The sequence below is a fragment of the Prorops nasuta genome, unplaced genomic scaffold (genome assembly GCF_024137725.1).
Source record: "Prorops nasuta isolate Cenicafe-Biocafe unplaced genomic scaffold, Cenicafe_Pnas_1.2 PNAS00017, whole genome shotgun sequence".
Lineage (NCBI taxonomy): Eukaryota > Metazoa > Arthropoda > Insecta > Hymenoptera > Bethylidae > Prorops > Prorops nasuta.
In genome coordinates, this window is record NW_027116814.1 from 804,058 (window position 1) to 876,146 (window position 72,089).

General features: G+C 34.8%; 2 protein-coding genes across 2 annotated transcripts; one reads left to right on the plus strand and one right to left on the minus strand.

The window, feature by feature from the left end:
• Positions 1–9,294: 9,294 nt before the first annotated feature.
• LOC136779470 (uncharacterized) lies at positions 9,295–10,603 on the plus strand. The gene is made up of 5 exons (XM_066737094.1): positions 9,295–9,303; positions 9,356–9,497; positions 9,595–9,742; positions 9,842–10,211; positions 10,490–10,603. Exons 1-5 carry the CDS (start codon positions 9,295–9,297, stop codon positions 10,601–10,603), a joined length of 783 nt encoding a protein of 260 aa, XP_066593191.1.
• An 8,211-nt stretch (positions 10,604–18,814) lies between these two features.
• On the minus strand, positions 18,815–19,947 carry LOC136779471 (putative nuclease HARBI1). Its single transcript, XM_066737095.1, has 4 exons — positions 19,736–19,947; positions 19,351–19,637; positions 18,971–19,268; positions 18,815–18,899 (listed from the first exon to the last, which is right to left on the minus strand). The coding sequence occupies exons 1-4, from the start codon at positions 19,945–19,947 to the stop codon at positions 18,815–18,817; spliced, it is 882 nt and encodes a 293-aa protein (XP_066593192.1).
• Positions 19,948–72,089: the final 52,142 nt, after the last annotated feature.

Below are 72,089 nucleotides of genomic sequence, written 5' to 3' on the forward strand. Positions count from 1 at the left end.
GACTACAATTCTTTCACTAACTCGTCATAAACGATCAAGAATTAGCTGCAATAATAAATACATTTATCTCCACAGCATTATTGCACTAAATTTATTATGTTTTTAATTTGAAGCATATATTTTACATGAAGATACGATACTTTAAGGGTGTTCATGCAATACTCTAAATACAAAACTATTCATATGCTCGTTTATCATAGTTATTCGACTACATATAACAAATATTATAATATTACTTAATTAATTTATGATAGTTGAGCATATGAATAGTTTTTATATAAAGTACTGAATGGTTACCCTTAAATTAACATATCTTCATGCAAAATGTATGCTTCAAATTAAAAACAATAAATTTAATACAATAATGCTATGTAGATAAATGTATTTATTATTACAGCTAATTCTTGATCATTTATGACGAATTAATAAAAGAATTGTAGTCAGTTTTTAAAAAGCCTGTTTTGCTCTTGGTACATCAAGTGAGCGCTGTAGCGCAGGCGGTAAGGTTGCCGTTTATCATGTGGTGGGCTCGTGTTCGAGTCTTGGTGAAGATTAAAATTTTTTCATTTTTTGTTTCATTACAAAGAATTTTTTTTTTAATAACCGTTAACTTATTGGACTCAATAATAAATAAAAAAATGCATTTGTTAACAAATTAATATAAAAACATTGAGTTTATTTTACCTCAACTCATTTGTTATAATAAAACGCATTTTTTGTATTTATTACCAAATCTAATTAATTAATGGCTACATTTGACCATTTTATCAAAATTAAAAATCAATTTAGGAAAAGCATTTTTATTTTATTTATTCACTTATACCATAAGTACATCAACTGTCAGATAGATCAAAGCTGTCACTACTCCTTATTTCTTTATTACACTTTATTTTTCCGTATACTAACATTTGTCTTCGTTCACGCCGTTCACGGTGACAGGCTGTGAATATAATATATATAATTTTTGATATATTACGTTCTGCATTTAAGATGGCTACTGACGTATTTCCGCTGGCAGTATACTTTGTGCAGTCTGCATTCCTTATATCAAAATTCACTTACTATAGAGCGTAGTACTATTCAAGATGGCGGACTTGGCAACCTTGCTGTCAGTGGCTGTCAGCTATGACACACACTGTATAACAGTAATATACTATAGCAAATTATGCCTATATACCAATGCAGCCAACCAAACGGCATAAAAAGTTTTAAGTAAAGGAATCACATCCTCAAGGAAGCCTCAGACCTTCCTTAAAATAAGGAAGCAAAAAATTATACCTATATCTAATTACAGTATACTAAAGCAGAGATGAAACGGGAGATTGCTCATGCGAGGTCCCGAGCAAGGTTGCCAAGTCCGCCATCTTGAATAGTACTACGCTCTATAGTAAGTGAATTTTGATATAAGGAATGCAGACTGCACAAAGTATACTGCCAGCGGAAATACATCAGTAGCCATTTTAAATGCAGAACGTAATATATCAAAAATTATATATAGTATATTCACAGCCTGTCACCGTGAACGGCGTGAACGAAGACAAATGTTAGTATACGGAAAAATAAAGTGTAATAAAGAAATAAGGAGTAGTGACAGCTTTGATCTATCTGACAGCTGATGTACTTATGGTATAAGTGAATAAATAAAATAAAAATGCTTTTCCTAAATTGATTTTTAATTTTGATAAAATGGTCAAATGTAGCCATTAATTAATTAGATTTGGTAATAAATACAAAAAATGCGTTTTATTATAACAAATGAGTTGAGGTAAAATAAACTCAATGTTTTTATATTAATCTGTTAACAAATGCATTTTTTTATTTATTATTGAGTCCAATAAATTAATGGTTATTAAAAAAAAAATTCCTTGTAATGAAAAAAAAAATGAAAAAATTTTAAACTTCACCAAGACTCGAACACGAGCCCACCGCATGACAAACGGCAACCTTACCGCCTGCGCTACAGCGCTCACCTGATGTACCAAGAGCAAAACAGCCTTTTAAAGACTGACTACAATTCTTTCACTAACTCGTCATAAACGATCAAGAATTAGCTGTAATAATAAATACATTTATCTACATAGCATTATTGTACTAAATTTATTGTTTTTAATTTGAAGCATACATTTTGCATGAAGATATGATAATTTAAGGGTAACCATTCAGTACTCTATATACAAAACTATTCATATGCTCAACTATCATAAATTAATTAATATTATAATATTTGTTATATGTAGTCGAATAACTATGATAAACCAGCATATGAATAGTTTTGTATTTAGAGTATTGCATGAACACCCTTAAAGTATCGTATCTTCATGTAAAATGTATGATTCAAATTAAAAACATAATAAATTTAGTGCAATAATGCTGTGGAGATAAATGTATTTATTATTGCAGCTAATTTTTGATCGTTTATGACGAGTTAGTGAAAGAATTGTAGTCAGTCTTTAAAAGGCTGTTTTGCTCTTGGTACATCAGGTGAGCGCTGTAGCGCAGGCGGTAAGGTTGCCGTTTGTCATTCGGTGGGCTCGTGTTCGAGTCTTGGTGAAGTTTAAAATTTTTTCATTTTTTTTTCAATACAAGTAATTTTTTTTTTAATAACCATTAATTTATTGGACTCAATAATAAATAAAAAAATGCATTTGTTAACAGATTAATATAAAAACATTGAGTTTATTTTACCTCAACTCATTTGTTATAATAAAACGCATTTTCTGTATTTATTACCAAATCTAATTAATTAATGGCTACATTTGACCATTTTATCGATATTAAAAATCAATTTAGGAAAAGCATTTTTATTTGCTTTGAGTTTTTAGGTAAACGCAGCACCACTTCACTCGGATGACACGTAAAAATGTCACGGTTAGCGGTAGTCGCTCTTCTTCTGACGCCAATGTTGCCTGAAGTCCAAATCACACCTATGCTCTCCAGGCATAGTTGTGTTTGTACCGCTTCCCTTTAAACTTTCTATACTGCTGCTGGCTAGCGCTTATCTTCATTTTTGTTGCTAAAAGCTTGATTCTGGCATCACTGCCGTGTGGAACTATTAGTTTGATAATAAAAGCAGAGGCTTAATTTTAAGAGATTGCAACATATAGTAATTAATATAGATACAATTGTAAAAAGAAAACAAAAATTTTATTTTACATATATTAACTTTAAATAAAATCCCACAAAGTACTGTAAAATATCTAACATGTTATATTATATATCTAATCTGTCAGCTTCTTTATTTTAATATTCATCTCAATTATCACAGTTTGATCCTCAGCGATGACACAGTAACCACATTATGGTGAATCTATTCTTTTCTTTTAATGTTCGATCCACATAGCTTCATCCTCAGCAGTGATACAGTAAACACACGTACATTACTATAATTTAATCTGAAACAAAATCCCACAAAGTACTATAAAACATCTTACATTTTATATTATATATTTATTCTGTCATTTTCTTTATTTATTATTGTATTTACCCAAAATGCTGACTCATTTATTTTAATGTCTGTCTCAATTAACACAGTTTGATCCTCATCAGCGATGACACAGAAACAACATTATGGTGAATCTATTCCTTTTGTTTTAATGTTCAATCCACATAGCTCCATTCTCAGCATTGACATAGTAAACACTTTACAATAATTTAATCTGAAACAAAATCCCAAAACGTACTATATAAAATCTTACATTTGAAATTACAAATGTAATCTGTCAGCTTCTTTATTTGTATCGTATTTACCCAATGTGTTGACTTGTTTATTTTAATATTCATCTCAATTAACACAGTTTGATCCTCAGCGATGACACAGTAACCATAATATGGTGAATCTATTCCTTTCATTTTAATGTTCAATCCACATAGCTCCATCCTCAGTAGTGACATAGTAAACACATTACTATAATTTAATCTGAAATAAAATCCCAGAAAGTACTATAAAATATCTTACATTTTATATTATATATCTAATTTGTCAGCTTCTTTATTTATTATTGTATTTACCCAGTTTTTTCACTCGTTTATTTTATTATCCGTCTCAATTAACATAGTTTGAATCTCAACGATGACACAATAACCACATTATGTTTAGTCTATTCCTTTATTTTAATTTTGAAAATCTGCATAGCTCCATCCTCAGCACAGTGACATAGTAAACACATTACTATAATTTAATCTGAAATAAAATCCCACAAAGTACCACAAAATATTTATATCTTACATTTTATATTATAAAATTTATTGTTATACTTATCTAAAATGTTCAGTCCTTTATATACTTTTAAAAATCATTTTTATGTACATTTTACAAATTTCGTCACTTTATTTATTCACTTATACCATCAGTACATCAGCTGTCAGTAAGATTAAAACTGTCACTTTATTTCTTTATATTACTTTATAACTTGTGGTATGTATATACTAACATTTGTCTTGGCTCACGGACCATGCATTATGTATTTTGAAATTAGTAATTAGAAATATCTATATTGCGGTCCCTCTACAGTCTCTACCCTCTGACGTATTTCCGCCGACCAGTAGTATCAGCAGCGACTATAGCGTAGTACCCAAAATAGTACTACGCTATAGGATATGTCGCTTTTGGGTACTACGGTAGTACCGAAAGTACTACACTTGGCAACCTTGGTCCCGAGGCAATCCCTACCGGTAGGCGGCGCTGGTGTTGGCAAACGCGTGTCTTAAGGTCCATCTAACCCCTAACGCCATCTATCGGAAGAGACCACGAAGCACGAGCGTTAAGCTTAGAATAGGGTAAAACATATATGCATTGTTGCCAGAAAGCGGAATAAAGAGAGAGCGGAGATATTTTCTCGGACCTCTCTGTCTTTCTCGCTGTTAGCTTCTAGCAGAAGAGTCGAGGCAAAATCTTTCCGTTTCGCTTTGCCGAAAATCTACCAATATTCGATGTCATTTATATTTGCAGGCCAATGCCTTTATACATGATTTTTTCAGCATATTTATTTATCAGCATTGACTTATTTAAATCAATAATAAATTAAGGAAATGCGTATTTGATATATAATAATTATTTTAACTATAATTTCATCGTTATATTTCGCCTATTTCCGTAAAATCTGCATTTCTTTAGTTTATTATTGATTATTGTAAGTCAATGGCAATTAAAAAAATTTAATCTTAAAAAAAAAAGAAAAGTACCGATCAGGAATCGAACCCGGACCCACGAATCGCCACGCGATTACCTTACCTCTTACACCACGAGGCTTCTTCAGTGCACCGTAAACAGATAGTCTTTTTAAGGGCTTGAAATCTTCTATTGAACCATATAAATAAACGAAGAACCGACATCTTTATTCATTATTATTCTATCATAATGGTACACAAATTAAAGAATAATTATATAATGTAGATTTTCAAAAGCTTTTCCAATAACCAAGAACGGAAACTGCGAGCGTTGATTATTTATCTTCGTTCTTGGCTATTGGAAAAGCTTTTGAAAACTATTCAAAATATAATTATTCCTTAATTTGTGTACCATTATGACAGAATAATAATGAATAAAGCTGTCGGTTGCTCGTTTATTTATATGGTTTAAAAGAAGATTTCAAGCCCTTAAAAAGACTATCTGTTTACGGTGGACTGAAGAAGCCTCGTGGTCTAGGCGGTAAGGTAATAGCGTGGCGATTTGTCGGTCCGGGTTCGATTCCTGAACGGTACTTTTCTTTTTTTTTTTAAGATTAAATTTTTTTTAATGGCCATTGACTTACAATAATCAATAATAAACTAAAGAAATTCAGATTTTACGGAAATAAGCGAAATATAACGATGAAATTATAGTTAAAATAATTATTATATATCAAATACGCATTTCCTTAATTTATTATTGATTTAAATAAATCAATGCTGATAAATAAATATGCTGAAAAAATCATGTATAAAGGCATTGGCTTGCAAATATAAATGACATCGAATATTGGTAGATTTTCGGCAAAGCGAAACGGAAAGATTTTGCCTCGACTCTTCTGCTAGAAGCTAACAGCGAGAAAGACAGAGAGGTCCGAGAAAATATCTCCGCTCTCTCTTTATTCCGCTTTCTGGCAACAATGCATATATGTTTTACCCTATTCTAAGCTTAACGCTCGTGCTTCGTGGTCTCTTCCGATAGATGGCGTTACGGGTTAGATGGACCTGAGACACGCGTTTGCCAACACCAGCGCCGCCTACCGGTAGGGATTGCCTCGGGACCTCGCAATTCGCATGAGCAATCTCCCGTTTCATCTCTGACTAAAGTAGTATTGAGCCGACTGTAGCATAAAACAATCAACCAATCACAATGAAAGAGTCATCGCTATTCCCATTGTGATTGGTTCATTCCTTGCCTAGTGAATAAGGCGTCCTTAATCAGGAGCTCCTTAAGGACCGACTATGAATACGGCCGTTAGTGCTTTCGGATGGACGTGTTTTGGCCATTAATCTTGCGTCGCGGTGAGATGTAGTTAGAATCTGAGGGGCGAGGGGATTTCTAGGGAGTTTGTCCGTAGCTATCAAATGGCGCGATTAACCCTCAATTTTATATCATCAACAAAAATAATATTTTCGGAAAACGATTGTGGAAAAGAAGGAAGGATTTTAATAAATAACAGAGAAGACAAAATATATCAGATGAGTATAAATTAATAAAAAAAATGAAAATTATTGTGAATTTTTAAGAAAATATACTTTGTGGTTATTTTATTTTTGTTACAGTTGAAATCCGGTTATGATGACTTTCAATTAAGGAAAAAAGTAATTATAGACTAATAAATGAAAAAGTATTAAAACATGAAGCACTTCTCTGTATGGCCCAGTCATTTCAATAATTGTGACTTAATGTTATAATAGTGAATGTGTAAGCGATTAGTGCATATACAACAAACTCTTATTGTAAATTTAATAATCTTGTATCACAATGTTTTAATTGCTATTATTTTAAATTAAAGCTAGTTTAATTAACATATTTTTATTTCATCCCTTTCTCAAAATTCTAAACAAACATGGTAATTACCTATTCTTGTAGTAGTCATATATTCGTTAAATTACATACAAAATTACAACTGTTTTATATTTGTAAAGCATAGCTGTTTGTTGCAATGATTTTTATTATTCAATGTGAGACAAATCACATTTTGTTTAGGCAAATGTCTTATTTATCCGCCACATCCTTCCATATCTTATGTAACATTTATTTGCTTTGTTAGTTCTTTCTTTTAGTTTTCAAAATATACCAATAATTTTTTGCTATTTTTATATACACTCAGATATAGCTATTCTATTGACCAATTAATCTTACAAATGTCAAGATGATTGGTAAACCATTGTTCTATTAAAGTTGAAGAATGGACACTTGAATTATTTTACTTATAATGTTTGGCATCTCTTCCATAGGATATCTTCTCTTTAAATTTGAGAGGATGTTGTTCTCCAATACATTTAAGTATACTGCTGAATTTATCTTGCTTTTAGCTTCAAATAATTCACATTTGGATATCCTTCCTCAATATATTATACATATTTTGTTAGTCCAATTTGTTTGTGAAATTTATCTGTTCTAAAACCTTAATTAATCCAGTTACTAGATATATAATATATCATTTTCAAAGAATTGATATCTTTCTATCAATCTTAACAATATCATAATAGATGTAATGAAATATGTATTCTATATTCAAAATAGATATCAATGCGTGTAGTTGGAAAACTATTCAAAGCTGAAAACAAGATGAACTCAGCAGTATACATATACCTTTTAAAGAACTTTATCTTCACAAATATTATGAGAACATATCTCGCAGAAAAGTTGCCAAATTTTAATAGCATCATTCAAAGGTCCATTTTACAAATTAAACAAGATAATGGTTTAACAATCATTTTAACAATTACAAAAATAATTGCAGATCAGCAGTATTATTAGATCTGTGTGTATGTATAAATAATTAGAAAATTAATGTTACATGATATAGACTGGAAGAAAATAGTGCAACGGAGCCAAATAAATGTCGCATAAGATATGGAAGGATGTGGCGAATAAATAAGACATTTGCCTAAACAAAATGCGATTTGTCTCACATTGAATAATAAAAATCATTGCAACAAACAGCTATTCTTTACAAATATAAAACAGTTGTAATTTTGTATGTAATTTAACGAATATATGACTACTACAAGAATAGGTAATTACCATGTGTGTTTAGAATTTTGGGAAAGGGATGAAATAAAAATATGTTAATTAAACTAGCTTTAATTTAAAATAATAGCAATTAAAACATTGTCATACAAGATTATTAAATTTACAATAAGAGTTTGTTGTATATGCACTAATCGCTTACACATTCACTATTATAACATTAAGTCACAATTATTGAAATGACTGGGCCATACAGAGAAGTGCTACATGTTTTAATACTTTTTCATTTATTAGTCTATAATTACTTTTTTCCTTAATTGAAAGTCATCATAACCGGATTTCAACTGTAACAAAAATAAAATAACCACAAAGTATATTTTCTTAAATATTCACAATAATTTTCATTTTTTTTATTAATTTATACTCATCTGATATATTTTGTCTTCTCTGTTATTTATTAAAATCCTTCCTTCTTTTCCACAATCGTTTTCCGAAAATATTATTTTTGTTGATATAAAATTGAGGGTTAATCGCGCCATTTGACAGCTACGGACAAACTCCCTAGAAATCCCCTCGCCCCTCTGATTCTAACTTCCCCTCGCCAAGACTCAAGAATGCAACCGAAATTGAAATGAAACTGAAAATTCCCTAGATTGTAATATCCAAAGCTTTCGATAACGCTAATCGGATTTAGGATTGGGATTTGAAGTTGTTGGTGGGGACCTATTTGCTAGAACTGTCAATTCATATGTTATGGAGGAAAAATTAAATTTTGGACAACGTTCGAAGAATAAGTGAAAATAAATTTTTCTAAAAATATTAAAAATTTTTGTAAGTAACATATTTAGATATGTAGGAAAAAATATAATAATGATGAAATTATAACTATTCTAAAGAATTGTATAATCTAATTTAAAATGCCTTGTAATATTATAGCAACATATTACAAAATTATTAATTATTAAACCTATAACTGATGCCATTGTATTTACCACTGCGGTGTTATAATTCTTTTAAAATTGCATAGTTTACGGATTGCTACAAAATATTTCAGGTGTTTTGAAAATTAACTGCGTTGCAAACAGCTTATTAAGAAAGTAATTTAAAATGTCTGCATCTAGTAGATAAGTTAATATAATTTGCTAGTAATGGTTAACGTAAAGTATATACATGATATAATTTAAATTACAGTAACTTTAATTATTTCAGAACATGGATCTTTTGCAATTGTGGAACACAAAGTTTGATGACGATGAGGAGGGGAATGAAGATCTTGCGCTATATGAAAGAGAAAGCCATTTAAAAATTAAGGATTTCTTCCCAAATGTAGCATTAAATTATTCACTGACAGGTGATATACCAGTTTTAATTTAAATTTTAAGTTTGTAATATATAATATGAAATATGGTAGTAGCAGATAAAATATGAATATTGTACTGTTATTTTAGATTTCAAATCTCATTTTCGATTATCCAGATCCACATTTGAAAATATTATACAAAAATTTAGCCCTTGTATAGTGAGTGGGGCTGGTTGCCCACAAGTGTGTCCAGAAAAAACAGATGGCTATCTTTATGGATTTTTGGGAATCAAGAAGTTTATAGGTATGTCATTTTTGAAGCTATATTAATAATAGTTACTGGATTTAACAAATTATATATGATACATATTTAATTATAATTTTCTACATTATAGATCCGTAGCTGACCGATTTGGAGTAAGCAAAAGCACATTGTGGGAATGCGTATTTAATATTGCATTTGTTTTACATAATCACGTTAAGGATTATATTAAGTGGCCGGAAGAGCAACAAATTTTGCGTGGTGAATCTAATTTTAAGGCTGTTGCTAGTTTCCCTGGAGTCGTAGGGTCAATAGATGGATCTCATATTCCAATCAGTGCTCCTATTGATTTTCCTAATAGTTATGTTAATAGAAAGGGGTTTTATTCTATGATATTACAGGGAATTTGTGATCATAGAATGAAATTTATAAATGTTTTCGCTGGATACTGTGGCAGCGTACATGACGCTCGACTTTGGGAGCTCAGTGATATAAAGAAATTGGTGGGTAGGAGAATGACCTAAAGATAAAATGTCCTAACGATAAAATGACCTAAAAACGCCAGTTTCACATTGGTTAAAAGCCGGTATTGCAGATTACCGACCGAATCGTCCGAATTTCCTAAATTTGAGTAGCTGGCAACGCTGGACTGTCAAACGTCAGTAAATAGAGTCAGAGGTTATGCACAGTAGAGAAAAATTCTGGATCTGTCAGATAAGTATTTTAAATGAATAAATGAAAATGAATGAATTACTTTGTGGGTATTTCTTACATTTTACAGAAGAGCTACGAGAGGAAACATTTAAAATATTATGATGTCATGGAAGATGAGGAGGTATTCATAGAATTTGCTAAGCAACATATTTTGAAATATTTAAGAGCCGAACCACAATAGGATTATTTGTTATCCACACTGACAGTCTTTGGATAAACGAGAGAGAGACGGTTATGCTGCTCGAATAATGTTAGGATATTAATACTGTGCCTGGATTGCATATTGCTACCAAACAGTTTTTGCTTTAGCAGCCTTCGTGTTGAATAATGCCTATAAAGAAGGCATGTTTTCAAGAGGTCTAGTATATAGGGGAGATCGTTTTTCTCGTGTAATTTTGGTAGTGAGTATAAACTTAAAACTTTTCAATCTGGAACAAGCTTATGCAGGATTAACGCAAATTACTTGTATAGTTATTTGAGCAAATAAATTCTTTTTAGAAGCTCTATCAAACATATACCTTTTGCTTGGATATAATGTTATATGTTTTTTGTAGATTTGTTGAGAAGAAAAGATGTGAGATTACCTTTCGAACAGTCTTTGGAAACTACAGAAGCTACCTGACAAATATGGTTGCAATCTAACTGAGGTAAAAGAATAAGATATCTTGGTGAATTTTGTAAAATACATTTCTATAGAAATGTCCCAGTTACTTTTGATAAGAAGAAAGACCAATTAATTTTATTGAAACAATCTGTGTGTGTGTGTGCTATAATATTTATTACTTTTCATAGATACAATGATGAAATAAATTTCTGATTGCCTGGCCTCTATTGTGGAGAACCTGATTCAGAAATAACTACTACTAGACTCGAGGAATCGAATATAAACCTTACTAGAAGAAATTGGAATATTAATGTAAAGCATTGCACGCTGTGCATTTCTCTCAAATAGAAATTATTCATTCTATCATGATAAATACTTCATAATTTTAACTGAACTTTGTTAAATGACTGTTTCAATTTTTCATATTATTCTGTAGATTTTACAATTTACCTGATGGAAGAAAAATATGATTAGAGGAATTCTAAACTACTAATAGAAGCATTATAAATTTCCAGTGCTATTATTACACGAATTTCCTGAAATAGCTGCCTATAATTGGGGATATACAGAGTGTCCACATTTTAAATGATAGAAAAAACAGGAATTTTTGGTTCAAAAGTAATGACTTAAAAAGACCCTCGATTAAAAAATACATTTTGTGCATTAAGTGGAACTTAGAAGAGTGTTTGCAGATTAAATTTAAAAAACGCATGTTCCAATATTTATAATTGCGGTGTGGCAAATTTATGGTCAGATATATATGAAGGTAAAAGACACAAAGTTTCTTATATATCTGACCATAGAATTGCCACACCGCAATTATAAATATTGGAACATGCGTTTTTTAAATTTAATCTGCAAACACTCTTCTAAGTTCCACTTAATGCACAAAATGTATTTTTTAATCGAGGGTCTTTTTAAGTCATTACTTTCGAACCAAAAATTCCTGATTTTTCAACATTTAAAATGTGGACACTCTGTATATCCCCAATTATAGGCAGCTATTTCAGGAAATTCGTGTAATAATAGCACTGGAAATTTATAATGCTTCTATTAGTAGTTTAGAATTCCTCTAATCATATTTTTCTTCCATCAGGTAAATTGTGAAATCTACAGAATAATATGAAAAATTGAAACAGTCATTTAACAAAGTTCAGTTAAAATTATGAAGTATTTATCATGATAGAATGAATAATTTCTATTTGAGAGAAATGCACAGCATGCAATGCTTTACATTAATATTCCAATTTCTTCTAGTAAGGTTTATATTCGATTCCTCGAGTCTAGTAGTAGTTATTTCTGAATTAGGTTCTCCACAATAGAGGCCAGGCAATCAGAAATTTATTTCATCATTGTATCTAAGAAAAGTAATAAATATTATAGCACACACACACAGATTGTTTCAATAAAATTAATTGGTCTTTCTTCTTATCAAAAGTAACTGGGAGATTTCTATAGAATTGTATTTTACAAAATTCACCAAGATATCTCATTCTTTTACCTCAGTGAGATTGCAACCACATTTGTCAGGTAGCTTCTGCAGTTTCCAAAGACTGTTCGAAAGGTAATCTCACATCTTTTCTTCTCAACAAATCTACAAAAAACATATAACATTATATCCAAGCAAAAGGTATATGTTTGATAGAGCTTCTAAAAAGAATTTATTTGCTCAAATAACTATACAAGTAATTTGCGTTAATCCTGCATAAGCTTGTTCCAGATTGAAAAGTTTTAAGTTTATACTCACTACCAAAATTACACGAGAAAAACGATCTCCCCTATATAATAGACCTCTTGAAAACATGCCTTCTTTATAGGCATTATTCAACACGAAGGCTGCTAAACCAAAAACTTTTTGGCAGCAATATGCAATCCAGGCACAGTATTAATATCCTAACATTATTCGAGTAGCATAACCTTCTCTCTCTCTCGTTTTTCCAAAGACTGTCAGTGTGGATAACAAATAATCCTATTGTGGTTCGGCTCTTAAATATTTCAAAATATGTTGCTTAGCAAATTCTATGAATACCTCCTCATCTTCCATGGCATCATAATATTTTAAATGTTTCCTCTCGTAGCTCTTCTGTAAAATGTAAGAAATACCCACAAAGTAATTCATTCATTTTCATTTATTCATTTAAAATACTTATCTGACAGATCCAGAATTTTTCCCTACTGTGCATAACCTCTGTCTCTATTTACTGACGTTTGACAGTCCAGCGTTGCCAGCTACTCAAATTTAGGAAATTCGGACGATCCGGTCGGTAATCTGCAATACCGGCTTTTAACCAACGTGAAGTTAGCGTTTTTAGGTCATTTTATCGTTAGGACATTTTATCTTTAGGTCATTCTCCTACCCACCTTGACCCCCTACCGATTCAGTAACTAGTTACCGACAACTTTCGGTAATTGAATCGAGTTACCGAGAGATATCGCTAAGAGCGATTCTGTAACACAAAGTTTTCGATAATTGTCGTTAAAAATGTCTCGGTCGCCACCGAATTCTATCGTTAACTTAACGACGACCGTGATAGGCGTCGGTAGATGTTTACCGAGAAAGTAAATATAATAAATGTCACAAATATTTCTGAAATTAATATTTAGAAGTCACAAAAAAGTACTTACAATAAATTTTCTTTATAAATTAATGCTTACAGTAAAAATCGTAGCAAATAAAATTTAATATTTTTCCAATTTTTATATTTAAAGATAACTATATATATATATATATATATAATATAATAGTCGAATATTCTAAGTCCTATGTCGAGGCAATGGGAAGTCAGTGAAGCGTGGGTTAATCGGCTTAGTTCCGCGCGACTGGGCACTCGCGGTGTCCCCCTAGTTTTCCCCTCAATAGTTTTTCTACACGTAGATTTCCTATATCGAAATCTTCCGTATTAGAAATTAAAGATGATTATTTCGGCTCGAAATAAGACCGAAATATTCGACTAGAATTATCCGTATCTTGTAACAGATACGGAAAAGCTATAAGCACATGAAATAATATGAGCATAAATCATTAATGCTCGTTACAATAATCCTGTCAGAGAAGACGTTAATTTCGATTAAATTCGACTAGTTAAGTATTAATCGAGAGATTCGAAAGCACAGCTACTGTATAACTCCGAATTGCCAAACAAAGGATTTGGATTGGAGACAATAGGAGTTCGAATGGAAACGGATATGGAAAATAATATGACCCGAAGTAAGATAATTTTAAGCCGAATTTGCGAAAGACTATTTCACCAAATTCTAGCTTCTATTGGCCCTATTCGGGTGTGATGATTCGCGACAAATAATAAGGCTTTAATCACGATAATTTGAAGTCGAATTTGTGAAAGGCTATTTCATCAAATTCTAACTTCTGTGGGCCCCACGTTGGGCGCCAAAATTTGGTACACTACAAAAATTTTGGCTGGCCCTTCAGTATTCGTAAATGATAACTCGACCAAAATCTAAAACATAAGTTGGGCGCCAGGTTCCTTAAAGAACCACTGTACTGTAGTGAGTGATCGCGAAATACGGTAATCGTCAAAACTGTAATACCAATTAGCTCAGTGAATATAGGGTTAGGATTGCCTAAGCGGAGAGAGTGGGTGAGTCCCTGAAACGTAAAATACGGAAGGATTTGGCAGTTCGGGTCAAATCACTACATACTATATTCGATAATAAATTCTCTATATTTCCTTAAAGACATCGTTATATATGTCAGATCTCATAGCGCATATATCGTTATTCGTATACTACAAAACTATAACTATGAATGGCATGGAAAATGGTTTTTCGGAGCGCTCGGGATTAATCCAATGAATTTCTCTACTAAAACGACTAACTAACAAACTAAAGGCCTTCTCAAGGCAGGTGTTTCTCTTGCGACCTTTCACCAAAACGAAACGATACTCTCTCAAAGAGAACCGAACGGAGTAGCTCTTTTCGGGGAGAATTCACCTCCGGGGTTCCTTCCAACGAGAAAACTGTACTCCCACGAGGTGATCGAACGAGGTAGCTCCTTTCGGGGAGAATGCGACCTCGGGATGCACCCCTGGTTAAACGCGACGAACTACACTAAACGTAACTGAAACCCGAACCTGAACGAATATCCCGATCACTTTTTATAACCGAATTCAACCCATCAACAATACTAGAAGCGCATACTCAAAGTTCGGAAATGACAATGAATCTAGTATTGCATTAAATACACGGTAATCGATAAAAGAACTTAACGTAAGTTACATATAAAATTATATACATTCCATATCCGAAAATCCATAAATGACTTTGTCGACAAACTAATCGCGAATCTCAGAATTATCTTGATGATGTACTACTATCCCTAACCGACTATCATACTATGACTCTAACTCCCAATTCGCGCACTTTGGGAACAGGTTTAACCCGTAATTCGTGATTTTCGACAATCTCAAGGCGAAGTAGCGCGTTTTCCGAATTTTACTCGTATTATAGAGGATTACTAGGAGCTGGGACTCCCGCTAACCTTTTTTTCCGCTGAAGTTGGAGGAGGAGGCCGAATCCCTCGACAGAGGTGGAGCAGAGCAGAGCAGAGCAGCAGAGCAGAGCAGCGTTGGGCAGAGTTGAGCAGAGGAGAGTGGAGCGGCGTCGAGCAGAGCAGAAGCAGAGCAGAGCAGAGTAGAGCAGAGCAGAGTCGAGCCGAGCAAAGCAGCGTTGAGTAGTCCAGAGCAGAGCAGAGCAGAGTCGGAGATGCTTCCACACTCTTCTAGTATTACGAGTCTCAAGTTCGCGTCTGAACTCTTTCAGGGCTAGATTACGAGTCTCAAGCGCGCGTCCGAACTCTTTCAGGACCAAATTACGAGTTTCGCAAAATTCGGAAGGCGCAAGCAACGAGCTGCTGATCCTTTACCCCCAACTTATCATAACTCTCAATCTTATTGGTAGAGCCGATTAGGTTATTGGTACCACCAATCAGACTTACGATCCGACTTTGTCCGAAATTTCAACTTGAATGTTCGGGAGTCGCGGAAAGCTGAAGTTCGTTAGCCTATTTAGCACGCGACTTATGGGCCAGGATCGTTACTCTACTTTTATGACCCATCAATCACCGAGCTTTATACAGTATTTCGCAGGATAGGTAGGCCAATCGTATATGACGCGATATTATGGCCTTGATAATATGACCACAATATGTATCATCGTTCTATAGAAATACATATATGTCTTTTTAGTGAACATGTTCTATCTTAAAATAGTAAAAGGGTCACACTACCAGTACACGGCGACTGGGCAAGAGGTTTATTAGAATAAGGTGGAGTACTCTGCTCCCGTGGAACGAACACTAGAGTTACGACCTTGGAACGCGGATGATGCGGCAGCGGCTAAGATTGCACAGAATAAAACTCAATTCGAGGGTCGCGGAATTTGCATATATGTAGGAGGCATAATAGGTTATGTGTTGTCAGTAGCGCCATGATCTTTCGACACATGACAATCAAAAAGTCTCCACATCCATGGCCGACGCCCAAGGTTTGAGGCATTTCCGGAAAAGAAGTCTGGGCATCAGTAATGTGCAATACTACCGGTATTGCACACGGATGCGTGCGATCTACTTTGGTTCGGCGAGGTGGCTGACACCTACGTTACAGTATTATATTAATCTGTAAATATCAAAATGTATTATATTAATTTCTGAAATTGTATGATATGTATATATATGTTTATTACCTGTATATTATGAGGACCTACACTAACACATACTTATTTCAGAATACATAGATATACATTAGCCCATACATACATACAGGATACTAATTTTCTTTATGTATACTTAATTAGTGATATACATTCAAAAAGAATGTTTCACATGCATGACGTATATAACGAGAATCACAAATATTATCTCAAAAAGAGTGAACTAAATTATCAAAAAACTATAATAGATAATTAATACAGAAAACAAATAATCTTAAAGACATTGAAAAATAAGTATTCAGCTATAAATGCACATTTGTTAAAATTACGGTAAGATGAAGAATAGAAATATATTCTTCTAAATCCTCTATGTATAGTCCCAATAATATACGAAGTTTCATAAGTTTGGTCCTCATAAGATTCGATAGATGCATGTACATACTAGAACAGATAAAGTATAAAATATGAATATTGCTAATTCATTAGAATAGCGTATAATTATGAAATTCGGATGGTAGTGTCTATCAAGGGCTGGACACTCAAGCCTCGAAGGCTCGAATTATTTGTACCGAAGGCAATTCTTGGCCAACTAAAAAAAGTTAAAATTGAGGAAAATACAGTATTTAAGTTGGTAGCAGTGCTTGATGCGTTGGGTGAAAAATGGTCACGTTAGGTTAGGGTGACTGTAACGTGAAAAACCAAGCATACCATTTGAAAGAGCAAAATCTGAAAACAGCAGATTTAGGTTGGCAACGTTGAAAAAAAATGACGTCATTACGTAGATCAGACTGAGTCAAGAAATTGTGAAATGGTAGTACATCCACGTGGTTTTGACAGCTGTCAACTGGTGCAACTTGTGCTGTCAGAGTGATTTTGCGTGAATATATACGAGTGCAAAAATTACGGCTGGTAGTGAATGGATATTGGAATATATGATACATTCGAAGAACCTTCATTTACCTCGAATACAAGTGGACCAGCACTTGGATTTGGGCTATTTATACGAGAGTAAATTACTACAAAAGGAACAAGGACACACAAGTATTACAGATGCTTAGCTCGAGGACGTAAGGCCACCAAGAAATGGGAAAATGGAGAAGATACAAAGTCAAATGCCGGTAGGTTAATGAGATGATTCATGTTTTTTCAAAAATATTTATTGTAATTGAAGAATTCAGATTGGTAAATGGTAAATTTGATTTTAGGTTCACTCGCAGTGCTATCGGTTAGAAGTCTTACAGAAAACAGTGATGCCTGTCCTTTGACAGAAAAACGTGTGATACTAGTGGAAGCTGTCACATGGTGGACACGTGGGCGAGTCGTCGCGGTGATGTTTCCCTCGCAGCAGATACATAAGTCCTCCCCTTGCAAGCTTCTATGCCCTTGAGGTCAGTCGAACTCTTGGTCCTGCAAATAGGAGAATAAGAAGCAGTTTACATCCGGCGAGTTTGCATGGAGAACAAAATATGCATCTCACAATCCTTACCCATGACCAGTAGATCACCAATGAATGATAACATTTGCTGAGACGACGCTGGCAAACCTTCAGCTATCGCTGAGAGACTTTTCAGGAATTTGCAGTTAATGCTGCTACCTAGTGGAAGCTGTCACATGGTGGACACGTGGGCAAGTCGTCGCGGTGATGTTTCCCTCGCAGCAGATACATAAGTCCTCGCCTTGCAAGCTTCTACTGTCGTAAACGCATTACTTTCATATTTACATATTTACAGGGTTTATTTATGTACATTTAGACGAAATCTCTGAAAGAGGTATAATTTTAATTTCAGCGTTCACAACGAAATATTTTAAAAATTATTTAGTATTATTCACGTGCACGATTTACCTCTCATCCCTATCCATAAGTTCCTACCGCTTACTGTTCAGCAATCCTGCGTAATAAATTGGAAATTAAATATTGCTTCGTAGGTGTTATTGGCATGTGAGTGCATTATTACATTAGCAATTACCTTGAAAAATAGTTTTCAAGTAAAAACTGGCGATCATTGTCTGTTGGAGGGGAAAAGACCTCAGGAATATTTAAATAATTTTGCATGCCAGGTTTTTTATGCAATTGGTCCCGTCGAATGATGTTATGAAGAATGGCTGTTGCCATTATCATATTCATTGTTCGCTCTGGTTTTCTGAAGCGAGACCCAATTGTGAGCACTGGGAATATTTTCCCCCAGACTCCAAAGCACCTTTCAACCTAATTAATAAAATAAAAAGATTTAAATAAAATTGAAATTGATTTATTACTTAATTATACCTACCATGCACCTTGTTCTTATGTGAGACTCATTATATAAAACTTCCTGAGGGGTTTGCGGGTTGGCCAGCGGGGTTATTAGGTATCTTTGATTTCTGTAACCGCGGTCGCCCAAAATAATACCATTTTCGAATTCAAAGTTGTCGAACCGAAATTTTAATCGACTATTTTCGAAAATGGTATTATCATGGGCAGACCCCGGCCATCGAACAACGATATCTAGAAATTGCAGTCGACTGTTCACCAGGCACTGGACATTCAGACTGAAAAACCCTTTCCTATTTCTAAACAGTTCAGCGTCTTCACCTCCTAAGTACAAATTGAAATATTAAATTAAAATCATGAAACATTAAAAATTACATTTTTTTAAAATAAATATTAAAAGATTTACCATATGATTTCACCCGAACGTGTATGCAATCTATTGCGCCTATGACACGTATCATTCCCGACAGATGAAAATTGTCGTTCATGGTACGCATCATTTCTCCTTTCGTTTGGGGCAATTTAATATAATGTGGTCGTAGTTCGGAAATGGCAGCTGATACCTCGTGTACGATCTTTTGGGCACTCTTTTCACAAATTCCATTAAAATCTGCTACCACAAGTAGAAAGCAGCCAGTGGCATAAAACCGCAGCGCAACTAACAATCTTATAGTTGGTGAAATGGTTTTATTCCTAAAAAACAATTTTTGTAATTAAATGATGAGTGTCTTCCACACACGTGTGCACCCATTTCAAAATATAAAATTTCTTATAATAATAAAATAATTTACCACTGTCTCATATGCAACTTTGGCTCAATTGGGTCAAGCACTTCTATAAATTGAATTTTATTCAATTTAAAGCGGCGACGAAAATTTTCTTCATTTAAAATTTCAAAATAATTTTGTCTCGTCAAATACGTGTGCCTTCTGCGTTGTCGTGGAGGATTTTCTTCAATTTCTTCTTCAAATTCAGCCCTATCAATTTCCATTTCTTGCTCCATGTCGAGGCAATCGTAATTAAAAAATGATAGTGTCAATAATAGACCGATCTTCGCAATTGTTTATAAAAAACTAAGGACGGAAGATATCATGCCAGATTGCTTTCGTATTCGCTATATGCACACCAATACAGTTGCATTACGTTAAGAATGTAGTAGTGATGCCATGCATAATATCCTGACAACTATCGGCAAATTTCTTGACTTTTGCCGGCATTGTGTAGGATTGCACACCAACAAATACAACATTATAAGTTCAATGCTCTATTGTTTTTTCTGGGAAATAGCTGTACTCGGTCAGTTCTCTGTGAAAAACGACGATTATTACAGCATATTACCAGTGCATAAATTATAAAAAAGGTACGTTACACATTTTTAAACGAATAAATAGAAATATTTATTATAAGAATTTCATTTTTGATAGATGGACAAGGAACATCGTTTAAAATTGCTGGATATAATCAAAAAATATTTTGATATCGTCGAAAACAAGAAAACGGATGGTACTACCAAAGGCGAGAAGGAAAAGGCGTGGAAGGAAATAAAGAAAGAGATGATAGCGGCAACCAACGGCGATTGGACAAATATGTGTCCAAAAACAACGTGGACTAATATAAAGCTTCAAGCCCGAAAGTACCGAGCGAAAATGACAAAGGAGCTTTATAAAACAGGTATAATATATATTATTAATGAATGACATTCATTTTTCTATTAAAAATATAATTTATTTTATTTCAGGCGGTGGGAGATCTATGGCTCCGGTCCGGGACGAGTTTTTGGACATGGTTGTTTCCTTAATAGGAAAATCGGCTGTTGGAATAAATTATCCTGGAGACTCAGATAATTTACCACCAACAATCTGTGCTTTACGGCCTTCCACAAATTCTTCTCTGCAGCCTTCCACCAGCTCATCCTCCTTCCCATGCAAAATTCGAACAATTGATGATCTCATTCAATCTGATGAATCCGACGAAATTGACGATCCAGCGCCAATTTTTAAAGTAAATTATTTTTTAATTTAACATATTTATCTCTTATAACGTTTTAATTTACATTCTCTTTAGTCTTTAATAACTGAAAGAGATATTGTTTCTTGGGGTAACGACGGAGGACCCAGTAACCTGAGAAAACCCATGAGTGAACCCCTAAGAAAGATCCTTACAAATAACGCAGCCGGAAAATCAAAAAATTCCAATAATTCTGATGTTGCCGAGAAATATAGGGAATTATTGGATGAGAAAATCAAAGCGTAAATTGCTAAACGCAAATATTATGAGCGCCTTACAGAGCTGGCTGACGAGAAGATCAAGCGGCTTAGGGAAGAGAGGTAAATCGTGCACGTGAATAATACTAAATAATTTTTAAAATATTTCGTTGTGAACGCTGAAATTAAAATTATTCCTCTTTCAGAGATTTCGTCTAAATGTACATAAATAAACCCTGTAAATATGTAAATATGAAAGTAATGCGTTTACGACAGTAGAAGCTTGCAAGGCGAGGACTTATGTATCTGCTGCGAGGGAAACATCACCGCGACGACTCGCCCACGTGTCCACCATGTGACAGCTTCCACTAGTACCACACGTTTTTCTGTCAAAGGACAGGCATCACTGTTTTCTGTAAGACTTCTAACCGATGGCACTGCGAGTGAACCTAAAATCAAATTTACCATTTACCAATCTGAATTCTTCAATTACAATAAATATTTTTGAAAAAACATGAATCATCTCATTAACCTACCGGCATTTGACTTTGTATCTTCTCCATTTTCCCATTTCTTGGTGGCTTTACGTCCTCGAGCTAAGCATCTGTAATACTTGTGTGTCCTTGTTCCTTTTGTAGTAATTTACTCTCGTATAAATAGCCCAAATCCAAGTGCTGGTCCACTTGTATTCGAGGTAAATGAAGGTTCTTCGAATGTATCATATATTCCAATATCCATTCACTACCAGCCGTAATTTTTGCACTCGTATATATTCACGCAAAATCACTCTGACAGCACAAGTTGCACCAGTTGACAGCTGTCAAAACCACGTGGATGTACTAACATTTCACAATTTCTTGACTCAGTCTGATCTACGTAATGACGTCATTTTTTTTCAACGTTGCCAACCTAAATCTGCTGTTTTCAGATTTTGCTCTTTCAAATGGTATGCTTGGTTTTTCACGTTACAGTCACCCTTAGTAAGGACGATATCTTGTTACTTGACTATAGCATAATTCACTATAGGAATATTACCAAATTTCGTTTAGGGTGAGTCCGACCAAAACCTGTAAGGTAAAATTTTACCATGTAGGATTGCCAATTTTTCGAAAATACGTATGCTGATTGGCTAATTCACAGCAAATTGGCAATCCTACATTGTAAAATTTTACTTTACAGGATTTGGTCGGACTCACCCTTAATTTAGTTGTATTAAACGTAATGAATAAAATTATTTGAGACAAAATGGTATCTATAATGAACAGTAAAAAATATAATTAAAGTAACAAAATAATTAAAAATCCAATGCTTTTAGTTTGATGCGATAATATGGTGAAAGCAGCCAGCTTTAATGAAAACTGAATACCAAAATATTATAAGAACCGAAAATCGTTTAAATGAATTGCAACTAACTATTCTACATATCATAAATTTATTTAAATGATTACAATAAAAGAATATATAAAATATTTTAAAGGTTGTCCTTTAATGTTATTACTCCGATTAAACGTTCTAATTGAAACATGGGGCATTCCTCATCAAATCACGGAGCTCAGAAACAAACAATTTTTTATTTTCTTGAAAATTGTTTACTGTGTAGAACTTTTTGATATAAACTTCAGTGTAAATTTGTAGAATTTTTCATTAATTCTAAAAAAACTTGTGAATTGTTGAAAATTCAACGCTTTAACGATTCCGAGGTTTTAAATGTTTATATTTAAAAGAAGAAGTAAGATATTTCAATGTTCGGCATGCCAATTTCCTCATCTTGAATTGAATTTTATTGTAAAAAAATATGAAATAATAATTTCCCTATTATCTATTTATTTTACATCGAATCAAAGTAAAATTTTTAGTTTTTCAAAGTGAAGATCATTTTTCATTTTTTTTTTAATTCTCAGATAAAAAACAATTTTTAAGGCCAATATAATCATGGAACAATCTTCGGTTCTTTTGTTTACGTCAAAATAAGAAGAAAATATTTTTTTTGTAGGGTGATGATTTGTAATTAAAAGATATATGATACTTTCTTCTTCATTTTAAGCATAACAAAAGAACCGAAAATTGTTCCATAGTCGCATTGGCATTAAGAATCGTGTTTTTATCATAGCAATTTTGATTGATATATCTAAGTATGTAAAACAGACATCGCTATGAACACAATATTTTTTTAAACGTTTAATCAAGTACTATTTGGAAAAATATAGAGTTGCGCAGCATAATTAATGCTGGTAACATTGTAGATTAATCAACATACCCAAACACATTTTTTTTACATCTGAAAATAAGTATTATATTAAAAAAGCTATTATAAGAAATTTTATTTTTTTCTGTTTTTAAAAATCTTACTGTTTTATCAAATAGAGCAGTTTGCTGTGTGCATCATTGGAAGATTAAAATGACTCGGTAATAGATTTTCAAGTAAGGCCATAGTCTTCTCGGGAAATTTCAATCTAAATTGAGAGGTTGAGGGATCCCTTTAAGAATAAATAAGCCTTTTTTCATTTTCTGAAGGGACAAGCCAAAAAATTAAAAATAATTTTTTGTTAATGCTGTAGATTATTATTCAGTCTTTGCACGCTCTTAGGTACGAAAAGATTTCAAAGATAAATTAGTATATGCTTATGTTTTTCTCTTCACTTTATTACGATTTGCTTGGTGAATTGTAAAATATTTCTTTTTGGTGACCATATCAACTTATAGTCACTATAAACTAGAATCTGATGTAGCAATTGGCTAATTTTACTGGCTAGTCCATTTAGGCAGACACTATGCAAAAAGGCAAAAACTGTGGACAATCTACGACATAAAGAAAAAATGATATTTAATTTTGTGGCTTGTCCCTTCATAAAATGAAAAAATGGCTAATTCATTCTTAAAGGGATCTCTCAAGTTCTCCACTCTCTTAGATTGAAATTTCTTGTGGACTATGGCCTTACTTGAGAATCCATTTTCGAGTCATTTTGATCTTGCAATGATGCAGCAAACTGTTCTATCTGATAAAACATTGAGACCTCCAAAAACAGAAAAACATACAATTTCTTATAATAGCTTTTATATTAAAATACTTATGTTTTGACTACCTTAGAGCAGTTCATATGCCGCGCCACCGAAAAGATAAAGCGACTTGAAAATTAATCTACGAATAACGCCGTATTATTCTCCAGATTTTTCAACCAAATGGGTGCTATCGAGGATCGTTTTAAAAATAGGCAGAAAATGAATTTCATCAGCATCAGGATCAGGAATGTAAAACATTAGGAGATAATATTAATAATCGGCGTAGTTGCGTGCGTGTGTGTATATGCGTGTACGACAATACTGATCGGCGGAGAAGTACAAATTTCTTTTTTTTGAAGGGGAACTGTCAACGAAAGTGAAATGAAAGTAATTTTTCCGTTGAATCAAATCCCTGATTTATCGGTTTAAAATTGATTTATCTCAGCAATGATGCTTTTCCGGACCTTATAGTACAGGACTTTTCGACTTAGTTTATGCTCAAGAATATATGGTTAAAATTAAAAGCATCATTGCTGATACACCTTGTATATTGACTCGAAGATGGTAAGTACTTCCTGACGCTATATTGTACCTGAAATATTTATTTTATACTTCGAATTGGTATTATGCTTTTCCGTTAGCTTTCGAAATATTTAGGGGAGAGTGGGGCAAAATGATCACTTGGGGTAAAATGATCCCTGAGGGTTTTATAGAAACTATTGATACTATTCGTTTAAACATTAATCAATATTAAAATATAAACTTCTAAATACACAATAATATAATATTGTAATGTCTATTTTTAATATATAAAAAATTGTTAGCGGCATTTATGTTTTTCATCATTTTTCTGTAAGATAAGCGATTTTTGAATCATATAAGAAATAAATGTGGGGATACTTTTCAAATCGCAAAATTGGGTAAATCGTAATAGGTATTAACTTTTATTTCCTCTTAAAATTAATTTAAAATCGTCTTTGGTAAAATTTTAAGATTCGATGAAAGATGCGCAGCTCATTTTGGGCAAAACGATCCCAGTGGATTCATTTGTAAGAAGCAGCCGGTGCTCAAAAAGTAGTAACGATGATGACAACGAATGTATTTTTCATACAACAAACAGTTTAAAAACGAGACTTATTGAGAAGATTGGATCCAGTGTACTTTTTTCACGCTTTTTGCGCTTTAAGCGATTATTATACTTGAATAACACGTTTTCTTTTCATAAAATTCAGAATGTTAGCACTAAAATATGCTTTCTACTTTTTTATAGAAAGTATAATAGCTTTTGTCTATCGTATCTATAAATATTGTTCGAGATTGGGAGGAGCAGAAAATGTTGCGAAGTAGATTCCGCATTTCTCTGTTATATCTCCCATCTCTATTGCGCTCACAATAGACGGCTAGACCGACAGCGTCTAGCCGCTCTATCTGTCTCTCTCTCCGCGGCGCGCTTGCGCGTCTTCTGACCCTGGCGCGTCGCGGCCGCGAAGCGACACTACTTGCGCGCTTGGCCACTAGGTGGCCAGCGCCCGCGGCAGCTCTCTCGCTGGCAAGATTAGTGTCGCGTAATTATATAGATGGGTCCTTGATAAGGACCCATCGCACCTCAGCCTTGCTCGACCGCTGCTACCCGCAGCAACAGCAGCACCTTTTTTTTGGGCCTTTCGGCACCACCGCCTCCACGGCATTTTTGGACGCCTTCACGGCAGCATCAAACGAGCGCCTCCACCGGCGAACTCCAAGGGTCGACTACTTTGGTAAGTATCACCCACCACCCACTGCCAACCAAGAGGGGACTACCCCTCTGCGGCATTTCCTCCCTCCTAAGGGAAATTTCTCCGGGGACTGCCCGGGAGAAGTCCACCCTCTCCTTCCCCCCCACACTGCCTCCGAGGACTACCTCGGACCCAGTGTTCCGACCCTCAAATCCAGGGCTCTCGACGAGTCGGGTAGTGGGAGGGGTAGATTCACCCTAGGGGTTGGGGTGGCTCGGAGCCACCATAGCTCTGGGAGAAGGGGGCTGAGGGGTAAGGGGACTTCCCCTTCCCTAAATCCACCTCTCCTACTTCGCTTCCTCCCGTGGCTGGGGATTTTACTAGGGAATACCCTAGGAAAAATTGTCCAGTCAGGGAGTTTCTAAGTCCGCGTTCCCTCCTGGGGAATTTTGAGTCTTGGGGTTCTGGGGAATCTTCTGCGAAAAGAAATTCCCCAGAATTGAACGGCTGCAAAGTTCCCTAGGCCTTCGCCATTGTAAATATCGCGGTTTTTCTTGTACATAAAAATACTGTGTAAACGTTTGTATATTTTTTTTATTTATTTGAATAAAAAACACTTTTACCTATTACCTCTGCCTTGAATATTTTACTCTAGAATAAGACCTTCCTTTCTGACCACAGGTTCGGAGCCAACTTGGGGCACTGTTTCGCACAAATTTTTGGTCCTTCGAGCCGGATTTCCGGCAAAAAACGTTCGAAGTGCATCAGTGTTTTTAAGTTGGAGATTCTGACTGGGTTAAGATTGTGGTTTGTTCTGGAATAGAGATTCAAGATGACTACGCCTAGCTCAGGGGAATTACTAGAAGCGATCAATTACGTGCCCATGATTCGGGATGAATTCGTTCGGTTGGTCGTTAACATTAAGAAACGTGGAGTACGCAACTTCACCCTCCCTTTCTTGGAGGATAGGCTTGCGGCCGTCGAGAAGTGGCTTAAGGTGTTGCATAAAACTCACGTTAAGATCACTACTCATACTAAACCGGCTGAATTAGCGAAAATGGATTACGTAACCGAAAGCTGGTATGAAGCGGCCCTTGATGCCCATAGTGACGCGGAAGAATACATCCTAGGACATTTAGATGAACTTCGCTCCAATCAGGTGATGCCAGCATCAGGTCCCACGGCGCCTTCAGGCGAAATAAACCACATTAGGCTTCCAATTATCGATTTGCCGAAGTTTTCCGGGGATTATTTAGAATGGAACAACTTTTATGAAACATTCAGTTCCATTGTTCATGAAAAGGCATATGTCTCCGGGCGAGACAAGTTCCACTATCTAAAATCTTGCTTGCAAGGTGAAGCGGCTACGGTCATTAAATCTTTAGCGATCACCTCCGAGAACTATGAGATAGCATGGGACACTCTAGTAGCTAGGTATACTGACAGACGAATGATCACGGATACGTTCTTAGACCAGATCTCGCAAGTACCCACGCTTCGGGGTGACAATTTTAAAGTTCTCAAGGAAGTTAGGGACTCTGTCACGGTTGCTCTCAACGCCCTCAAAACTATGGGTTACGGCGTCGATCATTGGGATCCCATCATTGTTCATTCACTGAAGAACAAACTGGATGACACCCTCCGCTTGGCCTGGGAGATGTATCTGGGAAGCAACAAGGATTATCCCACCTTTCTTCAATTTTCGGAGTTTCTAACGCGTCACATTAACTCTTTGCAATCATTAGGCAACAAACCTAAGACTTCCAAAAAGGAATCGGGGAAATCCTTGAAGTCACACGCTGCGAGTGTGAATAGTACCGGCTGTGCTCACTGTGGTAGTAACCATCTCTTGTATCAGTGCAAGGACTACCTTGCATTGACCCCTCAGGCTCGATCAAAGTTTGCATTTTCACAGAACCTCTGCATCAACTGTCTGAGGCCAGGGCATAGTTGCTCCAATTGTTCTTCTTCGTCACGAAGCAGGAAATGTAGTAAAATGCATCATACGTTGTTGCATTTTGACAAATCTGGCACCGGGGGGAGCAAGTCACGGGGGACTACCCCTGCGACAAACTCCGCTTCCGAGCCTGAACCCTCTAGCTCGCATTCTACAACGCATCTTAGCGTTACCGATACACGATCAGTCCTATTGGCCACGTTCTCTGCCAGGATTGATGCTCATGACGGTTCTCGTGTTGTAGTCCGCGGTTTAGTTGACCCGGGCTCAGAAACTTCCTTTATCTCAGAAAAGTTAGCTCAGCAGTTACGAGTACCGCGACAACGTATCAACGCTACCATCCATGGAGTGAATTCGGCTCAAACCGTTCGAGCGGAGGCACAGATTACCCTTCATTCTCTCAAACGACCCGGTGCTTCATTGGATGTAACCGCAATAATCTTATCAAAGATTACTCCATATCTACCTCCATCTTATTCTCCGTCATCTATTCCAGCACTAAACGGAATTGAGCTCGCAGATACTTTCGCTTCTACCAAGGTTCCAATTGATGTGCTCCTTGGTGCAGATTATCTTGCTGAGGTGGTAGAAGGTCCGTACATTCGTTGTCCTGATCATTCAGTACTTGCTCAGCAGACGATTTTCGGGTGGATCGTAGCCGGAGTCTTATCCAAGGCTGGTCGCTCTCATAGTTACACGGTTCATCATTGCTTTGACTTCGAAAACACTCTTCGCGACTTCTGGGAACTGGAAGAAGTTCCTGAGGTCAAACCCATGTCCACAGAGGACTCCCTCTGTGAACAACATTTTGTGGATACGGTATCACGCACCCCTTCGGGTCGTTTTGTCGTTGCCTTACCTTTTCGATCCGACATCGAAAGGCATAGTCTAGGTTCTTCTTCTCGGGTAGCAGAGAAAACCTTATCAAGAATACTTCGGCGATTGGATACTTCTCCAGAACAGGCTGAAAGTTATTCTCAATTCTTACAGGAGTATCTTATGTTGGGACATATGTCTCCTGTTCCTAGGAACTCTGATTTTCGCGTCTTCCTGCCTCATCATGCAGTATTCAAGACCGAGAATCAGAAGACCAAGATTCGCGTTGTATTCAACGCATCTTCTAAAACTTCTACTGGCGTCTCGCTTAACGATACGTTATTCATTGGACCCAAGCTCCAACAGGACATCACGCGGATCCTAATGAATTGGCGTTCCTTTCGATATGTAGGCGTCACTGACATTGTTAAAATGTTCAGACAGATTCTTGTGCGTTTTGAGGACCGCAAGTATCAGAACATTTTATGGAAGTCTGATTCCGGTGAGCTTCAGGCCTTCGAACTCAACACGGTGACCTACGGTACTGGACCGGCACCTTTCCTATCCTCGCGAGTTTTGCGCGAATTAGCTTACACGGACGGAGCTAACTTCCCTCTCGCGCAGGATGTGTTGTTAAATTCTACTTATGTAGACGATATACTTTTTGGGGCCCATGACTTACAGCAACTTAGTTCGGTTAGGGAACAACTCATCGCTCTACTGGCAAAAGGGGGCTTCTCCTTAAGCAAATGGGCATTCAACCAACCGGGGTCTTCCCCGCTTGAACCTACCGAGCTGCATTCTTTCTTTGAGGATCCTGCTGGATCAAGTAAAGTCTTGGGCATATATTGGGATCACGGGGATGATAGCTTCCGCTTCCGTGTTTCTCCTTCACACATTGGTGTACTAACCAAACGCATCCTCTTATCAGAGAATGCTAAGATCTTCGATCCATTGGGATGGAATTCTCCAATAATCATCACTCTAAAGCAGTTAATGCAATCCACCTGGTTGCTTAAACTCTCTTGGGACGAAGAAATTCCTGAGCCTATTAAATCAAAATGGCTCAAGTGCTATGAGCATCTCCGAGACTTACAGACGTTACGGATTCCACGGTGGACCGGACAATCACTTACTACTGGAAAACGCGAATTAATTGGATTTTGTGACGCCTCAGAACTTGCGTACGGCGCAGTCGTTTATGAACGCCTCACTGATGAGGACGCTAAACTCTCGGTACATTTAGTAATGTCCAAAACAAAGGTCGCTCCGATCAAGACCACTTCAATCCCTCGTCTGGAGTTGGTCGCAGCAGCCCTTCTAGTCAAGTTATTGGTTCACGTCAAGGGAAGCTTGGTCGGGAGTTGTGATGCGATTCGTTGCTATTCGGATTCGCAAGTCGCTTTAGCCTGGATAGCAAAGCAACCTGTGCATTGGAAGACGTTTGTGGCTAATCGCGTTTCATATATCCAAACACATTTATCGGAAGCCAGCTGGCATCATGTACCCACTAAGTTGAATCCTGCAGACTTGTGCTCAAGAGGAACCAGTGCTCAACAGTTATCAGAGGACTCACTTTGGTGGCATGGGCCTGCTTTTCTCCGTGAGCACACCGCAAATCCCGTTCAGGTCTTTGAAACCGCGGAAGAAAGTCGGAAGGTAGCGTTAACCGCTCAATTCGACACAACTGAGTGTTGGTTTTTTGATAAGTTTTCGTCTTGGTCTAAACTGGTCCGAGTTATGGCCTATGTTCTTCGATTTGTCCAGCGGACCAGAAAAAACGGCCAATGGGAGGACTCCCTCCTGTCTGCAACGGAAATTCGCAGTTCGATTGAAGCCTTGGTAAAGGTTGTTCAACGAACGCACTTCGCGAGCGAAATCTCAGCCTTGAATCATGGGTTACGTATACCGTCGCGGTCAAAGCTTCTTTCCTTACATCCGGTCATTGATTCACAAGGAATCCTAAGAATAGGGGGGCGGCTTCGGAACGCCGAAATTTCTGAACAAATGAAACACCCCATTATTCTTCCGGATTGCCACTTAACGGCCATACTCATTAGGCAAACGCACCTAGATACACTTCACGGGGGGCTCCAACTAACTTTGTCCACGTTGCGACAAAAGTTTTGGGTCGTGAATGCGCGAAATCTAGTAAAATCATGCGTTCACAAGTGCGTCACGTGTGTTCGCGAACGCGCTAAACTCGGTAACCAGCTTATGGGATCACTACCTGCCGCTAGGGTTTCGCGAAGCTTCACTTTTGAACACACCGGAGTAGACTATGCTGGGCCTTTCTTGGTTAAATTGCATCACGGTCGTAACGCAAAATCCATGAAATGTTACGTGGCAGTGTTCGTATGTCTATCTACCCGTGCTGTTCACTTGGAACTCGTTTCTCGATTGGATACCGAGGCCTTCCTCGCTGCGCTGTCTCGATTCATTTCTCGTCGTGGAAAACCCGCCGTTATGTACTCAGACAACGGCCTTAATTTTCAAGGAGCGGATGCGGAACTAAAACGCGCCTACCGATGTGCCTTAGAAGCCGCCCGCGCTCAACCCACCGAGTCCATCCGTGAAATCGAGTGGAAATTCATTCCGGTCGCTACTCCCCACTGGGGCGGTCTTTGGGAAAGTGCTGTAAAAAGTATGAAACACCACCTGAAACGCTCCCTCGGAGTTTTCGTGCCTAATTTCGAGGAAATGACCACACTACTGACTAAGATTGAGGCCTGCCTAAATTCACGACCTATATCGCGGTTACATGATGATCCAGAGTCGTTGGACGTACTCACTCCGGGGCATTTTTTGTCAGGACGGGCGTTAAATTCCCCACCTGAATTATCCACCTTGGATTTACGAGAATCATCATTAAACCGTTGGCAAACCGTAAATCGAATCACCGAGACCTTTTGGAAGAAGTGGTCTTCCGAATACTTACACACTTTGCAACATAGACCGAAATGGCAGCACTCTAACTCGGAATTCGGTGAAGGAGATTTGGTGCTTGTCAAAGTACCTAACAATCCTCCCCGTATGTGGACCTTGGGGCGGATTCTCAAACTAGTTCCTGGGGTGGACGGAGTAGCTCGCGTAGCTGTCCTTAAAACCGCGAGAAAAGAGATTCAACGGAGTCTCTCGCAACTCTGTAAACTCCCCTCTTAGCCCTCACTTTGGGTCTTATCAGGGTCTATCTTCACCCTGCTTTCCGGCATCCTGGGACTCTTCAGGTTGTCATCTCTCCTTCTCAAGCTTCCTGGGACTCTTCAGGTTGCTTAACTTTCTTTTCCTGGTTTCCTGGGACTCTTCAGGTTACCACCTCCTCTCTCGGGCGTCCTGGGACTCTTAAGGTCGTCCTGTTTCCTGTTCCAAACCTTCAGGAACACTTTATGATCTCCGCCATGTCTTTTCTTCCAAAACTCCCACGATACTTACTGAGTCTTCGTACTCATCATTTGCCTTTTTTGGTGCAGCGCGATTGATCATGTCGGACTATCCGTGGGCCCACCTCTTGGGCGTAGGATACGAGGACGAGGGGGACGATGTCCTCGAATTGCATGCCCCCCGGGAGGAAGCGGAATTTCGACGGCTGTTCGGCCACGTTCTCCCGGCGGGGCAAAAAGAGAAGCCACCACCACCAACGCCGCGGAAACCACCATCGAACCCGCGACGTCGGAGGCCCGTGGTTGCCGCCCAGAAGCGCATTGCCTCGACGAACTGGGCTGGGAAAGTCTTAGACGATCCCAGCGCCAGGGAAATCGAGCGCAATGCGCAAAAAATTATTGTCAGAGCCTTCGGGCAGACGATCGAGGTGCCGCTCTATTCGGCCCTCAAACTTCGGAGATGGAAGGCCTGGGCCCCTCAGGGCAAAATTATACTCCGGTGGACTCCGGCCCTGGAATTAAATTCCGCGAAACTTCAAATGAAGCCATGTAAATAGTCGTCTCGTCCTTATCTGTTTTATATCGTTTATTTTTATTTTTTTTTTTTTTGTAAATAAACTTGTAATTAAACTGAGTTAACTTTCTTCTTCCTTGTTTTGACGCCATCGCGTCAACGGGGGGAGTTTGTTCGAGATTGGAAGGAGCAGAAAATGTTGCGAAGTAGATTCCGCATTTCTCTGTTATATCTCCCATCTCTATTGCGCTCACAATAGACGGCTAGACCGACAGCGTCTAGCCGCTCTATCTGTCTCTCTCTCCGCGACGCGCTTGCGCGTCTTCTGGCCCTGGCGCGTCGCGGCCGCGAAGCGACACTACTTGCGCGCTTGGCCACTAGGTGGCCAGCGCCCGCGGCAGCTCTCTCGCTGGCAAGATTAGTGTCGCGTAATTATATAGATGGGTCCTTGATAAGGACCCATCGCACCTCAGCCTTGCTCGACCGCTGCTACCCGCAGCAACAGCAGCACCTTTTTTTTGAGCCTTTAGGCACCACCGCCTCCACGGCATTTTTGGACGCCTTCACGGCAGCATCAAACGAGCGCCTCCACCGGCGAACTCCAAGGGTCGACTACTTTGGTAAGTATCACCCACCACCCACTGCCAACCAAGAGGGGACTACCCCTCTGCGGCATCTCCTCCCTCCTAAGGGAAATTTCTCCGGGGACTGCCCGGGAGAAGTCCACCCTCTCCTTCCCCTCCACACTGCCTCCGAGGACTACCTCGGACCCAGTGTTCCGACCCTCAAATCCAGGGCTCTCGACGAGTCGGGTAGTGGGAGGGGTAGATTCACCCTAGGGGTTGGGGTGGCTCGGAGCCACCATAGCTCTGGGAGAAGGGGGCTGAGGGGTAAGGGGACTTCCCCTTCCCTAAATCCACCTCTCCTACTTCGCTTCCTCCCGTGGCTGGGGATTTTACTAGGGAATACCCCAGGAAAAATTGTCCAGTCAGGGAGTTTCTAAGTCCGCGTTCCCTCCTGGGTAATTTTGAGTCTTGGGGTTCTGGGGAATCTTCTGCGAAAAGAAATTCCCCAGAATTTAACGGCAGCAAAGTTCCCTATGCCTTCGCCATTGTAAATATCGCGGTTTTTCTTGTACATAAAAATACTGTGTAAACGTTTGTATATTTTTTTTATTTATTTGAATAAAAAACACTTTTACTTATTACCTCTGCCTTGAATATTTTACTCTAGAATAAGACCTTCCTTTCTGACCACAGGTTCGGAGCCAACTTGGGGCACTGTTTCGCACAAATATAAATTCATTATTTTAAATTATTCGGCATGGGATCATTTTGCCCCACTCTCACCTACAAGTTAATTTTGGTCTATTTTTCACCCTTCGACGGCGATATTTTCAATAATTTTGCGTGTTGAACGTCAAACATATAGCAAAAATTATATATAGGTGATAGCTAATAAATGATAAATATAAGAAATAAAATATTTTTTCTCATAAATTGTTATAAATTTAAAAAATGTATTCTATTTGTTTTTTTTACATTCAATATAATTGTTTAAATTTTCTGTAACATTAATTTTTAATGTATATATATAAATACTTAGAAGACTGGGTCCGATAAGACTGATAGATTATTTTTAAAGTTTACCTAAATTGACCGTAATTAATAAGAATTAATCAAATAGCTTAATCAAATTATTGAATGATTTGATACTATAGTAAAAAAATATATCAAAGAATGCCTGAAAAAACAAGAGTAAACAAAAATATTATTCAAATGGGCATCAAATTCTAAAGAAGCGCAATAACGCCATCTACGCAGCGCTGCCAATTATATTACTCAGGATTTTAGGTTGGCTAAAGATTGCCTTCGAGCCTAGGGTGACAAATAAGAAAGGGTGGGGGTAGCTGAGTGTCCTACCCGTTAGTGATGGCAGAGATGAAACGGGAGATTGCTCATGCGAGGTCCCGAGGCAATTCCTACCGGTAGGCGGCGCTGGTGTTGGCAAACGCGTGTCTCAGGTCCATCTAACCCCTAACGCCATCTATCGGAAGAGACCACGAAGCACGAGCGTTAAGCTTAGAATAGGGTAAAACATATATGCATTGTTGCCAGAAAGCGGAATAAAGAGAGAGCGGAGATATTTTCTCGGACCTCTCTGTCTTTCTCGCTGTTAGCTTCTAGCAGAAGAGTCGAGGCAAAATCTTTCCGTTTCGCTTTGTCGAAAATCTACCAATATTCGATGTCATTTATATTTGCAGGCCAATGCCTTTATACATGATTTTTTCAGCATATTTATTTATCAGCATTGACTTATTTAAATCAATAATAAATTAAGGAAATGCGTATTTGATATATAATAATTATTTTAACTATAATTTCATCGTTATATTTCGCTTATTTCCGTAAAATCTGCATTTCTTTAGTTTATTATTGATTATTGTAAGTCAATGGCAATTAAAAAAAATTTAATCTTAAAAAAAAAAGAAAAGTAGCGATCAGGAATCGAACCCGGACCCACGAATCGCCACGCGATTACCTTACCGCCTAGACCACGAGGCTTCTTCAGTGCACCGTAAACAGATAGTCTTTTTAAGGGCTTGAAATCTTCTATTGAAACATATAAATAAACGAAGAACCGACATCTTTATTCATTATTATTCTATGATAATGGTACACAAATTAAAGAATAATTATATAATGTAGATTTTCAAAAGCTTTTCCAATAACCAAGAACGGAAACTGCGAGCGTTGATTATTTATCTTCGTTCTTGGCTATTGGAAAAGCTTTTGAAAACTATTCAAAATATAATTATTCCTTAATTTGTGTACCATTATGACAGAATAATAATGAATAAAGCTGTCGGTTGCTCGTTTATTTATATGGTTTAAAAGAAGATTTCAAGCCCTTAAAAAGACTATCTGTTTACGGTGCTCTGAAGAAGCCTCGTGGTCTAGGCGGTAAGGTAATCGCGTGGCGATTCGTGGGTCCGGGTTCGATTCCTGATCGGTACTTTTTTTTTTTTTTTAAGATTAAATTTTTTTTAATTGCCATTGACTTACAATAATCAATAATAAACTAAAGAAATGCAGATTTTACGGAAATAAGCGAAATATAACGATGAAATTATAGTTAAAATAATTATTATATATCAAATACGCATTTCCTTAATTTATTATTGATTTAAATAAGTCAATGCTGATAAATAAATATGCTGAAAAAATCATGTATAAAGGCATTGGCCTGCAAATATAAATGACATCGATTATTGGTAGATTTTCGGCAAAGCGAAACGGAAAGATTTTGCCTCGACTCTTCTGCTAGAAGCTAACAGCGAGAAAGACAGAGAGGTCCGAGAAAATATCTCCGCTCTCTCTTTATTCCGCTTTCTGGCAACAATGCATATATGTTTTACCCTATTCTAAGCTTAACGCTCGTGCTTCGTGGTCTCTTCCGATAGATGGCGTTAGGGGTTAGATGGACCTGAGACACGCGTTTGCCAACACCAGCGCCGCCTACCGGTAGGGATTGCCTCGGGACCTCGCATGAGCAATCTCCCGTTTCATCTCTGGTGATGGCGATATTTTAAAAAAGTATCGATATTTCGTATCGATACGTATCAAAAACGGAAGTATCGATACGTGTGAAATATCGAAATCAATGTATCGATATCCGATATATCGATGCTTATCGATTCAGTAGAATATTGAATTGTACTATTATTCAATATATATATATTTCTACTAGCAACTAAAGCCCGTATTCCCATATTTCTAGACGAACTACGAATACAGGATTTTCTCTAACGGCACTTTATAAAAATTTTCATGTTATTGGACTATGACAATTTTAAGTTTTAACTGCCGCAAATTTATCATATTACATTTAAGTTAAAAATTAAATATAACTGAAGAAGATCAGACGAAACAAAATAATATTTGTAAGGAGCTATGGAAGAAAATTAATGTTTCTGATTTTTTCAGACGGATAATGTATAGTAAGTGTCTTTTTGTCAAATAACATAATTCTGAGAGTTTCCGATTTGTAATTGGAATATTCCGATTAATCTAGCTGCAGTGATGCAACCAAAACCGAAGGCCTAGCGCAAAAATCACTAGATTCTCATCATAAACATGCCGCGATTATCACATGAGGATCTTGGATTGAGATTGAAAAGTTGATGGAGGCTTAGGCTTATACGTGGCTCTATAAAATAGCTAAAAAGGTTTATTGTGTTTTTAAATTCGAACCGAAGAGAGAAATAGTAGAAATTTCCTGAAGGTAAAATGATAAACAATTTTTAAAAAAGTAAGAAATATGTAAAATAATATAATTAACTAAGTATAATTATAACTAAATGAAATTAATAAAAATATAATTTATTTCTCATGGTTAAATATTATAGCAATAACATTTTAATTTATCAACTAATTTGAACTTATATTTTACTTCCCTTGTTTAAATCTTATTATTTTTATGATTATTAATTTTATTTAGTTATTATTATACTTATTTAATTATATTGCAGCGCATATTTCTATTAAAAATATATAATCATATTACCTTGAATGAATTTCCATTATTTCTCATCATCCATTAAATTAATTTAAAAGCATGATAAACCAATCTAGTTAGTCTTTAGCTACGAGCAAGCCTAAACCTTCCATCAACTTCTCAATCTCCATTCGAAATCGAATTGTGGTTAACAAGAAAAGTTTAGGATAAGAATATAGGGATTTTTTGTTAGACGTTTCATGTCAATTGCATCACTGCAGCTAAAACAATTCGAATCCAAAATCCGATTATTTCAAAACCGCTCTGATGTACATATGTATCGATTGGAGCATTTGTATCGATACTGTCCTATATCGAAAAGTAAAGTATCGATACAAAAATCGATGGTATCGTCATGAAAATATCGATACCGACAAATATCGATACAATATCGCCATCACTACTACCAGAGATGAAACGGGAGATTGCTCATGCGAGGTCCCGAGGCAATCCCTACCGGTAGACGGCGCTGGTGTTGGCAAACGCGTGTCTCAGGTCCATCTAACCCCTAACGCCATCTATCGGAAGAGACCACGAAGCACGAGCGTTAAGCTTAGAATAGGGTAAAACATATATGCATTGTTGCCAGAAAGCGGAATAAAGAGAGAGCGGAGATATTTTCTCGGACCTCTCTGTCTTTCTCGCTGTTAGCTTCTAGCAGAAGAGTCGAGGCAAAATCTTTCCGTTCCGCTTTGCCGAAAATCTACCAATATTCGATGTCATTTATATTTGCAGGCCAATGCCTTTATACATGATTTTTTCAGCATATTTATTTATCAGCACTGACTTATTTAAATCAATAATAAATTAAGGAAATGCGTATTTGATATATAATAATTATTTTAACTATAATTTCATCGTTATATTTCGCTTATTTCCGTAAAATCTGCATTTCTTTAGTTTATTATTGATTATTGTAAGTCAATGGCAATTTAAAAAAATTTAATCTTAAAAAAAAAAGAAAAGTACCGATCAGGAATCGAACCCGGACCCACGAATCGCCACGCGATTACCTTACCGCCTAGACCACGAAGCTTCTTCAGCGCACCGTAAACAGATAGTCTTTTTAAGGGCTTGAAATCTTCTTTTAAACCATATAAATAAACGAGCAACCGACAGCTTTATTCATTATTATTCTATCATAATGGTACACAAATTAAAGAATAATTATATAATGTAGATTTTCAAAAGCTTTTCCAATAACCAAGAACGGAAACTGCGAGCGTTGATTATTTATCTTCGTTCTTGGCTATTGGAAAAGCTTTTGAAAACTATTCAAAATATAATTATTCCTTAATTTGTGTACCATTATGACAGAATAATAATGAATAAAGCTGTCGGTTGCTCGTTTATTTATATGGTTTAAAAGAAGATTTCAAGCCCTTAAAAAGACTATCTGTTTACGGTGCACTGAAGAAGCCTCGTGGTCTAGGCAGTAAGGTAATCGCATGGCGATTCGTGGGTCCGGGTTCGATTCCTGATCGGTGCTTTTCTTTTTTTTTTAAGATTAAATTTTTTTAAATTGCCATTCACTTACAATAATCAATAATAAACTAAAGAAATACAGATTTTACGGAAATAAGCGAAATATAACGATGAAATTATAGTTAAAATAATTATTATATATCAAATACGCATTTCCTTAATTTATTATTGATTTAAATAAGTCAATGCTGATAAATAAATATGCTGAAAAAATCATGTATAAAGGCATTGGCCTGCAAATATAAATGACATCGAATATTGGTAGATTTTCGGCAAAGCGAAACGGAAAGATTTTGCCTCGACTCTTCTGCTAGAAGCTAACAGCGAGAAAGACAGAGAGGTCCGAGAAAATATCTCCGCTCTCTCTTTATTCCGCTTTCTGGCAACAATGCATATATGTTTTACCCTATTCTAAGCTTAACGCTCGTGCTTCGTGGTCTCTTCCGATAGATGGCGTTAGGGGTTAGATGGACCTGAGACACGCGTTTGCCAACACCAGCGCCGCCTACCGGTAGGGATTGCCTCGAGACCTCGCATGAGCAATCTCCCGTTTCATCTCTGCTACTACCCGTGTCTATTATTACCGAAAATTCCCTAGGCCTAAATTACTATTTCACATGACCATCTATAAAAATATGCTATATGACTAACTTATGTCACAGCTGTCGCTTAACATTGAACAAACTGTGCGAATGACGTTTGTGTTTAAATGTGTGTGTTTTTGATTATTAGAGATAATTGTAGAATGAAAAAAATAGCAAAACAAACAATTACAGAAGGGTATAAAATTTTAAGGTAACATAAAAATGCCGCATATATATGATATACACAGAACTTTTATCTGCATAATAATTTATCTTTGCATTGCAGGAAAATCAAGGGCTAAAGAGTTTAAATTCGTATTGCCACAATTTTTTAAGGTCTTACTAAAAAAATTAAAGCAGTATTAAAAGCAACAGATAGGAACAATAATATTAAAATACAGTTTCAGATAAGTATACAAAAATTCAATTATGATAAAAATTCTGAATATATATAATAACAAGAATTGTTTTCTTTGTGTCAATTTATCTTAATATTGCAGAATTATCAATGAGTTAAACTCGTATTACCACAATTATTAGGTGGCGTAGAAAAAAAAATAATAGGATTTAAACGTAGAGTGAGAATGTCAGTTACAAACAGTCTATTGAAACTTCAATTTGTTAATAGCGTTTGAAGGTAAAGCATGCAATTGACATATGATCTGTAAGTATACTATTGTAAAAATTAGGATTTCAAATCATTTAGTTTACAGAATGCTTCCTCCATTGTCCATAATATATTATCGCAGAGCACAGAATATGAAGATGATAGTATGAAGATTATAAGTGTGTATTACATATGTGGCATGCGGTATTATGATGAGTAATAGTAACATTAGTTATGAAATTCCATTTCATATGTTTCAATATTGTAGGAAACCCAGTACATATACGACTTAAAATGACCTTGTAAGAAGGATTGCAAAATTAAGGGAAAAAAGCAGCAGGAGCAGGACACGGAAAATAATAATGAAACAATGTAGACTGTAACTCTGGTGAGATCATTTTTCAAGGTTTAGTGCAAGTGTTAAACTTATTATTATCATGTTTCAAAGCTTAAATTGCCACTCTTTGATATTTATTCTATTCGCAGGTATCTATGTATCTGTATCAATTTCTCAACTCTCAAAACTTATCATTTCTTTGTGAATTACATGTAATACATGCTATAAAGCGCAAATTATGTAATCAAATAGCCATTGCTTTGTAAAATGGGTCTAATGCACTGTCTTCGAGGACCATTTTGTCATATAAAATGCTTTATTAAAATTTATATAACAGATTTAACTTAATGCAACGAAAATATGATCACAGGAAAAATGTATTATACATTAGAAGGTATGAAGGTATGATATGTCTCTCTTGAATCAGTTTCATCCTATACTAAACCAAAGCATTCCTTAAAATACAAAAAGATTATTCAATTTGCTTAACGAAACAAACTATTATCCTTAAATTGTAGTACATTGTGTAATCAGCAAGCAAATATTCAGTTCTTGTAATACTCATAAAATCTATGATCTATTTCTTGCTAGTATTTAAACAAAACTTATCAAGATTTTCTCTTATGTATGTACATACAAGCAGTCATGCAGTTTATAACTAAATACTATATGTTGGATCATTATAATACTATTCTTTATATAGCTATTATTCAATTTCATATCATTTTCTTTTTTTTCCATTAATTTACTTTTGTCTTTGATATCCAAAGTAGATGCAGTGATCAAATACATATCAATAGATATGTAAGTTTTTAATGTACTAATAGAATTCTATCTATTCATCTCTGGTGATGAAGCATTGAAAAAGCAGAGATTACTCTTTCCATTTTTTAAGATGCGGTGATGTTATTAAAGATAAATCTGTTTTACTTTAAATGAAATTGTATAAAAAGAATAATTTCTTCCTTATTGTTAAATTGTATAAATTACTGCAAAATTTGTAAACCTTTTGGAAACTGTATTATACGTTTCATTCAACAAGTATGGTATTCATGTTATAGTTAAAGCTTTTAAAATTACCTATTACTCACCATGTTTTTTTTTACATTTTTATGATAGAGATGGTATCAGTCGTTTTGTATTTTCTCTTACCAAAATGTATAAAGGTTTTCGTTTTAAAAACATTACCAGTAAAAATTTCTAGTAATTATGTTATGTTTGTGGATGTCTTTTCAATGATTGAAAATGTAATTGAGCAAATACGTTAGTAAGAATAAGCTAGAAAATATAAAGCACTAATAAGTCTTATTGCCCTACTATTTCGTTGTTTTCTTGCAGAAAGCATTGAAACACAATGTTATGAGCTATTAATTATATATACTTAATTTATTCAAACGGAATGTACATTTTCAAAATTACATTAAATTTTTTAATACGAAAATATAGCAATAATATTTTTAATTCAATTATTGTGTAATTGCATACTTAGCTCAGCACTGCATGCATGTATATACCAGAGATAAGACGGGAGATTGCTCATGGCGTGTCAGAAAATAATCCTGAAACGGTGGCGCCACCACTTCAGCGAAAGCATTGCCAGATTAGGAAGCCCGTATGGCCATCTATCGGGACTGATTCGAAGCAACGACAAGCAAAGTCCAGAGAGGGTAAAACAGATCTAAACCAGATAATAATTTGCGAAAAAGATTTTATGTAAAAATATAAAGATCTCATGTATGTAAGGCAACAAAAAACAATTTACAAATAAAGTTAGTTAATACAAAAGCATAGAAGAATATTCGACACTCATATATTACTATGTAGCCTTTCCTAACTCAAATATTATTTATAGATAATTATATTATACTCTTTTCTTCGCATGTATACGTTATTACAGAGAGAAAAAAAATATATAAAAATTAAATAGTAAAAATATAATTCATGAAACCATGTTTGTTAATCTAATACCTTAAATACAAAAGCTATTATACATTTTAATCGGGGAATTGTGATTAGTTCGTATAGCTCCGGTATATTTCGAGTACGAGAGAGAGCGGTATACTTTTCTCAGACCTCTCTTTCTCGCGCTCCTTCTTCGCTCGTTTAGCCAACGAGCTTAAACGGGAGAAGCCGAGCTAGCCGAAGAAAATTAAGAAATGTCTTTTTCGCGGTCAGCTATGATAAAAACTGAATACGCTAAATGTGAGTGTATTAAGATAAAATATTTATAAGCAGCCGTTAACTTATTAGATTTTATAATAAATAAGGAAATGTGACGATATTACGTAACATTGGTCAATTGTCTTAAGACTCATATGTTACGGATTATTGTTAAAAATATTTTATTTTCTTAATTTATTATTTAATCTAGTAGGTTAATGGTAATAAAAAAAAATCATGATAAAAAAAAAATTAAAAAAGTTTGCATGAGTCTGCGGGAATCGAACCCGAGCCCGCGTAAGTAGCAAGCAAGCGCATTACCATCTGTGCTACGGAACGTATTTGGTAAGTCAGAAGCAAAGTAGCCTGATACAACAATGGAAGCTTTCTCTATGAAATTCAATTTACAGAATAAAATATCAATTATAATCGTATATATATTTATTTCGTATGTCTTTTCCTAATGAAATAAAATGTTTCTTTTGCATATTTCTAATCATTAATCACTTTAACAGCTGTAGCTTCAAAAAGTGACTCCAACATTACAAAGAATATTTAATGAGCAATCTCCCGTTTCATCTCTGGTATGCACAATATATGTATAATGTCATTAACATGTTAGATAAAAAAATATGAAAAAATGGAGTTTTAATATATGATAGTCATACGCGTTCAAAACATATATATCGAGTTTCAAACTGCAAATATTCTTATAAAGATTTAATTTTTATTTTATTAGTAATTCAAATAAGTTATTAATGACTACTTTAAATATTCTAAAATTATAAAAAATGGAAAAAAAAGTGTCGAAGAGGTCTCGAATCTGGGCTCACCGGTTCCAAAAGCCGAGTACGCGTATTTGTAGCTGCTCTATAAAGTTTATGCAAGTTTATCATATATATCCTTAAGTCTCCTATAGCTCATATGGTAAGGTCTCGGCTTTTGGAACCGGTGAGCCCAGGTTCGAGACCTCTTCGACTCTTTTTTTTTCCATTTTTTATAATTTTAGAATATTTAAAGTAGTCATTAATAACTTATTTGAATTACTAATAAAATAAAAATTAAATCTTTATAAGAATATTTGCAGTTTGAAACTCGATATATATGTTTTGAACGCGTATGACTATCATATATTAAAACTCCATTTTTTCATATTTTTTTATCTAACATGTTAATGACATTATACATATATTGTGCATACCAGAGATGAAACGGGAGATTGCTCATTAAATATTCTTTGTAATGTTGGAGTCACTTTTTGAAGCTACAGCTGTTAAAGTGATTAATGATTAGAAATATGCAAAAGAAACATTTTATTTCATTAGGAAAAGACATACGAAATAAATATATATACGATTATAATTGATATTTTATTCTGTAAATTGAATTTCATAGAGTAAGCTTCCATTGTTGTATCAGGCTACTTTGCTTCTGAATTACCAAATACGTTCCGTAGCACAGATGGTAATGGGCTTGCTTGCTACTTACGCGGGCTCGGGTTCGATTCCCGCAGACTCATGCAAACTTTTTTAATTTTTTTTTTATCATGATTTTTTTTTATTACCATTAACCTACTAGATTAAATAATAAATTAAGAAAATAAAATATTTTTAACAATAATCCGTAACATATGAGTCTTAAGACAATTGACCAATGTTACGTAATATCGTCACATTTCCTTATTTATTATAAAATCTAATAAGTTAACGGCTGCTTATAAATATTTTATCTTAATACACTCACATTTAGACCTCCGTGAAGTTGGCCCCCCGACTATTGAATTTTTAATTTCTAATAATTCATATCGTTTGAGAATCGTTTGAGAGAGTTTGAGAGTCCAAGAGTAACATTTGAGAGTTAATAGTTTTCTTAAAAAATAAAAATGAAAGTTGACCGTCAAGTTAGCCCCCACTTTTTTATTTTTCATCAAAATTAAGTTTTAATGAGCCTAATCGATAGAAAATCGTTTGAGAGAAAGAAATATATCCAGTTTTTCGTTTGAGAGTAGATGGATTTGATAGAAAAAGAAAAATACAATTGCATCATTTTGGCGGTATATGTATATGCATTGCAAGCTTCCGCCGTACTTTTGAACATATAGCTTTTAGACAAAAATTAATATTTCGTAACTCTGATAAGAGCCTAATCGATTGAGAATAGTCCGAGAGAGTTTGAGAGTTAATAGTTTTCTTAAAAAATTAAAATGAAAATTGAGCGCCTAGTTAGCCCTACTTTTTTATTTTTCATCAAAATTAAGTTTTAATGAGCCTAATCGATAGAGAATCGTTTGAGAGAAAGAAATATATCCAGTTTTTCGTTTGAGAGTAGATGGATTTGATAGAAAATGAAAAATAAAATTGCATCATTTTGGCGGTATATGTATATGCATTGCAAGCTTCCGCCGTACTTTTGAACATATAGCTTTTAGATAAAAACGAATATTTCGTAACTCTGATAAGCCTAATCGATTGAGAATCGTTTGAGAGAGAGAGAGAAAGAGAAATATATCCAGTTTTTCATTTGGGAGTGCATAGATTTTATAAAAAATGGGTCGTAGACTAAATCGCAGAAAGATATTTTCGCAGAAAAACGCTAACTTCAGATCAAGAAAATTAATCCGCACAATTGTCGGTAATGCATGCCGGTATTGTCGGTATTTTACGTACTAAGATTGAAGAAAGCTTAAATGGAATATACAAATATTTTGACAGGAAGAGAAGAGGTTAGTGTCAGGAATAAATTGCGAAAGTAATCATCTGTAATGTAATTACAGACAAATTGAGAGAACAAATATCAGATAAGTATTTCGTATGTCATATAAAAGTATATAATTATTTTAATTTAAAAGAGATTGATTCTTTGTTAATATATATGTTACAGATCTTTTCCTGAACTCTAATATAAGGAGAGTGATTGAAGACACAATGGTACGCAAAAATATTGGTTATAAGATGGAACTTTGTTATTGCTGCATGTGCGTTTACTCAATATGGATGATACATTATGGCAGGCTATTACGAGTACTTGTGAGTAAACTTGATTTAAGCTATTTTAAAAGCTTTGCATCACAAGAACTAAAGGGGCTGTATGTTTCTTCCAAAACTGTCTAAGAACATTTTCATAAAAAATTATGCTTATATATCTTATTTTTATTTTCAGTTAATATTTCGTAATGACGGGTCTTGGTCTGCCAAAAATTGAAAATGGGGAGAGAGAAAAATTTTTGGATATGTCTATGCTGCTTCTAGACCCGGTTAGTTAATTATTTTTATCATTATATTAATACAATTATTTCTTGAAATTTATCATTAACAGATGATTACTTTCGCAATTTATTCCTGACACTAACCTCTTCTCTTCCTGTCAAAATATTTGTATATTCCATTTAAGCTTTCTTCAATCTTAGTACGTAAAATACCGACAATACCGGCATGCATTACCGACAATTGTGCGGATTAATTTTCTTGACCTGAAGTTAGCGTTTTTCTGCGAAAATATCTTTCTGCGATTTAGTCTACGACCCATTTTTTATAAAATCTATGCACTCCCAAATGAAAAACTGGATATATTTCTCTTTCTCTCTCTCTCTCAAACGATTCTCAATCGATTAGGCTTATCAGAGTTACGAAATATTCGTTTTTATCTAAAAGCTATATGTTCAAAAGTACGGCGGAAGCTTGCAATGCATATACATATACCGCCAAAATGATGCAATTTTATTTTTCATTTTCTATCAAATCCATCTACTCTCAAACGAAAAACTGGATATATTTCTTTCTCTCAAACGATTCTCTATCGATTAGGCTCATTAAAACTTAATTTTGATGAAAAATAAAAAAGTAGGGCTAACTAGGCGCTCAATTTTCATTTTAATTTTTTAAGAAAACTATTAACTCTCAAACTCTCTCGGACTATTCTCAATCGATTAGGCTCTTATCAGAGTTACGAAATATTAATTTTTGTCTAAAAGCTATATGTTCAAAAGTACGGCGGAAGCTTGCAATGCATATACATATACCGCCAAAATGATGCAATTGTATTTTTCTTTTTCTATCAAATCCATCTACTCTCAAACGAAAAACTGGATATATTTCTTTCTCTCAAACGATTTTCTATCGATTAGGCTCATTAAAACTTAATTTTGATGAAAAATAAAAAAGTGGGGGCTAACTTGACGGTCAACTTTCATTTTTATTTTTTAAGAAAACTATTAACTCTCAAATGTTACTCTTGGACTCTCAAACTCTCTCAAACGATTCTCAAACGATATGAATTATTAGAAATTAAAAATTCAATAGTCGGGGGGCCAACTTCACGGAGGTCTAAATGTGAGTGTATTAAGATAAAATATTTATAAGCAGCCGTTAACTTATTAGATTTTATAATAAATAAGGAAATGTGACGATATTACGTAACATTGGTCAATTGTCTTAAGACTCATATGTTACGGATTATTGTTAAAAATATTTTATTTTCTTAATTTATTATTTAATCTAGTAGGTTAATGGTAATAAAAAAAAATCATGATAAAAAAAAAAATTAAAAAAGTTTGCATGAGTCTGCGGGAATCGAACCCGAGCCCGCGTAAGTAGCAAGCAAGCGCATTACCATCTGTGCTACGGAACGTATTTGGTAATTCAGAAGCAAAGTAGCCTGATACAACAATGGAAGCTTACTCTATAAAATTCAATTTACAGAATAAAATATCAATTATAATCGTATATATATTTATTTCGTATGTCTTTTCCTAATGAAATAAAATGTTTCTTTTGCATATTTCTAATCATTAATCACTTTAACAGCTGTAGCTTCAAAAAGTGACTCCAACATTACAAAGAATATTTAATGAGCAATCTCCCGTTTCATCTCTGGTATGCACAATATATGTATAATGTCATTAACATGTTAGATAAAAAAATATGAAAAAATGGAGTTTTAATATATGATAGTCATACGCGTTCAAAACATATATATCGAGTTTCAAACTGCAAATATTCTTATAAAGATTTAATTTTTATTTTATTAGTAATTCAAATAAGTTATTAATGACTACTTTAAATATTCTAAAATTATAAAAAATGGAAAAAAAAAGAGTCGAAGAGGTCTCGAACCTGGGCTCACCGGTTCCAAAAGCCGAGACCTTACCATATGAGCTATAGGAGACTTAAGGATATATATGATAAACTTGCATAAACTTTATAGAGCAGCTACAAATACGCGTACTCGGCTTTTGGAACCGGTGAGCCCAGATTCGAGACCTCTTCGACACTTTTTTTTCCATTTTTTATAATTTTAGAATATTTAAAGTAGTCATTAATAACTTATTTGAATTACTAATAAAATAAAAATTAAATCTTTATAAGAATATTTGCAGTTTGAAACTCGATATATATGTTTTGAACGCGTATGACTATCATATATTAAAACTCCATTTTTTCATATTTTTTTATCTAACATGTTAATGACATTATACATATATTGTGCATACCAGAGATGAAACGGGAGATTGCTCATTAAATATTCTTTGTAATGTTGGAGTCACTTTTTGAAGCTACAGCTGTTAAAGTGATTAATGATTAGAAATATGCAAAAGAAACATTTTATTTCATTAGGAAAAGACATACGAAATAAATATATATACGATTATAATTGATATTTTATTCTGTAAATTGAATTTCATAGAGAAAGCTTCCATTGTTGTATCAGGCTACTTTGCTTCTGACTTACCAAATACGTTCCGTAGCACAGATGGTAATGCGCTTGCTTGCTACTTACGCGGGCTCGGGTTCGATTCCCGCAGACTCATGCAAACTTTTTTAATTTTTTTTTTATCATGATTTTTTTTTATTACCATTAACCTACTAGATTAAATAATAAATTAAGAAAATAAAATATTTTTAACAATAATCCGTAACATATGATAGTAGAGGAGCTATGCGGTTCCGATGACAGGGAGTGGGGGAAGCTGTTTTGTGGTGTGGAAGGGGGATGGGTGGGGATAAGACTCTCTTAGTATGGTAGTGGTGGGGATGAGGAAGGAAAGGGTCTTATAGTGGGATCGCGTTTGGTTAGGGAGGGTGGGGGTATTTTTCACCCTATGTCACAGTTGGAAGGTCTTATAGTGGGACCGAGTTTGGTTAGGTAGGGGGTATTTTTCACCCTATGTCACAGTTGGAAGGTCTTATAGTGGGACCGGGTTTGGTTAGGGAGGTGGTATTTTTCACCCTATGGTACCGTTGGTTAGTTATCCTACGGGGACCTAAGTTATCCTACGGGGCCCTAGTTGAGGGAAGGTTTTTTCACCCTTCGAAGTCGATGGTTAGTTACCTTACGTAGCCTAACTATTTCCGACTCTGCTACACAGAAAAACTAGGTTGAGTTAATTGCTAGTTCCAGTAGTCACCGCTAGGTGACTGCCTTCCTTAATCTTTTTTCGCGCTAATGGTATTTTAATATTACGTAATTACACACACGGGTGAACTAGTTCAATTTAATTGATAGTACCAGTAATTGCCGCTAGGTGGCTACCGCAATCCCCCCTTTTCTCGTTAGTTAAATTGTAGATAGCTATTGTGATAAGTTGCTGATATCGTGCAAGGAATTAACTTTCCATCGAGCATGGAATTATAACTTTGCATGGCTTTAACAAAAACCTATGCAGCGAATAACAAAATATCCTCTAAATGAAAGGGTATAGTTTTAATAGTCTCCCCTATTGGGGAGAATAACAATTTAACATCAATTTCAGGAATATTAATATTTTGATAGGGCAACTTATTAAGTCCTAGCTGTTACTAAACCTATGTATCTTATAAAAGAGATTGCAGTTTCAAGATTTTCTTAGTTCAACGTGCTACTTCACTATGTCGATAAATAAATTCGGATCTGGTTTCAATACCGGTAAAGTGAGAAATTATTCACACAAAATTGACAATGATACGTTAAAGTTTGATAAAAAAAGGAATGCATTTAATGCCAAGAAGAAAATAATTTCAAACTTAGAATGTGATGTTACTGATGAGACAAGTGCTGTGAATATGGCTGCTCTGTTACGTAATTCGATGACTGTACGTGATAGCTTAATGAGGGAATTGTTTGAATACAGTGAAAAGCTAACTCACTATTACCTAAAAGGTAACCGCCTTGAGGAAAAAGTTACAACTCTGCTGAAAAAAACTGATGAAATTGATGAAATTGATGAAAAAATTAATGATATTAGTGAAAGAATTAATCAATTGAATGATAAAGTCAATTATATTGAAAATAAATTGGAGCGAAAAGTTGAGGCATTACGGAAAGATATGTATGGTAGATTGAAAATTGTTGCAAATTATATCTCTAATGAGCATCAAAAAGAGGAAATCACGACTGCCAATGAGAAGAAAAGAGAAAATGATTGGAATTATGCTCTAAAGAAACTTATATTACCGCCAGTGATTGATGAGCTAGTGTAAACATAATACGTAGTGGAATAGTCATGGGAGTGAGGAGAAGAAAGAATTGGTAGAAGAGTTACATGACAGACGGAATTTATTTATATATATAAAATGAAATGTTTTTACAATTAAACTTATAATTAAACAAATATACATAAAATTTATATAAATGATAAAAACTTATAATTGATCTGATATACAAATATATAAAAAATGAAGGAAATATACATCAATTTATACAAATATATAAAATTAAATGTTTTACAATTAAACTAATAATTAAACTTATATCAATATATATATATATATATATATATATATATTTTATTCAATCATCTGAAACAGAGAAATCCAGTTAATATTTTACAAATTGTAAGTTTAACATTTGATACTCACATCTATTTGTTGATGTACCCATCGTGCGAAAACGTTTACCTCTTGATATACACAATGTATAGGCTTTCTCGTATGATTGGTGAACATTTTTACGTGTAGTTTACACGGGGTGTTGCAAGGTTTTATAGTGGCTATCAAATTATCAAATTTAGGACAACCAAACCTTTCCTAATTTGTATTTGGGATATCCAAGTAATTCAGAACATCCCGTTCTACATGTCCCCCTTTATAAGCTACTAGGGGGTATTCACAATCCAATTTTATGCTATTCACAAATTTGTAAATATCTTCTTGATTATAATGTTCATATCCTGTGTTGCAATATTTTATCCCGTGAATATTTTTGAAGACGAAATTTACGCTTTTTTGGTCCTTAGTCGATAAACTTTTATACGGCTCATGAACACGAAATGCACCGTAATTCGTATTTCCCGTAGTTAAGTTTTTGATTGCCACTTCTTTATGCACAAACTTTCTGTTTATCATAAACCCGTCAAAATCGATTATATGTGTAATATGAAACAGTGAAGACATTTTTAAAATGGAATGTTATTTGTCGTACGAATCAAACGTTCAAGCAATACTGATGCCTGTCCTACGATTTCTTCGAGCTTTTAAGCACTGTTAGGGAGGTGTCAACAATTTTTTTAATCTACGGTAGGAAGATGCCTATATTACTCTTAGAAAAACGGAAACGTCATTGGCTCTAAGAGAGAATATTTTCTGCCCTATGCTACATGTAGTGGGCGGTAATTCTAAGATGCTTTAAGGGATGACAAAACTTTTGTCCTACGGTGGGGAAATGACTGACCTGCCACTCTTGGAAGAACGGAAACGTCATTGGTCCTCAAGAAAATATTTATGACCTATGCTACGTATAGTGGGAGATAGTTTTGACCTATGGTGAGGATAGTAGGAGGGATGAAGAACAATTAGCTTGAAGAGAGGGAGAAATTTTTATGAAACATTCATATTTAAATAGAATTATTTTAGTATAAAAAACGTAGGCATAATGGCACCATCGTTCGTTGATTTTCAAGGATTCCGTTTGACGGATAAGTCATTTATAATCAAAGAATTTGCTGTTATACAAGAACAAAAAGTGTTCCATATTTTATTTTCACCGCCCTATTCATATTCGTGGCTAAGTGAAGAGGAGCGAAAGCGGACAGAGTAAGTATATGAAAAAGAAAAAATATATATTATTTTTGTTTAATATAATGTTTCTTTTTAGCTGGTTCTTTCTAAATTATCACGGTTTAAATTGGGCGGATGGCTACTCACCCTACTATAAATATAAAGATATTATAAGGAAGTATATTTATGATGATGAGGATGAGATTTTTGTGAAAGGAATTGAAAATACAAATTGGTTAAGAGATATTTGTAATTTAGAAATAACTAATGTAGATAATTTTATGTGGGGGGATTTTGATTTAGAAGATAGCTTGCATAATTCACATCTTCCAGCATGTTTGAATCATGAAGGTGTATGTGCCTTAAAAAATGTCTATTATATGAAATATATGTATGAGCAAAAATCTGGAATATATGTATAACTGAAAAACGCTTGAATCTATTTTCTAACATGTCGTTACCTGTCCTCAATGTTCTCTTACCCCCTGAAGTGTTTCAGAGATCCTTTATCTAAAGAGAGCTCAGTTTCCCACCCACTTTTCCTCAGTTCCTGATTAGTCCTCTCGAAGAAAAGAACAAAAGATGTCTCTACGAAATAGAGTTTTGAAAACGCAAGAAGAATATCGCGAGTGGGTACGCGAGTGTCGTGAATATATTCATAAACTCAGAATCTCTAATCGCAACGCACCTATAGGCACGCTGCAGAAAAATTTTGCAGAAATTGCACAAATACAGTGTCTTCTACTTAGAGCAGCTAAGGATAAGAGTTATTGTTTGAATCATGCTCTCAAGAATCCTGATTTAGGAAATCAGCATAATTATCATGAGTGGGTACGCAAGTGTCGTGATTATATTCGAAGTTTAAGAGATGCTAATAGATCTGCAGCTCCCGATACAGTACACAAAAATCTGACTGAAATAACAACTATCCAGCGTCTACTTCTGCATGCGGCAAAAAATAAGAAATCAATTGGAGTGAGAAAGCTTATTTGGAAAGATCTCGAGTCTTCATTTAAATCTCGAATATGTAGCGGAATGGTTGTAAATTATAATTATATAGAACCACGTGATTTTCTAACAGGTGCAAAAGACTTAGTACAGACCTACACAGAAAAAGTGTTTAATAACGTGAACGCAGTTAAGATAAATTGCATCTTTAACGGACAATTTATTTGTAAAGAGATAAGTGATATTAAACATATCTCAACCCGCAATGCAGTTTTATACAAAACTGATAGTTTTAGTGAATGGTACAATACAAATATAATAGAGAAAATTCTAAAAGAATTGAGTGAGTTTCAAGAGCGTGATAGCGGATGGGCGTTGGAAAAAATTCTGAATTTAATTATAAATATAAATTATTATAACCCGCTGCATATAGGTTGTGCCATCGAGCTTCCAGAATCTATTAAGAATAAACAGGCTGTGATAAACATACACAGTGATGATAATACATGTTTTGCATGGGCTGTAACGGCTGCACTCTATCCGGCAAAACCGAATACTCATCCACAACGAAAATCTTCATATCATCATTTTACAACTGTTTTCGATGTTAGAAGTATAACGTTTCCGACTACATTAAAACAGATTCCGAAATTTGAGGAAGATAATGATGTCTCTATTAATATTTTTACTATGGTGGAAGAGACTGAGACGAATGAGAATACAATCATAGCACCTCTACAATTAACAAAATGCAAGAGGACCAGACACGCTAATCTTCTTCTTCTCGAGCATCAAGGAGCAGCACATTTTATATGCATCAGGAACCTTTCCAGACTGCTAAATGGACAGCTTACTAGAGGAAAACGCTCTCATCTTATTTGTGATCGGTATGTTTTACTATATATATATATATATATATATATATATATGTAATTACTGCTTCTATATTCTAATATTACTTTTTCCCTCCTATAGTTGCTTACACTATTTCCACAATGATGAGAAACTAAAATCGCATGAACGTGATTGTGCGCAACTCAATAAAAACATCAGAATTGTGCTACCTGACAAGGACCGTTGGGTTTCCTTCAATAACATGAAGAACAGTGAGAGGGTGCCATTTGTCATATACGCTGACATTGAATGCTTGCTTGAAAAAGTTGAGCAAACGGATGACGAAATTGGTATTTATCAAAAACACATACCTTTTAGTATAGGTTATTATTTTAAAAGCGTTCGTGATTCATCGCTCTCAACTTACAAATCATATCGTGGACTCGAGTGTATAGAATGGTTTGTGCGAGAACTCGATAAAATTGCTAGCATAGCGAGCGAAAAACTAAAGACTGTAGTGCCTATGAGAACGCTAAGTATTAGTGAAAATTCAAGGCATTATACTGAGCCCAACTGTCATATATGTAAAAAGCCGTTTCTTCCAGATCAAATACGTGTTCGCGATCATGATCATTTAACTGGTAAATATAGGGGACCTGCTCATAATAATTGTAATTTAAACTTTAACGATTTGCATGTAATACCTGTAATTTTTCATAATTTATCAGGTTATGACGCACATTTTATTTTCGGTACAATCGCTAACTTGTATGAAGGTTCAGTACACTTGTTACCTGTACATAAGGAGAAGTATATTTCATTCACTAAATTCATCCGTAAATATAATATACAACTAAGGTTTATCGATTCTTTCAAATTTATGGCATCAAGTTTAGACAAATTGAGTTCATATTTAACGAGATCACAGTTAAAAAATTTAGAGTCAGAATTCTCATATTTAAACATAGAACAATTTAACCTTCTGACAAGGAAAGGTATTTTTCCTTACGATTACATAGATAGTCTGAACCGTCTGGAAGAAACTGCTTTACCTCCACGCGAGATATTCTATAATAGATTATCCGATAGTGATATTAGTGAGGGTGCGTATAATCATGCTAAGGAGGTATGGACCAAATTTCAAATACGAACACTTGGGGAGTATAGCGATCTCTATTTGAAAACTGATGTACTATTGTTGGCTGACGTTTTCGAAAATTTTCGTGATAGCTGCATGCAAACTTATAATTTGGATCCTGCTCATTATTATACACTCCCAGGCTTCACTTGGGATGCAATGCTCAAACATACAGAAATAAGATTAGAACTTTTTACTGACGTAGAAATGCTGCTTTTCGTAGAACGAGGCATACGTGGTGGTTTAAGCCAATGCTCGCACCGCTATGAAAAGGCTAACAATCGGTACATGCAAAACTACAATCCCGAGGAACCTTCTAAATATTTAATGTACTACGATGTAAATAATTTGTATGGGTGGGCAATGTCTCAACCGCTACCTACTCACGGATTTCGCTGGATTGAAAATGTTAATAATTTGGATATCTCTAATATACCGATAGATTCACCCGAGGGTTATATTTTAGAGGTTGACTTAGAGTATCCAAGCATGCTTCACGATAAACATTCCGACCTTCCATTTTGTCCCGTACGTGATGCACCACCGGGTACACGTCAGAAGAAGCTACTTGCAACTTTAGAAAATAAGAAGCGCTATGTTATACACTATCGTGCTTTACAGCAATGTATGCGAAATGGTGTTGTCTTAAAACAAATTCATCGCGTTTTAGGATTTCAGCAGTCCACCTGGTTACGTAAATATATCGATTTGAACACTAGTTTGCGTGCAGCATCTAAAAATGAGTTTGAGAAAAATCTTTTCAAATTAATGAACAATGCGGTGTTCGGTAAGACTATGGAGAATGTTAGAAATAGAGTTGATGTGAGACTCGTGAGTAAGTGGGAGGGAAGATATGGTGCTGAAGCAATGATTGCTAAGCCTAATTTTCACAGTCGCACTATATTCAGTGAGAATTTGGTCACGATTGAATTAACAAAATTAGCAGCTAAATTCGATAAGCCTATATACGTAGGTATGAGCATTCTTGATATTTCGAAAACATGTTTGTATGATTTTCATTATGATTATATGCTTCCTACGTTCGGTAGCAAATGTAAAGCGTTATATACCGATACGGATAGTCTAATATACAGCATTGAGTGTGATGATATTTACACTATTATGAGGGAGAATCTTGCTAGATTCGATACAAGCGATTATTCTCCCAACAATCAGTACAATTTACCTCTAGTAAATAAAAAAGTCCCTGGGCTGATGAAAGATGAGAATAATGGGCAGATAATGACAGAGTTTATTGGACTGAGATAAAAAATGTACACATTTAAAGTACAAAATAAAATTATCAAAAAAGCTAAAGGTATTAAGACTTACGTTGTTGCTAGAAACATAACCTTCGAGGACTATAAGGACTGTTTAACAAATTTTACTGTACAAGTCCGCAATCAAAATTTAATTCGCTCAAAATTGCATAATGTTTATTCGATTACGCAACGGAAAGTAGCTCTCAACCCATACGATGATAAGCGTTATATCGTGCACGGAACTGTATCGACTCTACCATGGGGTCATTATAGAATAAATTAATTATATTTAAATTGAATAATTTTATTAATAAATATTGTTTTTACAAAATATTATCTTTATTTATCCATGAATTATGTTTATTATCGAATCCTAACCACTTCACAAAGACCTTATCACCCTTCTTACGTAATACCTTCTCCACTAGATATACATTAGGATTAGCAGTTTTTAAAAGTTCATATTCGTAGAATCCTCCGTATATATCAGTACCACTAGAGTCTCTAAGTAAATATGTAACAGGATTTGTTTTCTGCACTTTTATAATTTCAAATATTTCAGTTGTCCAATTTGGTGTGTATCCCTTTGCGAATACATTCTTGTATTTACTGATTCGTACAAAATCACCTACTTTGAACTTGGCACGACCAACAATCTTTATATTATTGTATACTGTAGTCAGGAGCATATTAGCATGATCTGGCGTCACATCAACTGGTCGCATTCCTATAGTACGATGTTTTCTTGCGTTGTAGTCTTCAACTAGTCGCTGCAGTATGCCTCGCCACTTATAATTTCCATTCAACGTAAATCGTTTCCACATTTCAGTCTTCAGCGTGCGATTCCAGCGCTCAACTATCGTAGCTTTCAATACGCTGTATGTTGAGTAATGATTTATTCTACGTTTTTTTATAAGCGATTTGAAATCACTATTATAAAACTCCTTGCCATCATCTGTCTGCAAATTTTTGGGACATCTCCCACTTTTCAGAATCTTCGTAAATGCGTCTGTCACTTCCTTGCCAGTTTTGGTTTTTAGTGCTACTGCCCATCCAAATTTCGACAATGCATCAATAACTGTGAGAATATAGTGGTAACCTCCGTCAGTATAATTCTTCATATCAACCAGATCTGCTTGCCAGAGGTCATCGAAGCCTCGTATTATAACTCTTCTACGTTGAAAATTCCGTCTTGCAGGCACATGCAGTTCTTCGACCAATTTTTTCTTTTCTTCACTATCCATAACTCTTCAGGTATGTGTTGGGTTTACAGGGGTACAACGAGCACTGATGGTAGTAAAACTTTCTTTTTCCTAATAAAACTCTTTGTCGAATTATTTCAAGAAGAATTCTCCTTAGCATGATTCTCCCCATGAAAAATAGCACTTTTTTTTTTTTTTTTTTTTAATTCCGCATTATCTTCATTATATGTTTCTTTGATTCAGCATCCTCTTTAGTCTGATTCTCCATGAAAATTGATACATATTTCTTTAAATCTGCATTATCTTCAGCATGTTTCTGCATGAAATTACTCAATTTCACTTGAAAATCATTCAGCCTTAACTCGGTTTCATCCAGTCTTAACGCAATACTTCGTAAAATATCACTGTTTTCTTGCATTTCATTTTTAAGGTTCTCACGTACAGCATTCATATTATCCAGCAGAACACGCATATTCACAGCACATTTCTCATCAGTAGCATCAAATCCTAAATTTGAAATAATATTCCCCTTAGCATTAAATGCATTCATACGTTTATCAAATTTTAATGTTTCATCTTCAGTTTTGCGGAAATATTTTCTCACATTACTGGCAGTGGAAATACCTCCAAATTTATTTATCGACATTGTGAAGTAACACAATCAACTGGGAAATTATGGAAAGTGTAATCTCTTTTATAGGATAATACGTTCTTCATGAAGCTCCTCAATTATTGATTGTATCTCATTATGATGATTCGTATGTCCTGCAGCAGATGATGCAATCAAAAGTCTCAAACGTTCAACTAATTCGTTCGGATCATTCCAATGTACATAGTTCACTGGTTTATCATTAACACACATAACCGCTACCTTTTACAAGATTCTTTGGAGGAAATAATGGGCTAATTATTTTCTTCCATTTATGACCCTTATTCCCACGAAGCTTTCCCTCGCTACTGTAATCTGCTCTGTGTACATTAGTTTGAGAAAGAATATTCTTATATGTTTTTAAATCATCTTCAGTATAATCATGTGGCTCTTTCATGAAGATCAATTCAAATAGACCAATAGTACCCTGATAATACTCCTCATCAATAATAATAAAATCTCTACGATCTACTTTAAAAGCACATTTTCCAATTCTCATTTTGTTAAGACTACCATCTTGTTCAACTCCAAAATTATAATCAATTATTTCCTTATTTTTACTCATAAACATCTCTATATATTTACGTCCAATTGCTCCATATTCTGACAAAGAACTATTTAAATCTATGGATCTTTGCAATGGCGATGATGGAGTTTCTGCTTGCATTGGTGATGGTATTGCTAAATCATTAACATCCTTTTCCACTTTCACTACCTCCTCCTCCTCCTCATCCCCATCCTCTTCCAGAGAAAGGTATAATGTTTCATTAGGTCGTGAATTTCCTTGCTCATCATCAGATGAAGGGGTTGGAATTTTAATTCTAGAGTTGTATGCGAAATCTTTACGTTGTGGAGTCGATGAGAGATAAGTCCTTTTACGTTTCGATGGAATAATCAAAGAATTATCGCTTACAGTAGTCTTCTGTAGCGGTTCCTGTTTATACTCATATTTCGGGGACACGAAGGTCATCTCATTATGTTCAGTGAGCTTCTTCAATGGCTCAACAATTGGTTTAAAAGTTTCATTTAAATTGGTTTCCATCATTTCTCTTCCTGATTTGAGTGCACGATATTTTTCACGAATTACTTTACTTTTCGCGGCAATCTTCTTTAGCAGCATCTTTTCTTCCATTTTCCTGCTTTCCATGTTCAATCCACGTTCAATCCACGTTCAATCCACGTTCAATCCACGTTCAATCCACGTTCAATCCACGTTCAATCCACGTTCAATCCACGTTCAATCCACGTTCAATCCACGTTCAATCCACGTTCAAATCCACGTTCAATCCACGTTCAATCCACGTTCAATCCACGTTCAATCTACGTTCAATCCACGTTCAATCCACGTTCAAATCCACGTTCAATCCACGTTCAATCTACGTTTCCACGTTCAATTCACGTTCAATTTAGATTCAGTCCACGTTTTTATTTCCACGTTTATACTAGGTTTATTCCATGCTCATTTGATGTGTGTGTTTTGATGGACACTTAGCTCTAAACTGAACAATCTTAAGCAAACGGTATACTATTTAATCTTAGCATACTCATCGAAACCTTTCCGATATCTACCATTTTGAATTGTACTATCCTTGTCGATCACTAGAAATCCATAATCATGGTGCCAGCACTTTGAACACAATTCATTGAATTTTTCAAATGACATATCCGTGTTTACATGATCGTTATAAATATGTTTTAAATTAGTACCATCTTGCTTAAAGATTATGAGAAGGTTTGCATTATCACGAATCATGTGTTTAGGAATTTTAGCATAAGTCTGGCAGAGGTAGAAGCAGTCAATATTTGAATGTCTACCCATGGAGAAGTAGTCTCTGATATTATCCTGCTTATCGTTAGCAACATCATCAAATATGAAAATAGAATTGGGTAACGCCTCAGTTACCTTTACAACGTCGCTATTGTTTGAAAATTTAAAATATCCAATACCTTTTAGTCCTTTTAATAACCGTTCAAGGTATTGATACTTGGGTTGTTGAAGCGACTTTGAGTATACAGAAATATTTTCAAATCTCACACCGTTAGGACTTTCTACGAGACTAAGCAGTACGTTTGTTTTACCGCAATTCGAGGGTCCGCAAATTATACTACGAATTGTAGATGGAAGTAGGGATCCATGACGTTTACTCCTTCCTCCACAACCCCCACCGACAATAAAACGATCGGCGTTGGAGACACGAATGTGCAGTGGTTGCTTTACGAAATCCATAACTGTAAAACTCTATGATCATGCAAGCTATTTATAGGCTCGAAGCAGATTATCTCATCAGTTCTCATTATGTCGTTGTTAATGTTAGATGTGCTACGTTTGGAGGATTTAACTATTGAGCAGCTTGAATACATTCCAAAAATTTTACTATTGAAGCGCTTTCCAAACAGTATTCGACTTGTTTGGTGTAAATTACCTGAGCACATTCGTGCAGATCCTGAAGTGCAACAATATCGTGCCTGTATGGAACATTATAATTTACCTAATCAAGATCAGTTTGATGGAATACCGCCTTCAATAAAAAATTGCTGGATGTGCCAACGAACCCGTTAGGAAAGCATGACATGATGAGATATGGTTGTGGATCTTTTTTCAATAAGCTGCTAAATAAACTACCCTTCGAGCTGCATGTACCTGGCTACAATTATTGCGGTCCAGGTACTCGCCTTCATGAACGGTTAGCACGTGGTGATCGAGGAATAAACCCTCTGGATGATGCTTGCCGTGAGCATGATATCGCATATTCAGTATATAAGGACCTGCCCTCGCGTCATCATGCTGATAAAGTACTTGCACGCCGTGCACGACAACGTATCATAGCTAGTGACTCATCCGTAGGTGAACGAGCGACAGCGACTGCTGTCTGGGCATCAATGAATGCAAAACGGAAACTCGGCTTAGGACTGCGAGTGCCTAGAAAAAGTACGAAGAAAAGAAAAATTCGTGTACCGAAAAAACGAGGTGGTTTATTGAGGAAAAAGTCACTTACTAAAACAAAACGGGGGGGTTTATTACCATTGCTTCCGCTGCTGAGTGCGGTGGGCGCATTAGCTGGCGGTGCAGCAGGTATAGCAAAGGCTGTAAACGACACCAAAGCAGCCAAAAAACAATTGGAAGAAATGCATCGACACAATCGCTTAATGGAAGCGAGACGGGGACAAGGTTTATACCTCGCACCATACAGTCGAATAGGAGAGGGAGTGAAAAGGAAAAGGAAAAGAAAATAAATGGACTTCCAAAATCTGGACCTACTAGTAATATGCAATTATCAAACGTCTGCCGTAAAATACCGCATTTTCGGTGAGTCTTTATGCGTACATCTCTACCTCAAAATGCGCAACGCAATGAGTGCGCAATTGTGAATCTTGATGACGAACAAGGTCCTGGAACATATTGGGTCGCTTACGTTAAACGTAATAAGCACGTTAAGTATTTCGATTCCTTCGGAAATTTAAAACCGCCAATTGAACTTGTGGAATATTTTGGACCTTCTGCTATAATCTACTACAACCACGACCAATATCAATCGTATGATTCAAGCATATGCGGTCAGTTGTGTGTCAAGTTTCTACGTGAACAATGTCTTTAACAGTTACACTCTCTGGCCGTGACTCGGTATTGGGGTCAGATTTTTTCCCCCCGATCGATCTTCGAGATGGACATTATGAACTCGGCCTCGTAGACTTTCAGAGCTTCAATTCAATCTCTAATGTTGATGAGACAAACAATATATTTTACGTTGATGATCAGGAGCTAACTATACCTACAGGTTGTTATGAGCTCAATGCTATAAATGACTTTTTACGTGCTCAGATGTTCGAAGGTGATGAAGAAGAAGTAATTTTTCTACGTGCTAATAATAATACATTAAAAAGTGAAATAAAGTGTAAATATCAGATTGATTTTACACAACCTAACAATATAGGCTCTTTGTTGGGTTTTTCATCAGATCGTGTTATTCCACCGAACACACTAGCTGAATCAGACGAGCCCGTAAACATTATAAGAGTAAATATTCTACGAATTGAATGCAACATTACAGCTGGTGCGTACACAAACGGTAGACCTCGACATGTTATACATGAATTTTTTCCGAGTGTTCCGCCAGGTTATAAAATCGCAGAAACACCGAAGAACGTCATTTACTTGCCAGTCATTGCCAAAGTAATTGACCGTCTCACCTTGCGTATTCTCGATCAGGAAGATCGTATAGTAAATTTCGGAGGTGAAGAAATCACAATTCGTTTACATATTAGAAAATGTTGATTTACAAGAATACTTATAAATCACCGATACTCGATGAGCCTATCAGTCCAACTGCTGCAGCAGGACAGAATACATTGAGTGAAGGTAAGGCTGGAGGACAAAATACATTGAGCGAAGGTAACGTTGGCGCATCATTAACAAGAAGAAATATCACCTTTCTACAATCACTGGGTTTCAACGTTAGAAATAAAAATGGATCCATTAGATGTAACCGCTCAACCGGTGTTCGACAATCGCATCACTAAAATGGAAATGCATGCATACAATCCTTATGCAAATGCCTCATTGGGAAATAGTGATGAAATTCGAATTCCTATACAACAGCAAGATTTAATTCTTCTACCCTGTGAAAGTTATCTCTACATTGAGGGAAAGATAATCGTTGGAACCCGTGCTCCAGATGCAACAGCCCAAGATGTCGTAGGACTTGACTGTAATTCCATGGCATTCTTGTTTGATGAAATTCGTTATGAATTGAATGGTATTGAGATTGATCGCTGTAAGAATGTGGGTATTACTAGCTCCATGAAGAATCTCATCTCCTTAACTGCTGAGGAAAGTGCAAGTCTACGTCATTCAGGATGGTTTCTAACAGATCACAGGTCTACGAATCATTTCAACTTTTGTGTGCCATTGCAAATGCTGTTGGGTTTTTGTGAAGACTACAGAAGAGTTATAATAAATGCACGTCATGAACTCGTTCTTATTCGAGCACGTGATGATATAAATTCACTACATTCTTCGAGAAAAATCATCAACTCCAAAATTGATTTGCAAAAAGTGCAATGGAGGATTCCTCATGTATCACTGAATGATTATACAAAACTTAAATTTCTACGTTTGATTGAGCAAAACAAAAGTTTAACCATGGCTTTTCGTTCCTGGGAACTCTACGAATATCCACTTCTACCTGAAACACAGAGGCATACATGGGCCGTAAAAGCTGCAACACAATTGGAGAAACCTCGATATGTTATACTAGCATTTAGACAAAATAAGAAGAGTACGCAGCATATGGAGGTGCTTAGATTCAATGACAGTTCTGTTCGTGATGTTAAAGTCTATCTGAATTCAGAATTTTATCCATATGACCGAATTGATAGTGATAGCGAAAAAAACCGTTATTCTGTACTATATGATATGTATGTTAAATTTATCCATTCATATTATGCAGGAGAAAAACAGTCGAAACCAATGCTTAATTACAAAAACTTTGTGGAATACGGTCCTCTCTTCGTCATCGATTGTTCGCATCAAAATGAATCTATAAAGTCAGGCACTGTTGATGTTAAAATTGAGATTGATTGTACTAGAAATATTCCAAGTAATACTACTGCGTTTTGTTTAATTATACATGATAAAATCGTTGAATATAACCCGCTTACTAGTATTGTTAGAAATGTAAGTTAATAGACTAGATTTATATGTATCTTACTAATGTAGTGAGGGGAAAAGAAAAAATAAATAAATAAGATATAATAAACATTTATTGGTGTCATTCCTTAAAAACATTCCTTACAAACATTTCCAAAATTTATCTTATGATTATCATTGGGTAACTTTAAATTCTAAATTATTGTATCGTCCTCCAACATATAAGATTTTTAATGTATTCGCTGATGCAGCATTTTGAAGTTCTTTGATTAGTTCAGGCGACTCCAGTAATTTCATCATCCTTGAGGGTAGGAAGAACCATTCGTCGGTAGCCAGCTTCGCTATTAATTTCTCTCCATATTTGGTCTTAATTTTCACTAATTCAGTGATTTGATACTCCTTATTCTCCTCAAAAGTATTCAGCTTTACGAAAGTCTTAGGTTCGTAAGTTACACTTGCAAGTGCATTGATCTTGGTTAAATCCATTTTTCTGTGAAAAAACATAGAAATTGAGAAAAGAAAAATATTGAAATAGAATAGCAAGAAAAGAGAATAATAATAAAAGAATAATTCTTACCACCCAAAAGAATTTCTGTGGTACAGCAAGGAAAATATTCGGAATATAGCTTTGCACTGGATCTTTCACCTCCTTGAAGCTTCTAATGAAAACTGACTGACTGAAATTTCCCGATTGCTGACAACAAGGGTTTTAAAAATAGTGGAAGGGATGAGATGCATTCATGGAAGGGGATGAGATGCATTCTTATTGGAAGTTAATATTTGGGTGGTTGGGTATTCTTTCCCACCTACGAAATTTGCGTCAAACAAGTCGTAACACGTTACAAGCGGTTTCTCCTGAATTCTTTTAATTGCATAATCATGTTGTAGACTTTTCTAAAGTGAACTGGGGAAAATTTGCGTCAAACAGGTCATGACACGTTACCAGTGGTTTCTCCAGAATTCTTTTAATTGCATAAACGTGTTGCAGACTTTTCTTAAGTGAAACGGTAAAATTTACGAGCACATTCCTCTCGATAGCTAGGCATATAAAAAATTGAGAGAATATGAAAAAATCGAGGATTTAAAAGGTCATAAATCAAGTAACAAGTCATGACATGACATGATCTCAGGCGTCAGGTACTCGAGCATATCCGTTCTAGAAGATATCAGCACACTCAGCAATCAGTTCTCCAATCGCTAGAATGGTGCCAATACAGCTTCTTAATGTCTAGGTAAAAGTTATGTTTTGCTTTACCCTTCAAAAAAATGAAGTGCACTGACAACTCTTTCCCTTTCTAATACCTAGCCTGCTTGTTAGATGGATCGTATGATATGCTTACCTGAAAAGCTAAAAATGGCTAAAAGATAAGTCAGGGAAGGCTATAAAAATTCTTAAAACTGTTTTTTATTCAATAACTAAAGTTTTACTATCAGTTACTCATCCAGTCTCCATGTCTCATCCTCCTCCTCCTCCTCCTCCTTTTTCATCCACATCCTCCTCTTGAAGGTTAGCTTCTCTATAGCCGTATCCCGTGGTACCGCGAATGTATAATTTTAGTCAAACATCTTTTTATCACTTTAACTAATTCGCTCGTAGAAAGGTAAATGATTTCTTGAATGAAAGTCTAGAGAGGGTCCATAGAAGGAGAGAATAGTGGGAGGATCTAGGATTGGTTCTGAATGGTCAAATAGTACCCTCTAAGGACATACTATAAGTGAGGAGCTGTAAGGCCTAATAAATTGGTGAACCTGACCTGGGTATAGTAACAGCTAGGACTTAATAAGTTGCCCTATCAAAATATTAATATTCCTGAAATTGATGTTAAATTGTTATTCTCCCCAATAGGGGAGACTATTAAAACTATACCCTTTCATTTAGAGGATATTTTGTTATTCGCTGCATAGGTTTTTGTTAAAGCCATGCAAAGTTATAATTCCATGCTCGATGGAAAGTTAATTCCTTGCACGATATCAGCAACTTATCACAATAGCTATCTACAATTTAACTAACGAGAAAAGGGAGGATTGCGGTAGCCACCTAGCGGCAATTACTGGTACTATCAATTAAATTGAACTAGTTCACCCGTGTGTGTAATTACGTAATATTAAAATACCATTAGCGCGAAAGAAGATTAAGGAAGGCAGTCACCTAGCGGTGACTACTGGAACTAGCAATTAACTCAACCTAGTTTATCTGTGTAGCAGAGTCGGAAATAGTTAGGCTACGTAAGGTAACTAACCATCGACTTCGAAGGGTGAAAAAACCTTCCCTCAACTAGGGCCCCGTAGGATAACTTAGGTCCCCGTAGGATAACTAACCAACGGTACCATAGGGTGAAAAATACCACCTCCCTAACCAAACCCGGTCCCACTATAAGACCTTCCAACTGTGACATAGGGTGAAAAATACCCCCTACCTAACCAAACTCGGTCCCACTATAAGACCTTCCAACTGTGACATAGGGTGAAAAATACCCCCACCCTCCCTAACCAAACGCGATCCCACTATAAGACCCTTTCCTTCCTCATCCCCACCACTACCATACTAAGAGAGTCTTATCCCCACCCATCCCCCTTCCACACCACAAAACAGCTTCCCCCACTCCCTGTCATCGGAACCGCATAGCTCCTCTACTTATGAGTCTTAAGACAATTGACCAATGTTACGTAATATCGTCACATTTCCTTATTTATTATAAAATCTAATAAGTTAACGGCTGCTTATAAATATTTTATCTTAATACACTCACATTTAGCGTATTCAGTTTTTATCATAGCTGACCGCGAAAAAGACATTTCTTAATTTTCTTCGGCTAGCTCGGCTTCTCCCGTTTAAGCTCGTTGGCTAAACGAGCGAAGAAGGAGCGCGAGAAAGAGAGGTCTGAGAAAAGTATACCGCTCTCTCTCGTACTCGAAATATACCGGAGCTATACGAACTAATCACAATTCCCCGATTAAAATGTATAATAGCTTTTGTATTTAAGGTATTAGATTAACAAACATGGTTTCATGAATTATATTTTTACTATTTAATTTTTATATATTTTTTTTCTCTCTGTAATAACGTATACATGCGAAGAAAAGAGTATAATATAATTATCTATAAATAATATTTGAGTTAGGAAAGGCTACATAGTAATATATGAGTGTCGAATATTCTTCTATGCTTTTGTATTAACTAACTTTATTTGTAAATTGTTTTTTGTTGCCTTACATACATGAGATCTTTATATTTTTACATAAAATCTTTTTCGCAAATTATTATCTGATTTAGATCTGTTTTACCCTCTCTGGACTTTGCTTGTCGTTGCTTCGAATCAGTCCCGATAGATGGCCATACGGGCTTCCTAATCTGGCAATGCTTTCGCTGAAGTGGTGGCGCCACCGTTTCAGGATTATTTTCTGACACGCCATGAGCAATCTCCCGTCTTATCTCTGTATATACTATCGAATTTTACTAGCGTCATAATACCACGAAAAATAATAAGTAAGTTAAAAAGTAACCCAAATTTGTTTTGAACGAGTTTATAATTATAGCATAAAAATTGTTTCTGATAGACTCTTCATGTTAACGTTAAGTGCAGATTTGAGGGGTATATAAAAAGCATTCTAAGTTTATTATATATGAAATGATAAAAGAACTTAATTATGTTATTACATATAATCTTCATTTTAAATGTTATCAAAAAATTTACAAAAAACTAAATGGATATACTTTTTTAATATCTAACTTTTGATTAGTAAATTGTTTTTAATTTATTTATAGATATATTTAATGTTTGCTAATATGTTTTACTATGCGCAATACCTATGCGTATATACTCCAATATCGCTTATTACATACAAAATATTTCATCTTCATATGTCTTGTATAAACTAGCTGTTATGTTATATGAGAAATTCATTTATTGCATATATTCTGTTTTTTAATTTTTTACAGTTCCGTCAAAATAATGGAAATTCTGAAATTGTAATTAGTATTTCGTTTAGAATTTTGAATATAGCTTTTATATTCCCTTCAATACCTACCCAAGATAAAAGTCAATAGAAACTAATGTGGTTAATTTTTATAAAGTATCGTATATGTTCACCGAAAAATATATTTTTCTAATGTTTATTTTTAAAGACATTATATACAATATGGTTAACACCATTTCTGTTATATATTATGAATAACACATATTCAGTTAACTGAATGAAAACTATTTAAAAGAATTAATACTCGTAGAAGTATTTATATTTTATTGTAAACAGCTAAAATAAAGCTATATATTTACAGTCGAATTATTAATGACTTTTGTATGGGTCCTCTCCCGACTATTCTCGTTAATGGTAATTCTTGAATAAGATGAACTGTAAAGAATATAGTATTATTAAACAATTTTAACGCCATAATTTCATATATTATCATTATCTTTAAATATGTAAATGTAGCTTTATGTTTTCTCCCTTACAGCCTCTGCCTATAACAATCTTTGTTCCTGTCTCTGTGTCCCTCTCTCCCTATTTTTGTCTTAACACACCCAAACACACACTCACACAAACACAAAAGCATATAGTCTCCTGTTATCACTCATAAGTAGTATACAAATCCAGCTGAGAAGTGAATTAATTGAGGGCAGTGAGGTCCCCCTGTTTATTTATTAAGTAATAAAATAATAATTTCTACTGAGAGTTATATTTACCTTTATCTTTAACTAAATTTTCTATATGTCCTATTGTCTTTGCTTTATTAAAAGCAGATAAAGTTAGAAAAGTATTTATTGCTGCTATCTCATTTTCTATTAACTCTTTATTAAGTTTATCCCATGCTTCTTCAATAAATTTATGGAATTCTTTGTCTTCTCTTTTTTCATTTAACTTTCTAATTTTTAAACCTCTTTCTAATTGTTTTCTTTCAATTTCAGTTTCCTTAATTAAATCTATTAATTTAACTGTAGAAAGAATTGAGTTAAATTGCAAAGTTCTTAACATTTTGAGCGTTTAAGAGCAGTATACCTCAAACACACCTTTAACTCGAAAACACGGCGAAAGATAAGGCATTATTTGAACAACGATTTTCAAGTTATATTTTCAGTGAAGTCGAGATGTGCATCTTTGCCTTAAAGATACACGATTTTCTAAACACGCAAACAAACTTATATGCTTTGTTTTTTTAATTTTTAGGAAATCAGACAGCGTTAAAATAGTTAAAGATTCAGATAGGCAATTCTTTAGCACTTACCGACAAATTTCGGTATCGTTAGGTAGAAATTAACGATAAATTTCGGTACGTATAATGAAAATGTACATCTGTATATACCATTTTCGGTCCGTACCGATACCTAAAATTTTCATTGAAGTTACAGAATACGGGGTCAGATCGAAGCATCATTGAAAACATACTAATTTGAAATTAGGCCTTTAAATAATTTTGTACATTTCTCATGCATTTTTCACTTAAAAGGTGCTTGAGAGATCTCGTTAATTATAATTGTACATACATTTCTGTTTCATATTAAAACTGTACATTAATCAATCATCAATGACTCTTAAAAACTACTTTTAACTATCTTTTAGTCCATTGGATGAATAAAAGATATCACTATATATAAAATGGCGTTTAATCTAATGTGCTGTATGCGCAGAAAGTACATACATGAATTATGATTTTCAATTAATCACTGATAATAAATCATGTTAGAAGGAAATGAATCGACTTTCTAGATTGAAAAATATAGTTTTAAAAACAAGTCTTTCAACGGGAGTAGGCGCGTTAAACATTTACTGATTGAAAAGGATAATTGTTTGAAAATTTCAATTCACAATTTAGTCATTGAAACATTCAAACGAGTAGGAGATTAATGAATGAACACACGTACTCACCGCAAAATGTAGGCAAAGTTGGGTGAGTCCCTATTAATTTATTGATTCCACGGTGGTATCGTTCTTGGGAATTATTAATCGTGTCAATTGCTTTAAAATTACTCAAAATGTTTTCATTGGTTCTACGAATCCATTGAAATTCAAAATATTGCAAGAAATCTTGAAATAAAGTTTTTAAACTATCGTTCTTTCCTATGTCTTTCTGTATTATTGAAAAGCCTTTTTTGATCAATTTAGGTGGAAGGTAGGGCAAGTTATATATTTTTCGGATTGTTAACAAGGCACTTGACGCTGCAAAAATGTCTAAATTCTTTATAGCACTAAAGATTCGGAGCTCTTCTAAATGCTGACGAAATTCTTAAAAAGAAAATAGTATATACATATATTAGTTGTTGCAAATAATCCATGACGGGTTTTAATGGATATGCAGTTAGAAAAAAAATCTCAGTAACATTAAACGCATTGAAAATACTAGATAATGTTTAATTATGTAGACCTAGAGCTCAATTTAAATTAGAAAATTAAATGATCTTTTAAAAATAAAAAATTTACTTACATACACAAAATGGAAGTAACAACCTTGTATTTTAATTTCTGGGAATACTGTTCTTAATGAATTATGCATAGCTTTTTCGAAATCAGTAATACCGAATTTCGGATTAAATGTGGGAATTAAACAAGATTTTAAAAAATTGAAAGTATTAATATAAAAATTTTGTTTTTTTGTATTTACCCATAAAGCACACAAATTTTCTGAAAACCAGTAAAGAACGTGTTCTTCGGAATATCAGAAATGGCATAAGCATTCCAAGCACAATCCAAAACGAGTTAAGAAAATGCCGAAAATTGGGCAATGTCCGCTTTTTGAATGCATTAGAAATATTCTGCCAAAACGTAGTAAGCATGTTTTAGTAGAAAGTGTTAAGAATGTTGCAGATGGAACGTGTCAAAAGCGTACCATAAACAGCAATATCAGTCTGGGTCCTTGACATCTCCCATTCTGACCACCAATCCCATACAACTGTATGCGTTTACATGGTGATCAGAGTGGCGAATCATTTTCTAGACCCAGATTGATTTCACTGACTGTGACATGATTATATAATGACCAAATTGCATTTTTGTTTTGCTTAAGTAAAGTAACACTATAAATTATTCATATATATACTATTTCTGTTAAATTTAAACAATATAAGAACAGATATATATAGGCATAATTCAAGTGCTTATACTTTAACATAAGCAAAGTTAGTACAATTCAGTCTTACAATTCGTTAATTTTCATCATATTGAAATAATGATGAAAATCAATGAAAGATGATAATTTAAATGTAATTACATGTTTTCATTTTTAATAAATTAAAATAACTGAATATTCTATAATGAACAATCTGTTTAAAAACCTGAAATAGTACAAAATATGCTTTAATAATACTAAATTTATTAAATTGATTATCTTGCAAGATATAGATAAACACAAAAATTTATTGTTTTTTATAAATTTTATAATTCGTCAAACGTGATAATATATATGTAACTTTCAATTATGAAGATATTAAAATAACGTATATGTATGTATAAGTATTACACCACAGTTTAAACACAGATTTCAAATTTACTGTGTAACGATTATTATTTATTAAAAACTGATGTGTAAAACTGTAACTGAAGAAAGTGTTATTCTTTAACTTTACGGATAAATATATTCATAATAATATAACTAAAAAAAATCATTTATGATGTATGATGTTCTTGCAGTGAATGAACGATATATATGTAGCATATTATATGTATCAAAATAAAACAAAGTAATTTTTTTCTGTCAGATCTGTTTTATATTGTTTAGAATAATCTTCATTTAATGCTCGGAAGTGTTCTTCTGCCCATCTGCTGTTTTTCTTCTAAAAACATATACATTATAAAACATACATACACACACGATTAAATAATGTTATCGAATATTTCATTTCAAAAAATAACTTACGTTGCTCTTATTATTCGTTTCGAAGCATTTACTAAATAACTTATAATAATTTTATTAATATCTGCCTGGGTAGCCTCTTTACAATGAAACCTTACGGTGTCTAAAAATTTAAGATAATAATTTACTTTTTATATAATACGATATGAAGAATTTTCTATATTAATATTATGCAGAAAGTAATGGAATTAGTAGTATTTTTTTTTTCAATTTTTTAAATGAATATGTATTACTATAAAAATGAGAAAGAGTGCTTTTTGATACATAGTTCAACTTACAATATATTATTTCCGTAGTCCTTGACATATTTATAAAACTTCTCTTCTTCTTTTGTCCTTTAAAACTATAATTTTCGTATAGAACATCAGTTGCCAGCTTCTTTAAAATGTTTTTAGTAACCTCTTCTAAAGTCGACCCTCCGTATATACGCAGAAGATTTTCCTAAATTATTAAGCATTATATAATTAAATATCATTACAGATTAAAGCTAGAAATGTATTACCACTCTTAATGAAAATTCTTTGTTCCTTAAATTTTCTTCAAATTCCATGAATCCATCCACATTTTCCAGTGGAAGTAAGTTGTTATCGATAACATCTGCTGCTTGCTGTTCCATCTGCTGTGGAATCTTAAAATTTTCTATTAAATCGAGACGCCTTTCCATGCGATCTAATTGTCGGCTCACATCAATAAGTTCATAAGAAATTTTATTTAATTTTTTAAATATTCTGCTTGAATAGTCCTTTTCCAAAATATGCCCTAAAATCAAGCAGAATATACAATGCAACAATTTTATTTTTAATATATAATCGTAAAACAGACATATTAAATAGAAAAATTTTCTATAATATAAATGTTGTATGAAACTTTCGAAATATGAAATAGTGTATTACACATTTTACCTTTCATAGATGATTCTGTCATCACAAGCTCAGCAGAAGACGTTAACGGCACGTTATTGCATGATGAAGTTGAAGGCAATATATTAGTTGGTTCAATAATTGGACACTCAAACGATGCTAAAACCTCAGGTTCAACTCTTTTCAAATTCTTTACTTTAGGCAGCGGTGGTAACTTTAAGTAACTCTCCTTTTCAGTTTCCTCGTCAGAGCTACTAAAAACTCTCTTAGCTCTCTCATGTCGAGTACTTTTTTGTGTTGCTTCATCCTCAGTGTTAATATCTGAATATGTTTCTGCCATTTCCAACTTTATAAGGGCTCGTTCAAAAGACTCTAGAACAATAAACAGATAATTTATCTTTTTATATTTCTTCTTGTATATAGAATAATGTTAATTCACCTGCGGAGCCAAATATTCTAATTATGTCAAACATC

Excerpts from the sequence above, each read along its gene's own strand:
- LOC136779470 (XM_066737094.1), top strand. Across the intron at positions 9,498-9,594 it reads ATTAAATTATTCACTGACAG|ATTTCAAATCTCATTTTCGA; the intron begins GTGATATACCAG and ends CTGTTATTTTAG. Across the intron at positions 10,212-10,489 it reads TCAGTGATATAAAGAAATTG|AAGAGCTACGAGAGGAAACA; the intron begins GTGGGTAGGAGA and ends TACATTTTACAG.
- LOC136779471 (XM_066737095.1), bottom strand. The coding sequence starts at position 19,947 with ATGGAGCAAGAAATGGAAATTGATAGGGCTGAATTTGAAGAAGAAATT. Across the intron at positions 19,269-19,350 it reads CGTTCGGGTGAAATCATATG|GAGGTGAAGACGCTGAACTG; the intron begins GTAAATCTTTTA and ends ATTTGTACTTAG. Across the intron at positions 18,900-18,970 it reads GAGTCTCACATAAGAACAAG|GTTGAAAGGTGCTTTGGAGT; the intron begins GTGCATGGTAGG and ends TTTATTAATTAG.